General features: G+C 41.5%; 3 long non-coding RNA genes across 3 annotated transcripts; 2 read left to right on the top strand and 1 right to left on the bottom strand.

Moving 5' to 3' along the window:
- The first annotated feature begins 5677 nt into the window (after positions 1-5677).
- Positions 5678-8017, top strand: LOC306811820. The gene is made up of 2 exons (XR_013776745.1): positions 5678-6641; positions 7379-8017. It is a non-coding gene; the product is annotated as an uncharacterized lncRNA (long non-coding RNA).
- Positions 8018-20212: 12195 nt separating this feature from the next.
- On the bottom strand, positions 20213-21971 carry LOC306811822. The gene is made up of 2 exons (XR_013776748.1): positions 21853-21971; positions 20213-21326 (listed from the first exon to the last, which is right to left on the bottom strand). It is a non-coding gene; the product is annotated as an uncharacterized lncRNA (long non-coding RNA).
- Positions 21972-36531: 14560 nt separating this feature from the next.
- LOC306811816 lies at positions 36532-65457 on the top strand. The gene is made up of 5 exons (XR_013776741.1): positions 36532-36574; positions 38837-38978; positions 59380-59505; positions 62678-62779; positions 65357-65457. It is a non-coding gene; the product is annotated as an uncharacterized lncRNA (long non-coding RNA).
- Positions 65458-72089: the final 6632 nt, after the last annotated feature.

Genomic DNA, 72089 nt, shown 5'->3' with positions numbered 1-72089 from the left:
CTCTTTCCTCTTTTCCTCTGTTTTCAGTGGGCTCTGCATTTGTAGAGCTCTAACATGGCTGAGCCAGAGGATTAATGGAAAATGCTTCAGGACTCACATTTCTGTTGCAGCTGTGATCTCCAAATGTGATGCTTTCCATGAACATTTGAAGAAAGTTATGTGTGTGGAAGCTGAGTGTGTTGGACAGAGGTGGGAGTGCAGGGTGCTGCTCACCAAGTCAGGTTTAGATGGTGCCTATGCCAGGCACACAGGTCTTTGAATCATCCCCACCTGCTGAGTTCCCTGAGCTAACCTTGCCTCCCCCTCTCCTCTTTGTTTTTGTGAACAAAACAGGTTGTGAGAAAGCCATGTCCTTCACTGGCTTCCCCAAGGTACAGTTGTGCTCCCAAACAACCCTCTAGACCAAATTAGAAAAACAAAACTACTTTTGACATGAGGGGCAGATGGGAAGGGGCTCCTGGTTTCTTGTGAAACTAAAGGCTTTGGTTTGTGGCTGCCTGGAGCTGCTGTTGAAAACTGGTTTTCACTTTTGTGGGGTTTTCAGGAAAGCTCCAATTAGAAATGAATAACCCAAGCATGCTGGAGTTTGCCTATGAACCAGACTTGTATTTCCCCAGGTGTTCCCTTCTTTTCTCCTCCCCTCCTCCAGTGTGTCTGTAGATCCAATGTTTTTGTCTTAGCCAAGGAACATAGATGAAAAAGTGAAAATTTAAGGGGAAAATAAAAAGAAATAAAAAATAAAAAATTCAACCTGAAATTTGTCAGCCTCTATTGGAAATTTTCCTTTGAGGGCTGTTGCTTTCAGAAAGGCACTGGCATGTTTTGGTGGCCTGGGGTTTACTTCAGCTTTAGTTGCCTAAATACACATTCACAATATAGCAGTGAGATCCTGTTTACATTTTTTTTCTCCCTGGGTGTGAGTTGAAGGTTTGATTATTTGCCCAGAGGGGCTTTTATGCTGGTTCTTTATTTTTGGAGCATGGCAATGTGTTCCTCTGGCATTCTCCCCTTTGCTCTCAGGCACAGGTATGGGTTTAGTATTGAATGCTGCTATATCAGGGGGATAAGTAAATAACTTTCCCCTCTGTTGCTGTCTAGTCTTGCCTCCTGGTGGGCTTGCAGAGCTCTCCAGCCCCAGCAGAAGAGGATGGCACCAGCTCAGCTCAACAGCTGGGGCTCAGGGAGCCCCAGAGACCATCACAGCTCCCCAGCATCTCCAGGAGTTCCAGCACCAGAGGTGAGTGCAAATGCAATGGAGAGTTTGCTCCTCAGCCCCTTGCCTCACTCTCTGCTGTCTGAGGACAGGAGACCCTAAATCCTGTCACTCTTAGGTGTTCCCTTGAGACCTCTGCAGCAGTATCAGGCATTTCTTGCCCTCTGCTCCCTGTTTGAATTTGTCAGTAAATAACCCTTCATGGACTTCTGGAGCCTAATCTGGCAGTGCTCCCCCTTTTCCTTTGGAATCACTGTCTAGTCCTTCTGGAGTTTTCTCTCCAACATTAGTCCATTTTGAAGCTGAGAGATAAAATTTTGAGTGTACATGCTCAATGACACTCCTCTGCAGAAGGGATCTCTGGGCTGTGGCCCCTGACCGACTGATTTCTGTTCATGGCTGTTTTGGACAATGGCTCTGTATGTGAAAAAAAATCCTTCTTTCATTTAATGCTTCTTTCAGTCCTGTCAGTGTCATATTTTTTATTTCTGCTTGGTCTCAAAGATGAGCCTGTCTTTGATAATACAATCCTGCAGTGCTGAAGGCTGGAGCCCAGCTTGAGTTACCTGAGCAGGAGCAGAGCTCTGAACTGGAATCCAAGCATCAACTGCACCTTGCAAGGGCTGCATTTTAACCAGGGTTTTTTGTTTGTTTGTTTGTTTTGTTTTTTTGTTTTTTTTTTTTTTTACTTCAGAAAGATTTGAGTGAATGACAAATGTTCCTCCTCTATAACTGAATTTCTCTAGAATTGAGAACTATTATTTCTAAACTTTTTTTTTTTAACTAATGAAACTTTTTGTTCAACTCTTTCACATGCAGAGGCAGCCTGTGCCTTTGCAGGCAAAGCTTAGCTGCATCAATAGCAACTAAAAGAAAGTGATATTCAATAATGCAAGAACAAATTTTATTAAGAATATTAATGAAAAGTCAACAATGGAAGCAGTGTTTCCTGCCAGAGAATCCAGACATTGATCTCACAGAAGGTGACTGTGGTGGCTTCAGCTCTTGCTCTGCTTGGTCTCTGTTCCCTTCAGACAGAGCTGTCAATCCTTAATAGCATTTCTTTATGAATGGATTTGCATGACATTTCCAGAGCTGCTGGTCAGCAAATGTTTGCTGAGTGCATGCTGGTTTGCTGTCAGTGAGTAAAACACCCAAACAAGCTCACACTGCTCCCTCTCTCTTGTTTCAGCCCATCGTGCACGTTTATGTGCAGTTCATTGAAGGAATATTGAAGGTGGGTGCTCTTCAACACCAGATCTCCATGGGGAAGCCTGAACAAATCCATGGGGAGGAGGATCCCTCTGGCTCTGGAAGGCTGAAACTCCCTGTGTCCATCATCAAAACTCCTGAGAGCTGCTTCTCTCCCTCTCTTCCCAGGAAATGAGCAGCCCCCTGTCATCTCTCTTGCCACCTCTTCAGTCACCGGCTACAATAGAGACTTCCAAACTTCCCCTGGAGGCAAAGGTAACCCAGCCCATCTCTGCCAGGGCTTCTGCTGAATTACAGGAGATCTTTCTGCTGAGCAGAAGTTCAGTCTTGGCAGGAGGAGCCTGTCTGGAGTCCAGTCTGAACTCCCTGGCCATAAACAGTGCTGTGAGTTGGAAGTCAAACTCCAAACTGCACCTTGTCTGGGGTTCCTTACAGCCAGCTGTTTTGATTTTTTCTTTTTAACTTCAATACAAGGAGTCTATTTTTTTTTTTGTGTGAAGGACAGATATTCTTGTTTCTTGAGAACTGGCTTAAAAGAATTGGGAAAAATTATGTCTAACAAAAAAATGTTGGTTTTTTGTTTTCTTTTGTTTTGTTTTGTTTTTTAACTAATGAGGCTTTAGGCACACTCTTATATGCAGAGGCAGCAGCCTGTGCCTTTGCAGGCAAGGCTCATCTGCTTCAACAACTTAAGGAAAGTGCAGTTCCATAAAGGGAGTAGACTGCAGTAACATACCTATTGAAAAATAGTGATAATAAGGATGATAATAATAATAATAATAATAATAATAATAATAATAATAATAATAAGTAGGAGGAGTAGTACCAGTAGTTTAGAAATGGAAACAGTTTCCCCTGACTGCCAGTGTCCAAAGGGAAGACAGATACCTCAGAGGAGGAGTTGACAGTGGTGGTTTCTGCTCTCTCCACTCCTGGTCTCCATTATTAACTCCCCTTCAGACAGGCCTTTTCATCCTTATTTTATTGTTAATACACTCGCAAGACATTTACAGAGCTGTTGGCAAGCAAACCTGCCAATTCCTAAAAAAATCCAAACTCCTTCTGTTTCCCTCTTTTCTTTTTCAGGAAATAAATACTGAAATTGATGAGACATCCACTGAGGAAATTTTGAGAGTAAGTGCTCTTAAAAAGATCTCTGTGTTTGCTTATGTTTTGCATATATTAAGGAAATAGGTGGGGAAAAAAATACATTTTAAGAGCTGTTTCTCTTATCTCTTCCCAGGAAATAAGCAGCTCACTGCCACTTCTCCTGTCACCTCTTCAGTCACCAGCTAAAACAGAGACTTCCAAACTTCCATTGGCAACAAATGTAAACCAGCCCAGTTTTGCCAGCAGAGTCAGGCAAGAAGTGCAGCCCCACATCTGAGCTTTTCATTGTGTTTGACTTCATTTCCTCCTCTTCTGATGCTCCAGTCCATCAGCTGGGATTCACTGATTGGTGTGTTATTGGAAACCTTGAGAAGCTGACTGAAAATGGTGGAAATGAGCAGTGGGGAATCAAGGCTGAGATCTATCTGGGGCTCCTTGTTGCTGCCACAGTTCCCTGGTCATCCTGATTTCAGATGATCAGAAATCTGCTAGGTGCTGTGTTACTGAATGTTAAAATCCCTGCCAATTAAAAGTCTCTCTCACTTGAAGCCTCTCAGCTTTGGAAGTGTTGTGTAGTTGAGACACTGGCAAGAATTGGTTCAGGATATAGCCAAGTTTTTAAGAACATTATATGTGCATCATATTCATGAATTTCCTTCGCTTGTCCAGAGCACCAGAAGTTTCATTCCAAACTGAGAGGAAAAATGTGGTGCTGCCACCACTGCTGGCCATGACTGCTGCACAATATGCACCAAACTCAACCTGACAACTCAAAACAGACTCACAACTGAGACTGACAACCTGGACCTGCCTGCCATGGATAACCCTGCAAGAACCAGCGTCTGCCTGCCATGGATAATCCTGCAAGAATCAGGGTCTGCCTGCCATGGATAACCCTGCAGGAACCAGGATCTACTTGCCATGGATAATCCTGCAGGAACCAGGGTCTGCCTGCCAGGGATAACCCTGCAGGAACCAGGGTCTGCCTGCTATGGATAACCCTGCAGGAACCAGGGTCTGCCTGCCATGGATAACCCTGCCTGCCATGGATAACCCTGCAGGAACCAGGGTCTGCCTGCCATGGATAACCCTGCTAGGAGCCAGGATCCTTGGTTTGCCAAGCACAGGAAAGTGGAGGAAGATGACAAGGAACAATCCCAGGACATCAACATGGGTATCCAGGAGAGTTGGCTGGAGGATTCATGCAACACACACCTGCTGTGTGATTCTCTTCACAAACATCCTCTCAGATAAGTAACTATTTCTGGTTGTAGGCAACTTGCAAATACAAGACTGATGTAAAAAGGAGTGTGTTTATAAACAGAAAGGGTGGTTTGGTTAAAAATAAAAAACAGAAAACCTCTGGGTGTGGCTCCAATCTAAGCCTCAAGTTTTATAGCTTGATAACAAACCCTTGTTTGTTATCAACCCTTGCAGCTTTTCTTTTCTGGGTTATAAGATTGGATTTTACTGGCTGTTTGTTAAAATTTGGCTGTTTACTGTTGGCTTGGGGTGTGGGATTTGGGGTGTTTGGGAAGAGTGGGGCTGTGACTTCAGCCAGACTCTGCACACTGTTTTTGCTGCCTTCTAACAGCTCATTTTTCCCTGATAATTTTCCTCCTTCCAGCCCTCACTGCTCTCTCAGCCACTGAGAAAAGAACCTGCTGCTGAATTTCTCCGTGCTTGGCAGAAGTTTAATGGTTACAAAGCATTGTGAGTTGCCAAGTGAGGAGCCAAGGTTCCATTTCCATTGTTGGAGGGATTGCTGGGGAGGAAGGCGAGAAAGGGAGAGCCTGGAGCATAGACTATGCCTGGGACAAATGAACATTTTCTCTGGAAATTTAGGATGTTGGAGTTGCTTTAGGCTTCTCTCTCTGACCAGCTTTCTCTCTGTGCTTTTTCAAGGATCTGCAGGGAATGAGATGAATCCTTTCCCAGCGACTTCTCTGCCAAATAAACACAAGACAAGATAACTGTGAAGTTTGAACAATAAGTGTTTGTTTCACAGCCCTGCCTGTGGTTTCTGAAGAAACCAAACAGAGCTGGCCCTGCAGCCACCCCAGTTTCTGCTTCCTCATTCCTCATTTTGTGAGCAAAGAGAGAGGGAGAGCTGCCCCATCAGGGCAGCACCTGCAGCTTGGCTACAACTGGGCTGCCCTTGAATTTTTGACTCCTTGCTGAGCTTGTGACCAGTATTTGCCAAAAGGAATTCCTGTAGTTGCTGGCATGTTTTTGGTTATACAGTTTAGTCATTGCAAATGTTGTGTTGTCCTGTGGTGCAAGCAGTGGGGAATGCTCTGAAGCTGTAACCTGCCATCCCATGGGGCCTTTGCAGTGTCATTTTCCATAAAACATAAAGTTTTTGGGCCTCTTTGGGCAAAGGAATGCATTGCCATGATCTGCTGGCAAACTTGCAAAAGAAAATAATCAGGATGGGCCTGGCAAAAGGGCTGGGAGGCTGTAAAAATCCTCTCCATAAAGAGGCAGATGCTGAAAGTCAAAAAGCTTTGCAGGTCCTCTTTGAGTAAAGTGAGTCCAGTCACTGACTGTCTTCTGCCAGATGTGCCTGTTGGGTGGATCCAGCCAAATGTTTTCTCTATCCCTCCTTTTGTTGCAGAGATTTCTGCTGGACAAACCAAGAGATGTGACCAGGAGCCGGTCTGACCTCATGCACTGAATGAGGCAGAATTGACAGTGACTGTGACTGGAACCCAAGTGCCTTAACTGGGTCTCCAGGATGTAAATAGTTCCATGTTCTCTGTTCTGTTGAAGCCTTAGAAACAGTTCTGTTTTGTTAAGTTTCCTTCTGTTCAGTGCAAAGCACCTGCATTTTTTGTTTGTTTGTTTGTTTTAATTACAGTTTTAAGTTCTTTTAGTTAACCTTGGGAAAACTTTGTGGTTTTTGAGGGTAATGCTTTTCTGCCTTGCAAAAGAAGAGATGGGGGTGGTACCTGCCTTTAAAATGACCAAGTACAATGAATTTTCTGAATGGCCCCATGTGCTGATGGTCTATAAATGTTGAATATTATCAATAACTATTATGAATAACAGGACAATATTCACATCTATTGCTGACAGGAAATCTGCACTCAGATTGTTACTGAGGGTCTTGCTCAGTTTCTGTGGGAGCCCAGGGCATACCCTTGGCCTCCTTGGAGGTCTCAAAACCCCCCTAGCAAGGGTTTCAAAAACTCCTAAGTCAGACCCTGGTGTCACAAGCACTGAATTCTAATCCCTGGGGGAAGTTGTCAGCATGAAGAGAATAGAAACAAGTCACCAAAATTAGTGAAGTATAAATTAAACATTTAAAACGTAAATAAATAGGTTTTTTGGAATGTTTATGATAAGGGACATGTGGGCAAAATGGAAAACTTGGGGGGTGGACACCTTTTCCTCCTTCTTCTCCCTGTCATCCATGTTAGATAACACGTTAGCACTTTTAGATTAGATGAAGTCAGAGTTGGACCATTTAATAAAATTGTACTGTATTGGGAAAAATTTTGAAATTTTAAACGTAATACGCAATACAAACTATACAAAATAAGCCCTGCCTTCACCAGGCAGATTCCACCATGGATGCTAAGCTGAGCAAACCGCTGCTAGCCAGGCAAAAAGTCCCTAAAATAAGAAATATTAAACAATCCTTAGAACAAAAGAAAACCATCTCCAGCAATCTCTCTTTGGCTGCTTCAAAAAAATCAAGGTTTGAACCACCTTCATGTCCCTCTAGGGTAATCTCAAGGCAAAGAAAAAACCTCAGACTAAAACATCTGGCGTCCGTGGGTGGGCATTGACATCTAGCGTCCCTAAGTGAACATTAACATCTAGCGTCCCCCTAAGTAGGCATTAACAAGTTTCAGCCTTGTCAGATCTAAGTTTGGGTGGCAAAATGACACCCAAGGGGTGACTGGAAACAGCTCTGCCTGTCTCCTCTGCTGGAGGGATGGGACTTACAGGGAGGATTCCTACTTGGGCTGCTTTTTTTGAGATTTGGATTAGTGAGGGTGGGAAACTGCAGTGGATCTGGGATTGTTTGGGCATTGTTGTGAGTCTTAGAGCTTCCAGGGAGAGGAATCCCTTCTGATAAAGGAGAGATTAAGTGGCTGAATGTGGAACATGAGGCACATTTTGCATGTGGGTATTTGCCTGAAAGCACTGGTAGTCTCAGTGAGTGTCCAGGAGCAGAATTTGGTACCAAAGTGGGGTGTCCTTCCAGTGGGAGAGGACTTGGGCTCCCTCTCCCACAGGAAGCCACACTCTAGGATGGGCACAAAGACTTAGAAACCTGTCAAGGGAGCCCAAAAGGCAATAATGAGCTGTTTGCAAGCACTTTTGCCTTGCCACACTAACAGTGGAGGCAGCATCCACAGCATTGGTATGTTCAGTTGACACAATTCTCTTCCAAGAGATTTCCTGGAAATTAAGCTTGCAGTATGGCTCAAGGGATTATTTTTTTCAGAGGAGTCACGCTTCTGTGAAAAAGACAACCCAAATTCCTCCAAGTTCTGCAGTCACCTTTTAGTTGAATTTTATGGGCTTTGATCAATGTTATTTATACAAGATGTTTAGAGTCAAGTTCAAAAAACTGTTAAAACAAAAGGTTTATTTGTACAAGTAGTTTATTTATGCCTCAAACACAGCTGAGCAGCTCCTTTCTACAATTGTATTCCCTCCATTCCCCCACAGCCAACTGTATTCCAATATGAAAGCAAGTTTATTTGTAATGGTCATAAAATGGTCAATAAAACATGCATGTTTGATATCAGTGAGTGATTCTGGAATCTTCATTTATCACCATGCTAGTCCAGTGAGTTGACACCCTTGCCTACCCAAAGATTTCCTGTTGTGTGCCAGCAGCCTCCTGCCATCCTCATACCCAGTGGTGTGCCTGCTTAGTCTCTGCTGCTGTCACATCCCTGTCTCTGACAGACATGTGTGAGTGTGGAGAGGATGGCATCCCAAAATAACTGGGTTTACAAGAAAGAATTATCTCCCTTTCTCATTTTTTCTCATTTCATGGTGAATAAACAGGTCTAACGTTTCGCTGTTTGTAGAACACCTGTTTGTGGGTTTGAGGCTCAAGAAAATGAGCAGTAAATAAATACCAACCAGCAACACTCCCGCATTTCCAAAAGGGGTTTCTGCAGGCAGGGTTCCTGCCTGGAGTCATTCTGCCTTCTGGCCCTGCAGGACCACTGGGATCATGGCTGGATCTTCCTGCATCTTCAAGGGCCTGGCCTTTTATGTTCACTTCATTAATGTTCACTTCATTATGTTTGCTTTATTTCAGGGATAAGCTGCCCTAATGGATGGTCCATGTTTCCCCTCCCCATTTAACCTATCAAACCTTTTTTTACTCCTCGTCCCTGGAATTATGCCTGCCCATAGCAGGAGGGTTGGAACTAAACCATCTTTAATGTCTCTTTCAACCCAAGCCATTCTATAGAGTAATAGAAAATGTTTTAAAATCCACTGTATTTCAACCGCGAGCCAGGTCAGGGGCCTACAAAGGGTTAGGAAAGATTCTCATTGCTTTCACTTGGGCCTATTTTAGGACATGAATGAGATGACTTTTTTACCTGTTCATTTTGTCTGCCAGCATTGACCTTCTATCAGTGAGAACTTTAACCTGCTGCTCAAAACCAGTGACCAGTGGGTGTGAATCAACACACAGACGTTTTCGGCACTCCCAGAACAGCCAGAGCTGCACAGTTGCCTGCTTAGAGCACATTTGCATTAAAATGCCAAAAAATTGCAGCAACACTAGCCCCATAGACTGAGCCAGGGAGGAATTACGAATACAAGTTTTCATCTCCTGGCTGGCTGTGCTTTATTTGCTACCAGTTCCAGTACAGGAAATGTGCAAAACTTTAGAAAACAAATACAGATGTGGCAAAAGCAGCCAGGAAAAAAAAAAAAAAAAAAAAAAAAAAAAAAAGTATCTGGAACAGAGTACTTGAATTTGTTCTAACTAAGCTTGAATGGGCTAATTGGCTGAATTTTACATTGAACCATTTGACAGTTCCTCAGACTTTTTTAGCAATGTTTTTCCTTTTGCTGATGAGTTTGTATTCGTGGCTGTGCTGCTGGACGTGCTGGAGTCGGGGGGGCTGTTTTTGTTGTGGGTTGGCAGCCGCAGAACTTGAGGAGTGCGGGCAGCGCTGCGCTGGGGGTGCCGTGCGCACCGGTGGCACTGGGTGCGCGGGCTCCAGCGGCACGGGGGCTGCCCACAGGGCTGAGTGTGCAGGTGGCTCCAGCAGCACAGGGGCTGCCCGAGCAGCTGGGTGCGCAGGTGGCTCCAGAGGCAGGTGCTGTGGCTCCAGAGGCAGGCACAGCGGGGATGTGCGGCAGTCAGGTGGCGAGCGGGGCACGGTGCGCGGGTGGCTCACGGGGGCCGCTTTCGCCACTTCTCTTTTCGGCAGCACAGGTGAGAGGGCAGCGCGGTGGCTGCGCTGGCGATGAGGCGCTGCTGCGGGCGTGGCTTCTGGTGCAGAACTTCTGAGGCCGGACCACCTCTCCTGGCTCCGGGGCGGCGGCGGTGGCAGCAGTGGGGTGGCCGCGGGCTCTCTGTCACAGCAGCTGCTTCGTTCGGCTGCTTGGGGGAGGGGTGCGACTCAGAGAGGGGAGTGGAGGGGGATTTAGTGCATGCCGCCACACAGTCTGCGCCATTCTGTGCCATTCCACTCAGCAGAGATGAGGGGTAAACGTGAAAATTTGTTTTTGCGACAGGAGAGGGGCTGTAGGGGAAGGGGAACGCAGAGGAGAGGTTTTTGGCTGGGGTTCAGTATTTTCTGAACATTCATTAGAAGACTGAACACCTAGATTCATTTAAAATAATCAGACATAGCATTTTTATGACTGGAAATTCTTGATGTTGCAATTTTTCAGCAACTTCATTTGAAACACCATGATTAGCACCAAAAAAACTTTTTCATCCATGATGCTAAGTTCCATTCACTAAGCAAACCATCCAAATTGTACCATTCTGAGACGCATATCACTTGCAGGCTACTTGGCCTACTTTCTCCTCCTAGATGTCCCTCTGGCAACAGAGGTCATCCTTTTCATCAGGGTCTGGCATGGCGTGTGCCCCCACCGCTCAACGCCTGCTAGGTTGCAGCCAGCAGAATAGCTAAAAATCTTCTTCATGGCAAACACAGCGGCCAACCCAGTCTTGCCCTGACTATTTCAGGAGGGTCTTGGCCAGCCCTGCTCCTTTCACCTGGTTACCAAAGCAAAACTTCACCTGCTTAATTCAGGAAGAAATGGGCAACATGGCAAAGCACACACAGATTTGCATTAACAATACAACAACAAGGATAGCTGAACAAGTGAAAAAAATTTTCACGGGTTATGTCGGACAGACATATGGTATTTAAACTTAACAAATTAACTGAAGTTGCTTAAACACTGACTTTAAGTTGGCTAATTGACAAATCTGTACTACTAAAAGCAAGCAAAGCAAAATCATGAGCATAACATATAATTTTTCGTATTTTTCTTAAACTATCATCTAACAAAAAATTCTACAATACCGCTGTTCCCCCCCCTTTTTTTAAAATAAACTCGAAGTTCGCAACCTTCTGCAGGTAAATCACAATACAACAATCAACAATACTTTAAATAATAGACATATATTTATAAAACTAGATAATCATCAATTCTTAAAAAACTGTGTCATCACCTCTGAGTCTGCAAACAGCTGATAAGCCTTTATTCAATGAGGAATCAGATGTTCATCTCTAGAAAATGAGCATCAAATTCACCCCAAAATTAGCTTCAGCTGCCATACTGCTAGGGTTAAATTGCCAAGTCAAAACGACTGGAATATTATTTTGATGTAGAAAACACCTGGTTTTACACAATTTCCAGGTAGAATTAAGGCCTGGCCAGAGCCTAAATTCCAATTGCAAGAGAAGTCCCTCACATCTTTTTATTAAAAAAACAAGACTCTTAAGAACAGAACGACAATTAAACATTTCAAAGTGAGAAAGAAATCAAATTCCTTCAGCAGCTCATTCTCTCTGAAGTTTTTCCTCAGGATGAGATGCTTTGAACATGGCAGGCTGCTGCAGTGCTTCTGTAATAACAACTCAGGAAAACTGTTAAGACTAATTCAGAAAAGACTTTCAATGAAGCTCAGATAATTTTCTTGAAACCCTGAAAAATACTTAAAATCATGAGACAGCACAGGGTCAGGTAATAGGAGACCTGCTAAATTAAGAAAGAAGATTAATAAAAAGAACACAAAGGAACATTAAATTCACAACTTTACTAATTATCTTCATACATTTGATTCAAGAACATGCCTGGAGGCTTCCCAAAATTTGTTTGGAATATTGAAAGAATTCAAGTTAAACAATAAAACAGAAATCAAAATCGTTCTGTGATACATAATCCATACTCTTAGCACAATGGTTTTAAAATTAAATACAGACAGTAAGTTTGAGCCTTAAAAATCAAGCTCATAGAGAAATACTGTTTTTTCCAATATATATAAAGGAAATTTGGCTCAAATTAAATTTTACACTTCAAATGATGGTCCTAGAAAGGATCCTAATTTGTGTTCATGAAGCATTTCATTGATAATTCAAAAAATATAAACTAGAAATCTATTACAATTTTATTTGAAGGGAAAGCTAAAATACCGATAATAAATGTGCGAGGCATAAATTTGCAAACTTCTTCTTTAAACAAATTCAAAACTTATTAATTCATAATGACAGCATTACAAAGACTTAGAAGCTAGGTTTTTTTAAATAATTAACTATAGAAAAATGAAAACTCAATGTTGACATTTGGAAAGGTGTCCACTCATATCTGAGCAACAACAAATCACAAAATATAGGTGATATCTATTCAAATAGAATATAAAATGTTCTGTGCCTTCACCATTCCAAATATTTCAGCATAACCTGAATGTTTGGGACAACAGTGAAGAAAACAAACACCTTCAAACTTTACATACAAGAACTGTGAAAATAAAACTGAATCTGTTATTGTGCTCCCTTGCTCCGTTTGTCCCCAACAATGTAGATTAAAGCAGCTCTTGGCATCCTCCCACCCCCCTTTCCCCCTCCTCTCTGCAGCACTGGACTCGTGCATGACACAGAGGGAGCAGCAGGAGGACCGACAAGCCCCTGAGAGTGAAGTGGGGACGGGGAGCAGCGTGGCCGCACCCGACCTGCTCCCATTATGGAGGGACTGTGGTCTGGGCATGCCCAACCCGCTCCCATTAGGGAGGGACCACGGGCTGGGCATGCCCGACCCGCTCCCATTATGGATGGACTGCGTGCTGGGCATGCCTGACCCGCTCCCACCACAGGTGAACCGCAGGCAGCCGCTGCCCCTGGGCACTGGCCACGGAGAAGGATGCAGGCTGGGCGGGCGGCCTGAAGCAGCGCAGAGGCAGAGTGGAACAGCAGAGCTCCCCTCCCCTGGGCTGCAGCCCAGGGTGGTTACGCCCTACTGCTGCTCCTGGGTCTTCTCAGGTTCCAAGAGAAAACTAACTCAGCAGCACGCAGTCATAAGAAAAGCTCAGAAGCTAAATCAAAATCTTTTTCCTTTGACTTTACAAAGCATGAATTCCTCTCTCCATTTCAATCTGCCAGCTCTAATGTTGATATCTCAGGTTTCCCTGAAACTGAGCAATCATTTCCTCTCTTAGCATTCCCAACAGCCGGAGACAGATCTGTCTCTACCCACTCGCTCTCACCCCTGCTGCCATGTCCTCTCTCCTCCCATTTCCCCCTCCTCTTTTCAAACACTGTTTCACACATGGGTTGTGCAGGGGGTGGGGGGCAATTCCTTGAGCAGCCACTGCAGCCGCAGTGAAGCTGCCGTGCGGAGTGGGAAGGGGAGGCTCCCGTTCTAGGGACTGAACACATGGCGTGGGGCGGGCACGGGCTCAGCAGCCTCGGCCAGGCTTCTTCGGGCTTTCTTCGCACCTTACTGATCAGGGCCCCTGCGCTCCCAAAACGGCTCGAGCGGCATCGAAGATGGTGCTGCCGGCTGGTCCCCGAAGCCGTTCTCCCCGGCTAAGTGGCACAACAGTGACAGGGTCCCCTGGATTTGTGCTTGAAAAAAATCACAATTAGCAATATATTGTGACACCAATCGAGAAGTCAGTGAAGAAGTCTCTGTCTTTTCAGAATTAGTAAGTGGCTCACTTAAAGATTCTCTGATAATTCCTAAGACGGTAATAACAAAGGAGCTTTTTATCTCCTAAACAAACATAAAGAAGTTTCATACCAATTTGATCCCAGAAAGTTTCACTTAAAACAGAATCAGGATCTACATTTGGAAAATTCTTTCTAACATATATTAACAGTTCTCTTAACTTTTTATTTCGAACACTAAAACCATTTCTCATTAATAAAGATTCTAAATAATCATACATATATTTCTGCTCCTTAAATACACTTTCCCCCATCTCTGTGGACTCACCACAACACTTAGCTTTCTTTAAATACGTCATTATAAATTCCGTATCCTTTCCCATACTCCTGTTCTTTAAATATATTTTCCCCCTTTCTGTGGATTTACCTAAACACTCCACTCATCTGAAATATATCATTATAAGTTCTAGATGCTTTCCTATACTCTTTATTTCTGTTCTTTAAATATATTTTCCCCCTTCTCTATGAATATACCTCTGCACTCAGCTTATCTTACAGATATATAGATATATATATATATATAATCATAAGTTTTGTATTTTTTTCTCATATCTGCTCTTTTGGCATAATATTTTCCATGCTCCTAGATTACCCCAAAGTTGCCCACCTCAATATAAGACAGGTGATGAGAAATCCTGGACCTCTGCCTCTCCAGTCATGTTTGCTTCTCCCAGCAGTCAGCAGGGCCTTTCTCCTGACTTTCTCCTTACCACACTTATTTGAGGCCTTTGAGGAGCCCCGACAGTAATTTAAAGTTATTAGTAAAGCAAACAAAGCAACACACCACTCACAGGGCACCAGAATGTGAGGTTCCCGGACCTCTGGTGTTCTAAGCACCTACTCTGGAGCTCTTAGGCTCTTACTTCGTTGGGTAATCTCCTAAATAAGCAAAGCAGCTAATAGTTAAAAAGGTTATTTATCACAAAGCACATCAGTCTCAACAGGCAATAGCAAAAAACAATGGCAAAGCAATGGCAAATGCAGTGGCAATAAGCAAATGGCTAAAAGCCAGAATGGCTAAAAGCCTGTGGCTAAAAGAAACAACTCTCCCCAATACATACTCCTATACAGGATTTTTCCAACAAGCTAAGATGCAAACTCAGACCACCACTCTGTAACCTATTAGAATTCTAGTTTCTTAGCATGCTAGGTTATGTATATAACTACTTATATAACCTATCTTGTTCTTCTGAAAAATAAGCGGCATTCTTACTATAGCTCTGTTATGTCTAAGTCATGTCTACAACTGTGGGCCTGGAACCTCTTGCTGAAGATACCAGTATGTTTCAACCTTCACTAGAACTCGCTCTGCTACTCTGGCATTTGAAACCATCCACTTATTAAAAGCATTAGAACTCACCCTAAAATTACTAACACACTTCTACTTAAATGTCTGTTTTATGTGCGAGTGGCTTAATATACTTCAATCCATCCAAAGGCTTTAATTCAACCTCTGCACTCTGATTTCTCCCTGAAGAATTCAGAGAGAGACTCCTGACTCACTGACTCAAATACAGGGGGTCCCTGTACCCAGGAAAAGGGGTGCACGGATTAAGGAAAGTGGAGGGTGGGGCTGGGAAAGGCAGGAATGGGGGTCCAGGGGATCCCAGGCTCAAGGAAAAGGGAGTCTGGGGTCTCTGAGAGGGAGAGGGCCTGGAAAGGGGGTGCAGGGGGGCATTGGTGCTAGATAAAGGTGCGCAGGGTGGTTGGTCTTGGTGCGTGAGAATGGAGGGTTTGGAAGAGTTTAATTCCTGGATATGGGGTCACAGGACCCAAAATGAGGATTCCAGGGGTTCCCCTGCCCAAGAATGGAGGTTCAGGGGGTTTTCAGAAATGGAAATGCCTGGAAATGGAAGCTCAGGTGTGGGAAGATAGGTTCTAAGGATAGTGCAGAAGGCAATCTTTCCCAATGAATTACAACTGTACTGATTACCAAGGAGTGGAAACAAGACTTGCTTGCCCAATGAGTGTGGGTGTTATAAAAGAGTGGTCAGCTGGCCACAAGCCACTGGTGGAGCTGGAGCTTGAGACCCAGGGTCTCCTGCAGCTTGGCATGGAGCGTGCTGATTGTGCTGTGGGTAGCTAAGGGATATGCAGTTGTGCAAAGAACAGATAAGAAGTTGTGTGAGGGACAGGCTGGGGTTTAGCGAGTCATGTAGAAGGAAACTTGCAGAGAGGAGAGGACTCAGAGCTGTGTGGAGCTGCCTATGAGAAAAGGAGACAGAGTTGCCTGAAAGAAGTTCATTGAGAGAAAGCATGAGAAGTTTTAAATAAAGGGTTGGTGATGATGCCAGTTGTGTCCATCTCAACATAGTAACTACATCTCCCCATGTCCCCACCCATGTCTCAGTTCAGTGTCTTTATTTTTACCCCAAGGTTAGATGTTTTAAAGGGATGAAGGGAAATGATACGCAAATCAAGGCCAAAAGAAAAGGATTTCCGTGTCTGTGCAAGCTGAAAATCCACATACGTGGGAGTGAGTAAAGAAACTTTTTTGGAGGGATTTTCATCCCACTGTCTCCAAAATCTTGGTCTTTGCCCCAGTTTATCAGCATTTGGCTGTGGAAGACACACTTGGGCAACAGGAAACTGGATTTGCTGAGGTTGGAAAAGACCTTCAAGACCATTCAGTATTTCTGAATGGTACCAGAAGTTAGGATTGAATGCAGAAAATTTTCTGGGGTTGAAAATCAACAAATTCACTCTGCCCAGGGAATTCCCAATGTTGGTTTGCGTCCCAATGTACGTTCCTGCCCCTTGAATGAATTCCTTGAATTCTTCAAGTCCCCACAGCCACAATGATGCAGAGCCCCCCAGCCAGGTGTCTTCCCAACACAGATCACCAGGGCTCTGCCCAACGGGGGTCACTGGGGATCATCCAACACCAATCCTCCAATGGGGGATGGGGCTGGAGCACAGCATGAAGCTCTTCCCACACTCGGGGCACTCACAGGGCTTCCCTTAGTGGTGTCTCTGTTGGTGTTGGGTCAAGTGAGTGCTCCTGGAGAAGCTCTTCCCACACTCAGGACACTTGTAGGGCCTCTCCCCAATGTGATGTCTTCTCAGGCTGGAGCTGTCCCCAAAGCTTTTCCTACATTCCAAGGAGGTGTAAGGCTGTTGCCCAGTGTGGATCACCTAGTGCCACATCAGATCAGATATTTTGCAGAAACTCTACCTGCATTTCCTACACCCATACGGCTTTTCCCCAGTGTGGATCAGCTGGTGCCGGATGAGGGCGTAACTGTGACTGAAACCCTTCCCACATTCCCCACACTAATAGGGCTTCTCCCCAGTGTGGACCCTTTGGTGTCAGATCAGGTCAGAACTGTACCTGAAACCCTTCCCACATTCCAAGTACTTGTGGGGCTTCTCCCTACCATGAGGCTTCTCCACCAGCTCTGAGCTCTGCCTGGATCTCCGGCCGCCTTCTCGTCTCAGGGAGGGTCTTTCCTCCTCACACCTCCCTGGGCTGGGTTTGCAGCCTCTCCTCCAGTGAGATCTCTGGGGATTTTCCTCCACCTACATCCACCCATGCCTAGGGAATGAAACACCCTGATTTGGGGGGAAAAACAAGAAGACATCTCTATGGGCTGGGAGTTCCTCCTTGCCCAGGTTCAACTCAGGAAGTCATTGGGCATCTTGTGTCTGTAAGACCCTCTAAAACACCAGGATTCAGCCCAAAATTCCTTCAAACATCAAGACACAAGTTAGAAAACCCCCAAAAATCAACAATCAGCCAAAATTCCTTTCAAAATATAAAGATTCAGCCCCCGCAAAAAACCAAAGCACCAACATTTGGCCCAATGAAGCTCAGACACACCAAGACTCACACCTGTGAAAACTGTGAATCCCCCTCCACTGTCACTTGCTGCATTTGGGGGCACCAACACTCCTGGGGCTGGGGGAGAGGCTGCAGATACAAAGAGGAGTGGAACCTTGTGGTACTTCCTCTTTATACTCTTCCTCCACCTCCAGTGTCCCTGCTCTTCCTTACATTCCTCTTCATCCTACTATTTTTCCTTCTCTTTCCACGTGTAGAATGGTTGATCATTTTGTTCCTCAACCCTGATTCTCCTTCCTTCCTCCTGCTGCCCTCAGGCCCAGCACCCACTGCCGGCTCCCTCTTTCCCCAAACCCACAGCATCCCAGCGCAGGGGCAGGGATGGAGCTGGGGCAGGGATGGGCTCTAGGCCGCTCCCGCCCGCACTCAGTCCCCACTGCAGCTGCTCCCACCACGACAGCGCAGGGGGCCCGGCCTTGGCGCTGCCCCCTCCCACCTCCCCAAATTCCCCTCACGGGGGGCGCTGGGGCCTGGGGGGGCACAGGTGGGGTCCAGGTGGGAAACACTGGGAGCTGTGGCTCTGCCTGGATTCCATGGAAGGAAGAACAGGAAAGTGTCTTTACAAACAGATGCTGGGAATCTCCTTGCAGACAGGGCCAGGGACATGTACATACGGAAGTGACAGCAAGAGCTATCAGGTTCAGAAAATATTATTAATTGACCACACAGACTGCTGCTCAGCCAAGGTCCTGCTAAATTTACGAACTCCCAGAAGAACAACAAAGACCTGAAACAGAGCCATATTGCAACCAATAAAAAAGTGTGGTGCATATTAAGAGGGGATGCAGCAGTGTATGCATTGGGAAGTCTGCACCACTCAAGTACATCAGCCAAGTAGAAGAAGCCTCTGGGAAATGGCTGAATGTTCAGGCTAAAAAGCATCTTTGAGTATTTGAAAAAAAAAGCTCAAATAAAAGAGAAAAAGGTTAAATATTTGGGACATAAACTGACTGAAGGTCTGTGGTGTATTGACCCAGAAAAGGACCAGGGAATCTCAGAAGTAACATTACCCAGCACTAAAATGCAGCTAGAACAATTCTAGGAATTAATAGGGAAGTGCAGGACCTGGACTGAAGATTCTCTGTTCCAGCCAGAATACTGTATGACTTTTTAACCCCACATAGCCTCAATATTGTGGTATTGACACATGAAACAGCAGAACGTCAGATAATGAAATGAAACCAAAATGATTAGTGCCCCAGCCACGGCTCTTCCAGACTCAGAAAAAAAAATTTGGATTGTATGTGTGTTATAGTACATGTAATATTATTAGCTTTTGGCAAATACTAAAATGAATACTATTTGTATAATGTTGGAAAATTTTGCTGTATGAATATAGTTTTTTTTTAGTTTTGCTATTAACGAAACTAAAAAATAGTAGTCTGATAAGAATGTTTATATGTTATAATATGGTGACATAAAAAACTTTTGTTTATGTAACTAATTTGGAGAATGGTAGAAAAGATAATCGGGAAATCCTTCACATTCTTGGATTATGGGACGCCAGACATTCAGGGAAGGATAAAATGTTGATTTACAAGTTAGGGGGGAATTATTTTGAATAATGCATGAAGATCCATGAATATGCAATGGGTTGATGCATTTAAGGAATGCAGCACCCTATTATTATCACCTTTGCTTTATTGTTAGTCTCTTACTGTCTTTTATTGAAATATTTAAGTATTTACCAGGAAAGTGAAACGCACTGTTGAAAATGTGGATGTTACACAGGGCCATACCAAAGGAATACTCAAGCTAAAATGTTTAACCCAGTGGCCAGAGTGGCCTCACTGTCTGCAGAATTGTCAAGTCACAGCTTTAATGGAACCTGAGGCCCTAAAACAGATGGCAGAAGGATTTCCTGTCAAGTCTGGCACCAAGTTAAAGTTCTGATAACCAAAAGAGCCTCTACATGGATGAGCAGTGCTCAGTTATTACAGAATGAAACTTGTTCAGTGGCACAGGAGGATTTAGAATTGAGGACAGGGGAAGGGTTTAACCAGCCTCCTGTTTGAACAGCCTGCACAGGGGCTGGAAACAAACCCATGGCTGCATTCCAGTGACAGAGCTCCAGAGCCAGGACAGGAGAGATTGATGAGACACTCCCTGGCATGAGGGACAAAATGTGTTCATGGATGGGTCTGCAAAGGCAGGAGAAGGGAAAAGAGTTGCAAGACATGCTTTGATTAAGGGAAGGCAATTAGACCAAGACTTACACTCTGCCTAAGGAGTGCAGAGAAACTCCACTGGTGGACAAGTGCCATGGCCCATCCCAAGTGTCCCTGAGCACAGAAACAGCCCCAGCACAGCTCTGCACAGGGAGACCCCTCACCCTGGCCTCAGGGGCTCTCAAGCCCCGCGGATTTGCACTTCCTGGCTGCAGCACCACCATGGGAGGCCCCACTGAGCCTCCACTGAAGGCAACGCCGCAGCAGCCAGGGCTCCAGAGCAGAGGAAGCCCCTGGGGCTGCCCACACATCCTCTGCTCAAATCCTCTGCCTGGGCACCCTCCTTTGGCCTCTGCAGCCACTGGGGCCAATCCTTGCTGCCACTGCTGCAGCTTCGCTGCTTTATGTGCCTGCACTGCCACAGCTGCTGGGAAGCACACCAGCACAACTCCACTGTGGCTCTCGATTACACTCACACACTGGGCTGCCTGGGATTCAATTACTGGAAAATATACCAACTTAAATTTTTTTGAAATCTCATTTCATTTCTTTGGCTTGGTTTGCCTTTGTTTTGGGGAAAGGAATTTCAAAGGGATTTTTAAGGGATGTTTCACAACTCAACAGAGATGAGTTTAACATCTCAACAGACTGGGAATGGCCCAAAAGATACCCACAAAGATAACAACCATCAACAGAACATCAAGGAACATTAGCAAATATCAAGGAACACCCATCCCAGACACTTTTCCTGGTAACAATTGGAGACACCTGGTCTGGAAAAGGCTGAGAAGGAAATCCAGGAGTGGGGACCTAATTAACACCAGAGAAGAAATCCGGGTTCAATAGGAAATCAAATACTAAGAACTACCCAACTTAGAATCGCTGAACATCAAACCAATGGATTTCAATGGGTTCACCTGTATGAAACTTATGAAAACATCCAGGAAAACTCACATGCCATGGAATTATGTTCTCTGCACACTCGTGCTATGTGTGGATAAAATGATTTCTGTCGCATATCCTGGCAAGGATCAAGTAATGCCTTGACTCTTAAACACTAAAATATCAAGTAGAAAGCAGATTAGAAGCACATGTGAGCCATCCAATGGCTGCTCTGGAACAGTAGCATTGGTTTAAGGCAACTTGGAGAGGAGCTTTGGAAATGCAAATCAACACTGCTGGGGCAAAGTACCCATTTATCATTTGAATTACAGGATTACAAGCTGTCCTCAAAATAATAACCAGAGAGATTGAGCTCCTGACCTTCCTGCTGACCCAATCACACCAAGGAGAAGGCAACATTTGTGGAAAATTAAATGACTGAAACTGATGTTTGCAAATAGATTATAACCGTGAAGTGGTGAAAGAGATAAAAACGGAAATAAGAAAGGGACTCATATTCCAGCCCAAATGTAGAAAGGATGGGAATGGGACACGCTTTCATGATTCCCTGGCAGACCATGACCGTAAACGAATGCTGTTCCTCCTCTGATGTGCTACACCAACTCTCATCTTTTTCCCCATGCAGACACCTTGCTGAGCGCAGTTCATTCAGCAGCTGAGCAATGGGATGCAGGTGGCAGCTAGGCCTGATCCAGAAACGGCTACCAAAGGACAGGGAGTGAGGGCACTGAGAATAATCCCGAAAAACAAAGAGGACCCAGAAAAAGAGATTGAGTACATAGTAAGTAAAAGATTGTAAACACAGATCTTGAGAAAAGAAGAGGACAGAGTGAAAGCAGTAAGATTAATACATAGTGGGGGCACATATTTAAAGGGACATGCAAAAGGAAAATCGGGAAGTCTGAACCTTTCAAATGCCTCAGCCAGTGCAGAAAGGGAGAGGGAGATGCAGCCAGGAAAATGAGGATAAAAAGGAGACTGCCTTTTAGAGACCCCATGGCAAATGCTGCATGGCCACTTCCTTTGTTCATCAATAAAGCCATTTTTACAGGACTCCCCTGTCTCCTGTGGGTACACAAACCTCTGGTCACGTGAATTTTCCCGCACAGCCCCGGGGCCTCTCTCAAACATCCCTTGCCCGCCTCGGGCTCCTGCCGGGGCTCCAGCTGGGTCCCAACTCCATCCCAGACTCACCCTCAGCTCCCACCGTCTTCAGGTCCTACTCACCCCGAGCTCCTGGTGGTTCAGGGCAGCAGCGGTTCCTTGGCCTGATGCCTAGGTCGGGCCCAGCGCTGGAGCCGCTCCTCAGGCGATGTTTCCGAGAAATGGCGGAGCTCGGGAAAAGGAGGGGGGACCGTGCAGGCTGCACAGCCTGCCTCTCACTGCGATTGGCTGATTCTCCCGTTACTCTTTGTTCCTGCGCACTGACTGGCAAAGCAACCCCTGGGGCAGCAAACGCGCCATTGGTTGGAGCCTCTGTGCTGCCCGGGAGTGGCAGAAGCGGCCAGAGCCCCGTGAGGAGGGGGCGGAGCTCAGAGGCGGCCCCAGCATAGCATCACGGGGACAGAGCAGCCACCTCTGGGCTACTCACAGGAACTGGGACGAGGCAGCGCTGCTCCGGCAGCAGCTCCTACCAAGGTCCCAGCAGGAAGGAGACCGCGGGCAGCCCCTCTCACAGTGCACTCAGCCCAGGGGGAACATGGGCCCGGCACGGCACAACGAACCCGCCAGAGCCCCCTGCCGCCCACTCTGCCCGCAGAGAGCCACGAGCCCTCGCAGAACCGAACGCGGCTCCCACCCGCGCTGGGGCCGCCTCTGAGCACAGCCGTCACCTCACCGGGCTCCGGCCACTGCGGCCCGGATGCTCCAACAATGGCGCCTTTGGCCCCGGGGCCGGGCTTGTCCTCGCTCTGCCCAATCAGCGCGCAAGATTGAGGAGTGACGGCAGAATCAGCCAATGGCAGAGAGGGGCGGGCTGTGCACCCGGCACAGTCTCGGCCCGCGCTCTCAGGGCCCACGGGCTGTGTGAGGGGAAAGCCGGAGATGAGGAACAGCCTTGGAACAGGCCGGGCCAAGGCGGGATTGGCCTGGAAACACAAACAAGTTCTCTGCAGATCCCAGCACACCTTTCCCAGCCCTGTGTGTTCACTGGCTTCGGCTCAGCGGAAAGCCCTGGAGCCTCACTTCTCCTACCCCTAATTAGGAGCAACAGCACATGGTTTTGATTTCCCCCAAAATGGGAAAACTGCACCAAAACAAGTGGATATGGACTGGAGTGAATTATGGCAGAAAACGCCAAAAACTCAGAGCAGGATAATGGGAAGTGAATGAAGACCCTTAAGACCAGCTTTCCCCCACCCGTCCCTCCTTCCAGATTCACCTCCTACCCCGACAGTGCAGGGTGTGACAAACGACGCTCCCTTCTTTTAAATTTTCAGAGGTTTATTAAGCCTTAGCATAAAAATACAACAACAGTCTGCATAAGCAGAAAAATCAGTGCTGGGAGCACAGGACTAAAGCCCCACGTGCTCCCCTACAGAATGGATGTTCTGCCTTTTATGCCCCCAGCCCTCCCAAAATCTTGTCGCTGAACTCCTTCTCTGCCATCCATGGCCGGACACTACTTTCTTACAGCTTGGCTGTAGGGCAGGTGCAGGAACAAACAGGCCCTGCAGAATGCCCTGACTACCTGAGCCATGTCTGACAACAGCACAAGGCAGAGGGGAAAGAAGACTATTGGAGGATATATTGCAATAACATCATTATACATCCACAAAATTTATCTTTAACATACACAGTTTTCATCTGTTAATTGTGAGAGCTACCATCACATTACTCATCTATAACAAACCTCCCTTTTTCTTTTCATTATTCATTTGGCTCACATTATTCACATTTAAATTTCAATTCTGATGATTCTCTCTTACTTCTCAAAACACACTTTTATAATACTACCATCTGCTGAAGTGGTTGAGGACAGTGAGAACAGAAAAATATCAGGTTTTCCTTAGGCCCACTTATTTTCAAGGGACAAAAGGGAATCACAGAGGCCATCTGTGGGGGTGTGGAGCTGCTTGTGGAGGAATGGCGAGGGGATTGGCCAGACAGTCAATGTGACTGATAAAGCATAATCCAACTTTATTGAGAGCATCAGACAGTTTTATAGACCAAAATATCATAAATCATCATTATTCATATTAGTACAATCTTATTGGTTTTTACTATGTATGCCTTCTCTTATTATTGGTTATTACAAGTGTGAGATAATCACACCTACTGAATTTCTAGCCAAAAAGCATACGTCCTACCTTGCTGCGCATCTTGGCTGCTACTTCCCTTATTCTTATGCTTATTGCTATATAGTATCCGTCCCAGGGTTATACCTCGCTTGCTACGTGCTTCCCTAGAAGTTAAGGCCTTGATTGAACAATGGACATATGTATTACTTATCGACTAACTCTGCAAATTATGCTAGCTCTATTGCTTTTGCAAAAGTCTCTTAAAAGCAAACATTGCTGCTCAGCAAAATCTGCTGAAGAGCAAGGCCTAGCTACTACTTAGCAGGAGCTGCTCTCCTGCAACAAGCCCTCAGCCAAGCCAAATTCATAGTTTTGTCCATGGCTTTCTAAGCAATTCTCAACACCCGTCCACCATGCTCATGGGGTTACTCCCCATAGCAGGTGTACGTTACCACTGGAAGAATGATCGAGATCTGGTATGGCCTTTTTGCCCCCACCTTACCATGCCTATGGGGCTGCTGCCCAGAGCAGGGCTATACAATCTTCTCAGTGGTGAACACAAGGGGGTAACCTGGTCTTGCCCTCTATTTCTTGTTTTATTCCACTTGTTGCTTCTCTCTACATCTCAAAGCCTAACAGCAAGATCCTGTTTACCACAGGAGGCTGAATGTAGAATTTGCATGTAGTAGCAAAGTTAGCTGTTGTTGATCTTCATTCTTACCAGGAGTCACTGACAAACAGTGCACCGCGCAGAGCACTCTGCTGCTCTGCTTCTTCCTTGTCCGTGCTTTGTGTTTTACAGCGATTTCTTTCTAACAGAGGTGAAATGTCTATACTGCTCACTCAGTACACTCTGCTGCTAGCTTCTGCTACTGCCAAAACACACCTGGCATGTGCACTTTTCTTCTAAACCCTCTGTTCCATACCAGTCTGCTTTCCTTCTGGTAAGACTGCCATACACTCTTCCAACCCTGTAAGGAGAAGAGCATCGAACTAGTAAGAAGGAAATTGAACTTACCATAGCTTTTTCTGCTAAAATACATACTCTTCATGCAGTTTTCTGTGGCAAATAGGACGCTTGTTAATCTGGCTGCGATATGCAGAGATGGCATTGGTATGTTCAGTGCAAGGCCAGGAATGCTGTGTGCTGTGCATGCATTCTCCTAAGCATTACTTTCACTTCGGTGCTGTTCGCTATGCAGGGATCAAGGAGTGCACAGCACTCTTACAAGATGCAGGGCAGACTTGTATGTAACAGAGGATTTAGAAGAAAAATGCACATGCCAGGCGTGTTTTGGCAGTAGCAAAATCTAGAAGCAGAGTGTACTGAGTGAGCAGAAGACAATTCACCTCTTTAGAGAGAAGTCGCTGTAAAACACAAAGCGCAAACAAGCGAGAAGCAGAGCAGCAGAGTGTTCTGCGCAGTGAACTGTTTGTTAGTGACTCCTGCTGAGAAGGAAGATCAACGTGCATGGTACTCATAAAAGGAGCAGGGCAGACAGAGAGGTGCACTTTTCTCCTAAGCCACCTATACCACAGCAGTCAGTCTAGCTTCCTGAAAGAGAACCTTGCACTCTTTCAAGTCTGCATAGCGAAAGTGTACTTCAAGCTAAGGAGCAAGCAAGCGCACCACACAGCACTTCTCCCTTTCCACTGTACACGCCAGTGTGTTCTCTGAATCTCAAAGCCTAACAGCAAGATCCTGTTTACCACAGGAGGCTGCATGTAGAATTTGCATGTAGTAGCAAAGTTAGCTGTCGTTGATCTTCCTTCTTAGCAGGAGTCACTGACAAAGAGTGCACTGCGCAGAGCACTCTGCTGGTCTGCTTCTTCCTTGTTCGTGCTTTGTGTTTTGCAGCAATTTCTCTCTAACACAGGTGAATTTTCTACTGCTCACTCATTACACTATGCTGCTAGCTTCTGCTACTGCCAAAACACGCCTGGCATGTACACTTTTCTTCTAAACCCTCGATTCCATACCAGTCTCCTTTCCTTCTGCTAAGACTGCCATACACTCATCCAACCCTGTAAGGAGAAGAGCACAGAACTAGTAAGAAGGAAATTCAACTCCCCATAGCTTTGCTGCTACAATACATACACTTCATGCAGTCTTCTGTGGCAAATAAGACGCTTGTTAATCTGGCTGCGATATGCAAAGATGACATTGGTATGTTCAGTGCAAGGCCAGGAATGCTGTGTGCGGTGCACACTTTCTCCAAAGCATTAGTTGCACTTCTGTGCTGTTCGCTATGCAGGGATCAAGGAGTGCACAGCACTCTTACAAGATGCAGGGCAGACTTGTATGGAACAGAGGGTTTAGAAGAAAAGTGCACATGCCAGGCGTGTTTTGGCAGTAGCAGAATCTAGAAGCAGAGTGTACTGAGTGAGCAGTGGAAGAAAATTCACCTCTGTTAGAGAGAAATCGCTGTAAAACACAAAGCGCGAACAAGGAAGAAGCAGCGCAGCAGAGTGCTCTGCGCAGTGCAGTGTTTGTTAGTGGCTCCTGCTAAGAAGGAAGATCAATGTGCATGATACTCATAGAAGAAGCAGGGCTGACAGAGAGGTGCACTTTTCTCCTAAGCCACCTATACCACAGCAGTGTGTCTAGCTTCCTGAAAGAGTAGCTTGCACTCTTTCAAGTCTGCAAAGCGAAAGTTTACTTAAAGCTAAGGAGCAAGCAAGCTGTCCAAGTTTAGGACAAATTTTAGGAAAAAGACTTCCAAAGGGCCTCCTCTCTCCCTTACAATTTCTTTTCTTACCAAGGTTGGACAGAACTTTTTCAGGGGAAAGTGAAAAAAACTTTTTATTAACAAATTACAAAAGAAACACTCTTTAGCACAGACGCAGATGAGATGAACTTGGCAGATCTTCGCTGGGAAGGGCAGCAGAGGTTTTTTGGTAGTCTTCTAGAGGTGTGTTTTGAAGTTTAGATTTGTTTCTTTTGGCGCCGGTGCAAATTTTAGGGATGGGGCGGGGGGGTGGGAAGAGGGAGAGGGGCAGTTTAGGCAGCCAGGGGGAAAGCAGCTGAAGCAGCGGAGGGGGTGGTGGGGGCAGCGGGGGCAGCAGAAGCAGCAGTGAAAGCAGCGAGCAGCAGCGAGCAGGTAGCAGCAGCAGCGAAAAGCCTTTAAAAGCCGAAAAACACTCGGCTAGATAAAACAGCTCGGGAGAGGGGCCGGCAGCTCCATGGTGGGGCGTAGGGAGAGGAGGTAGTTAAAACATAACCTATAACACTCCACCCCTTATTCTATATCGTGATCATTGTCCCACGATTGGGGTACACACTTACTAAGCACAATATGAAAACTGGTTTTGACTTGCTTAAAACTTTTAACACTTACACGGGTTTTTTTTTTTTTTTACTTGCTTAGGCTTTTGTCATTTACACATTTTTTTTTAATTTATAAAATTTGGCATACAATGGTAGTGACACTTAACAATAATATTTGTGTACAATTTTATCTTATAATTAGATTTTTTTGAGGTACACAGCAGGTTGTTTTATTTTTTTGCATTATTGACTTAGTATATTTTGATTTTTGAGCAGAGGCAATCCCACAAATGGGTTTGCCTGTACTCGAGGCAGGATGGATTTACACTGTTTTCTTTAGCAACTTTTTTGACATGGGCCACTGGGACTTTGTTTCTGTTTACTACATTAAGGCCTTTAGACTGGGCGGGACTTTCTTGGTTGTTGGAACTTTGAGTGTTGACTAACTAAGTGGCTTTTGCCAGGTGCTGCTTTCAGTTTTTTAGAGATTTTTTACTTAATGCTTTTAAGGTGGTCTTTAACAATTCATTGTACTTTTTTACTTTACTTGCAGCTGGTGCATGGTAAGGGATATGGTACACTCACTTAATACTATGTTTTTTAGCTTAGGTGTTGACAAGCTTATTTTTGAAATGAGTCCTATTGTTTGACTTAATTTTTTTAGGGGTACTATCCCTTTAAAGGACTTGCTTTTTTAGGCTCAGGATGGTGTTGCGGGCAGTAGCATGGGACACGGTAGGTTTTTAACTATCTAGTGGTGGCTTTTACCATGGTCAGCACATAACTTTTTTTTGGCGGGTTTGAGGCAGTGTGATGTAGTTAATTTGCCAGGCTTTCCCATACTTGTATTTGGACTACTGTTTACCATACTAGAGGGGTTTTACCCGCTTGGCTTGCTTGATGGCAGCGCAAGTGTTACAGTCATGGATGACTTGGGTAATGCTGTCTATGGTAAGATTTACTCCTTGGTTTTGTGCTTACTTCTAGGTGGCATTTTTACCCTGATGGCCTGAGGCATTATGGGCTTATTGAGATAGGAACAACTTTTTTAAATGTTTTTAATTTAAGTTTATTTTTGAGACTTTTATTTGTGCAGCTTGATTTACTTGCTTGTTGTGCCTGTGTTTTTTATTAGCCCGACTTTTGGGAACATGGGCATTTACATGATGGACTTTTACAGGGAGCTTTTTTACCTGAGTGGCAATGTTTTTTTACTTATTAGCAGCCTAAATTGGTTTTCTTTTATGTTGCTAGTTAGCCTTTTTCTACTTTTTTAGCTAATCTTACAGAGCATTGGCTACTATTTACGAATTAGTGTAAAGGTAGAGCTTTGGATATTTTTCTTTTTTAGCAATGTTTAAGGCCAGCTGAACAGCTTTGAGTTTTGCAAGTTGACTTGATTCACTTTTTCTTTTGGTAGTTTGTGCAACTTGTCGTGTGGGGCTTTATACGGCAGCTTTTCACTTCCGGTTTATCCCCACAATGCGGCAGGAACTGTTGGTGAAAAGGGCGTAGCGTGTTTTATTTGCTGGCAGCTGGTTGTACGGTGGAGCTTTTTCAGCTCGGGTTACTTGCTTTTACTCTTTTTTATTAGCAAGACTAAAATTTTTACTTTTTGGCTAGTTTGTAATTATTTTTAAAATTTCAGGGCGATTCAGGTTGCTAATACGGGCGTGCTGCGTGATGAGGGCAATTTACTTGCTTTATGTGGCGTCGGTGGCATGGTGAGTAGAGGGAACTTTTTTTTTAAACATTTACTCCAGCACTGGCAGTTGGGGTGCTAGGAGAAGCTGTGTTTTTGTGCTAATTACTTTTGAGGAAGCTTGAACGTTTTTATAGGCAGCCAAGATTTTTTTTTTTGTGGGAGTGTAGTTGGCTTCAGACTTTCTGTAGCTTTTGCTTCAGAATTCCAGGGGTTGGCTTTGGGTTTCTTTTGGCACCTTTTGCCACAGGCTTTAAGACAAACTATGGCTTCTAGCTGCTGAGTAAAGTACGTTTTTTACATTTGGTTTTTTCCTAACTGGGCTAAGGGCTACTGCATGGGCAATTTCTTGTTTAATTTGAGCAAAGGCTTGCTGCTGTTTAGGGCTTCAGTGGAAATTATTTTTTTTTTTGCGGGTAATAAGGTAAAGAGGGCTTACAATTTGGCTGTACTTAGGAATGTGGATTTTTTAAAAACTGATGGCACTTAGAAAAGCTTGTGTTTCTTTTTTGTTAGTAGGTGGGGACATAGCTGTAATTTTGTTAAGAACATTAGTAGTAATTTGACGCCGTCTATTTTGCTACTTTACTTTTAGTAACCGAATTTTTTGAGCAGGTTCTTTAACTTTACTTTTTTTGATGGCGAAGCCGGCTTTTTGGAGAATTTGAATAATTTTTTTTCTTTTCTTAAATACTTTCGCTGCTGTGTTTTTTCATATGATGATATTATTAATATATTGTAGATGTTTTGGAGCTTTACCTTTTTTTAGTGCAGCCTGGATTAGTTTATGACAGATGGTAGGACTGTGCTTTTACTTTTGGGGTAGTCGGTTTTAGGTGTACTGCACGCCCCTTTAGGTGAAAGCAAACTGAGGCCTGCATTTTGCTGCCAAAGGAATGGAGAAAAATACATTTGCTATGTTAATGGTGGCATACCACCTTGCTGCCTTGGACTTCAGCTTGTACTGGAGTTCCAGCATGTTTGGTACAGCAGTGCTCAGCGGTGGAGTCACTTCATTTAATGCCTGATAGTTTACAGTTAGTCTCTATTTCCCATTAGATTTACACACAGACTAAATGGGGCTGTTAAAGGGTGAGTGGGTTTTACTAACCACCCCTTGGCTTTCTAGCTTTCGGATTATTATATGAATAGGAATTACAGCATTTTGCGTTGTTCTGTACTGCCGGCGGTGTACTATTGAAGTGGCAATTGGTACTTGTTTTTTTTCCTGCAGAAGTTTTACTGTAATTGGACTTTTAGATAGTCTAGGCAAGGTGTTCAATTGTCGGATACGCTTTGCTATTACAGTTGCAATTTCAAATGCCCATTTTAGTCCTTTTGGGTCCTTAAAATACCTACTTCGAAGGTAATTTATGCCCAAAATACATGGGGCCTTTGGACTAGTTACAATAAGATGTTTCTTTTAATTTTTTCTAGTTAAACTTACTTTCGCTTTTACCAGGGTGAAGTTTTGCGATTTACTTGTCACACCAGCAATTGAAACAGATTTTGCTCTTATGTGTTTTGATGGAAGTATTGTACACTGTGCACTTGTGTTCACTAAAGCTTTATGTTTTCGTGGTTTTGCAATGCTAGGCCATCGAATTTACACAGTTTAAAAAACACGATTTTCTCTCGCCTCACCCTGGCTAGAGGCAGGGCCCCTCTAAGCTTGTTTCTCTTTCTTTTTTGGAGCATACATTTTAGAAGTTCCCTTAAGAGGATTAGACATGTCATTATTAGTATTACGTTTAGCACTTTGGCTGCGAGAGACAGGAGCGGCTTTCTTTTTGGTGGAACTTCTTCTTTCAATTTTTCTTTCTTTTAAATTCTGCACTCGTTTTGCTAGAGCAGCCGTAGGCTTCCCATCCCATCTTCTCATGTTTTCTCTAGAATTTTGCAAGAAAAAGCACAATTCAGCTTGGGGAGTGTACCTTTTTTCCCAACTGGGGGAACGTTTGCGTTGGGTACCAGGGTTTCTAATTTGTACAGCTGAAATTTGGAGGAGGTCCTTCTTAATCTCCTCCTTGAGTTTTCGATGATTTTTTTCTATTTTATTTTTTAAGTTTCGCAAGCGTGTTTCCACCGCTGCAATTTTCGCATGAGTCGGGCTATGTACTGCATCCGCATATGCACAAAGCTTTTTTGCCATATTGAGTACTGTCTTATACACTTCATTTCTCTTTATTATTGCTAGGGCAGACGCATACTCAGGTGGCCTAAGCTGCACAAGTTTTTTCCACATTACCGGTGTGCATGGTACCAGGTTTGGATTTTTAGTAGTTACATTATCCGAAAAAATAATTTTTGCTACTGCCATTTCCTTGAGGCGTTGGACCCCCTGCTCTATAGTTTTTTATTGGGTTTGCTGCACATATAGGTCATTTGCACACAGATATCTTTGTGCCACGCTATCCAGGACCCGTGCTCAGAGGCTTTGAGGGTTAGCTCCCCTCATCACACCTTGGTCAATAACAGGATTATGAGACAGAGACTTTAAATGTTTCGCTTTAGAACTATCCAAAACTGTGGCCTCACTTGCTGCATCCCAGAGACGAACTAACCAGCTAATAATAGATTTATCAGGTTTTTGGGTGTAATTTTTTCTTAAACTACGAAGATCCTTTAGGGAAAGGGATTTATTATTAGTTTTTGCTTTTCCATTAGTTGTTTTAACTCCTGATTTTACATCAGGAGGTGTTGAGGGTTTCTTTCTAGCATTATTATCATCATTATCTTTTACTAGCCTATTAGTTTTTTTGGTGCACTTTCCACTTTGTGTACTGGTAGCCACAGCCATTGGTTGGGGCTTATTCTCTAGTTTAGTTGCTGGGTTTCACCCTAGGGGCTTGGCTGCAACTTGAGTCACTGGGATAGGGGATAATTTATTTCGCTGTTCCCTCTCCTCTGTCTCTTGCTCTACAGTGCCTAGCAGGGTGCGATATGCGTGTGCCAGGGCTTAGCTTACTGCAATAATTTTTTTCTCTTTAGAACCATTCTGGCATTTCCTTTTTAAGTACCTTGCAACTTCAATTGGATTTTGAATTTGTTCTGATGCGAATTCTTAAATTATGGGGTCAGAAAACTCCTTTAAAATTTGGTCCATTTTCTCCCATTTGCCATTTCACTCAAGATTCCTCCTGCCCAGCTTGACTCCCAAATCAGGAGTCCTCCCAGCCCCTTTAGAAATTTCGGCCTTAATTTTGTATAAACTGCAAATGGTGCAACAAAGACTTGCCAAATTAACTGCCAAAAAAATAATGTCCTTAATATTCAGGGAGATTTGAATATTTTTTAATACAGATGTAACTAATTCAGAGGAGAGGAAAGGAAATAAAGGCAATAAATCCTCTTTTCCTGCTTCTCCTCTAATAAATAACACAAGCCATGATTTATATATTCTTGAAGCCGATTTTAACATTCTTATAAATCTCCTGTATGCCATTATCACCAAGACTAGCCCGATGAGGATTTTGGTTAATATACCTTTAATACAAAAACTTGGTATTAAAGACAGCACCGGAGCTATCTCCGGATAAGTAAACAAGCCCAACGACCACAACGGTATTAACACTTCAAAGAAACTTAATGACCACCCATACAGGCAGGCTCCCATAACAAAAGACATTCTGGATTCAAAAGACATACCAATACTAAGAGTTGAAAACAAAATATTATTAGAATAAAGTTTTTTCCACTTTTTCTGGTTTCCCCGTACATGCCACCAAAATAATTTCTCCAAATTTAGGACAAATTTTAGGAAAATAACCTCCAAAGGGCCCCCTCCCCCCTTTACAATTCCTTTTTCACCAAGCTTGGAAAGAATTTTTTTCAGGGGAAAGTGGAAAAAACTTTTTATTAAGAAAATACAAAAGAAACACTTTTTAGCACAGACCAAGATGAGATGAACTTGGCAGATCTTCGCCGGGAAGGGCAGCAGAGGTTTTTTGGCAGACTTTTAGAGGTGGTTTGTGAAGTTTAGATTTGTTTCTTTTGGAGCCAGTGCAAATTTTGGGGATGGGGGGGGAGGGGGAAGAGGGAGAGGGGCAGTTTAGGCAGCCGGGGGGAAAGCAGCTGAAGCAGCAAAGGGGGGGGGGCAGGGGGGGCAGCAGAAGCAGAAGTGAAAGCAGCAAGCAGCAGCGAGCAGCTAGCAGCAGCAGCGAAAAGCCTTTAAAAGCCGAAAAACACTCGGCTAGATAAAACAGCTCGAGGAGGGGCCGGCAGCTCCATGGTGGGGGGTAGGGAGAGGAGCTAGTTAAAACATAACCTATAACACAAGTGCACCACACAGCACTTCTCCCTTTCCATTGTACAGGCCAGTGTGTTCTCTGCATCTCAAAGCCTAACAGCAAGATCCTGTTTACCACAGGAGGCTGCATGTAGAATTTGCATGTAGTAGCAAAGTTAGCTGTGGTTGATCTTCCTTCTTAGCAGGAGTCACTGACAAACAGTACACTGCGCAGAGCACTCTGCTTCTCTGCTTCTTCCTTGTTCTCTCTTTGTGTTTTACAGCGATTTCTCTCTAACACAGGTGAATTGTCTATACTGTTCACTCAGCACACTCTGCTGCTAGCTTCTGTTACTGCCAAAACACGCCTGGCATGTGCACTTTTCTTCTAAAGCCTCAGTTCCATACCAGTCTTCTTTCCTTCTGCTAACACTGCCATACACGCTTCCAACCCTGCAAGGAGAAGAGAACAGAACTAGTAAGAAGGAAATTGAACTTACCATAGCTTTTTCTGCTAAAATACAGACTCTTCATGCAGTTTTCTGTGGCAAATAGACGCTTGTTAATCCGGCTGCGATATGCAGAGATGACATTGGTATGTTCAGTGCAAGGCCAGGAATGCTGTGTGCTGTGCACGCTTTCTCCTAAGCATTACTTTCACTACTGTGCTGTTCGCTATGCAGGCTTCAAGGAGTGCATAGCACTCTTCCAAGATGCAGGGCAGACTTGTATGGAACAGAGGGTTTAGAAGAAAAATGCACATGCCAGGCATGTTTTGGCAGTAGCAGAAGCTAGCAGCAGAGTGTACTGAGTGAGCAGTAGAAGACAATTCACCTCTGTTAGAGAGAAATCGCTGTAAAATACAAAGCGCGAACAAGGAAGAAGCAGACCAGCAGAGTGCTCTGTGCAGTGTGCTATTTGTCAGTGACTCCTGCTAAGAAGGAAGATCAACGTGCATGGTACTCATAGAAGAAGCAGGGCACACAGAGAGGTGCACTTTTCTCCTAAGCCACCTATATCACAGCAGTCTGACTAGCTTCCTGAAAGTGTACCTTGCACTCTTTCAACTCTGCATAGCGAAAGTGTACTTCAAGCTAAGGAGAAAGCAAGCGCACCACACAGCACTTCTCCCTTTCCACTGTACAGGCCAGTGTGTTCTCTGCATTTCAAAGCCTAACAGCAAGATCCTGTTTAGCACAGGAGGCTGCATGTAGAATTTGCATGTAGTAGCAAAGTTAGCTGTGGTTGATCTTCCTTCTTAGCAGGAGTCACTGACAAACAGTACACTATGCAGAGCACTCTGCTGATCTGCTTCTTCCTTGTTCGCGCTTTGTGTTTTACAGCCATTTCTCTCTACCAGAGGTGAATTTTCTTCTACTGCTCACTCAGTACACTCTGCTGCTAGCTTCTGTTACTGCCAAAACACGCCTGGCATGTGCACTTTTCTTCTAAACGCTCTGTTCCATACCAGTCTTCTTTCCTTCTGCTAAGACTGCCATACACTCTTGGAAGCCTGCAAGGAGAAGAGCACAGAACTAGGAAGAAGGAAATTCAACTTCCCATAGCTTAGCTGCTACAATACATACTCTTCATGCAGTCTTAAAACTCTTAAAACTATTTGTAACCCTTAATTTTATGGCTGCTGAACCTTTTTATTTACCTCAGAAGACACTGTATCCTTGAAATTAAACTCAAGGTGCTTCTTGCTATGCAAGTAAAAAAGTGTTGGGCCTGCTTGTGGTGATCAGTGTTTTACTGTAGGCCAACACACACAGTTTTCATGTATTTCTGAAGATGCCTGAAATATCTCATTGTGAACAATTTTAGTGCTATTTTACCAACTCCTAAGTGGTCAAAATGGAAAGCTGGGCATGGAAACACGACCTTACCAGTAAGATCACCAGCACTTGAGCAAAACTAATCTAGATGCTGTTTCTCCTAATCTAGATGCTGTTTCTCGCCTCATGTTGGACTCAGTGAGTTAGGGGATTCTCTGAATTCCTCAAGGAGGAATCAAGGTGCACAGACTGAGTGAAAACCTTTGGATGGATTAAAGTATATTAAACCACTTACATATAAAATAGAAGTCAGTAAGATTTAGTAGGGCTGCAGTGTTTTTAGTAAGTAAAAGGCCTCAAATACCATGGCAGCAATGAGTGTTCAAGTGAAGGCTGTAAACACACTGATATCTTTCAGTAGAGGCTCCAAACCCACAGCTGTGGACAGTGCTCAGACATAACAGAGTTATAGCAAGAATATTGCTTACATTTCTTAGAACAAGATAGATTGTATGTGTAGTTCTATACATAACCTGGTGTGCTAAGAAAGTAGAATTCTAATAGATTAAAAAGTGGTGGTCTGAGTTTGCATCTTAGCTTATGGGAAAATCCTCTAGAACAGTATTGTACTGGAGAGTTGTTGCTTTTAGCTATTGGTTTTTGTCAGGGCTTCTAGCCACTCGTTTATTGCTTATTGCTGCTGCTTTTGCCATTGCTTGCCATTGCTCTTGCTATTGCCTTTTGAGACTGATGTGCTTTGTAATAAATAACCTTTTTAACTATTAGCTACTTTGCTTATTTAAGATTACCCGACAAGTAGGAGCCTTAGAGCTCTGGAGTTTGGTGCCTGTAGAGCACCTGGGTGTCAACAAAATTAATCCACAAACACCAGAGGTTTATGTCCAAGAAGGAGACAGAGGAGTCCTTTTACTTTATTCGAATAAAGGGAGGTGCATTCCCCTGGGATCTCTCAAATTTTTGGAGGACGCAGCCTCCTGTTATCCCATTTTCCTGGCCACTTTTCCCTCTCTCTTTTCCCCATGGGCTGAGGTACTTGAGAGGCACAGACTTCCCACAACACCTGACATCTGAGATTCCCTCTAATGTAGAACCCTCCTTTTAATTTTTAGTTCTTATAGAACTCATAGTTTTCCCCCGTTGCTTCTTTCATCTTCCGTTACGCAATTTAATTTACCAGCAAACCTACATTGTTTCTTCTATGTCTCAGTGCTAACCTTATCTCCCAGCAAATCTACAGCTTGTTTGTAAAGACAAATGCAACATTCATCTCACGGGGGTCAGAAAGAACCCCACACCCGGTCCCTGTCAGCGTTGCAGGGAGGCCGCCGCCTCTCCCGCGGCTTTGTTCCGACGCAGCTCCTCAGATACTCGGTGTCCGAGCAGAGTCCAGCCGGGGCCGGCCTGCCGCCTCAGCACCGCGCCCGCTCCCCTCACGGCCCCGCTTCCGGGTTCCCCGCGGCGCCCCCGGGCACTGACGTCACCGCGCGCGGACCCCAGAAGTGGAGCCAGCAGGGGGCGGGCGGAGCAGCGCACGCGGCACTAGACCCGGAGCGGCCGCGCGCTCCCCGTGACGGCGCCGCACGCGCGCCCCCCGCTCCATTCCCGTCCCGTTCCCGTCCCATTCCCGTCCCGTTCCCGTCCCATTCCCGTCCCGTCCCGTCCCGTCCCATTCCCGTCCCGTCCCGCCGGCGGCAGCGCCAGCGCCAGCGCCAGGTACGTGCGGCGGCCCGGCCCGGGTAGCGCCGCCAGCCGCGGGGCCTCAGACGGCAGGGCGGCCCCGTGGCGGGCGAGCCGGGGTGGCGGCGACCAGCCCTGCACCGGGATGAAGACCGCGGGCCTGGCGTGTGCTTGGTGGCGTCAGGACCGCAGCGGCGGCGGGAGCGGACCGGGCGGCGGCAGCTGCGTGTGGCAGGGCCTGCGAGCTGTCCGCGCTTTTCCACGCAGGCTGCCGGGGATAGAGGTGTCACGGGGGTCCGGGGGCATGGCCACGGTGTCACCGCCCGGGCTCTGCCCGCTCTGCGCTGTGCTTGCTGCCGCTCCACGTGTTGGCACCTTCGCAACTGCTTCCTGATGCCACGGCTGTCACATGAGCCAGAAACTGTAATAAACGGTGCAGGGCCAAAGCCTTTATTAAATAGCAGCTCTTTAATGGAAGAGTTGGGGGGGGGGGGGGGGTCGCTAGGGGCCGACACCTACTGCTGCTTGCCTAGGCGACGCTGGAAGGAGGTTCCCATGCAGTCCTGTCCGAGGGCAGGAAAGGAAGTTCCAACCTCACAAGCACTTCCAGCACTCGATTGGGGCACGTTGGTCCAGGGGTGCCACTCTTCTCAACAGCTCCTTAGTTCATGGGTAGTTAGGACTTCCATTGAAGAAGTGTTTCTTGGGAACTCTGGAAACTTTGCATATGGGGCAGTGTCTTTTGATTGACAGGGGGCAGAAGCAGGTGGCCGGAAGCGAAGTGAGGGACAGGGCAGAAGTAGGAAGTGATTGAACTAGAACTGGGATTGTTTGGGAAAATACAAACAGATGGCCAACTTGGGGATACAGAACATGCATATCAAGAACAGTAAGTTGCTTAACATTTTAACAGAGGGGACAACTTTTAAAACTATTTGTAACCCTTAATTTTATGGCTGCTGAACCTATTTACTTCAGAAACCAGTTATGATTTTCAATTTTCTACATAAAATCCGAGCGTTTTGTTTTTCGTGGTGTATCCTTGCAATCGTTGCTGCAGGTTTTGGTGCTGCCAGCTGCTCTTGCGAAACGAGACTGCTTGCCAGTTTTCTCCGCTGCGTAATACAAGCTTCCTGTAAATGACAAAAAGTAATTCGAGCGTGATTTTTCTGAATTTATAATGTATCTGGGCTTGAGTGATAGTTTTCATTCCAAGTATATTGCTCTTCTGATTAGGTGGGATTGAACACTTCTTTTTAGACTTAAGTTTCTTGTAGTTGTTCTGACAGGTTAGAAAGGGGCATGAAGCATTTGCCATTTCTGAGTTATTCAAGTGTGGGGAAATAATTTCCCAGTTTAAATTGTTACTTTTACTTGGTTTTAGTTTGGCAGGGAGAAAACTCAAAATTTGTAATTCTAAAACAGCAGAAATAGGGCATCGATGGTCCCTTTCCAAAACTACTCTCTTTTCTTTTTGGGGAACTGTTGCCTTTATTTTTCTTTCCAAGATAAATGTTGAAGCTTTTGAGAGAGAATAAACTGGTTTCCTTCCAGATGCCTAACTTTTAACTATGGTGCTACATGAGCCAAGCTGCTCAGAGCCATGTAAATTGGCTTGTTGAGTCTTCACAAACTGTGTCTTCCCCTTCACCTTTTTTTTGCATGATGTTTTTGGCTAAAGTATTAGGTTGGAGTGAGGAGGTAACAGACCTTGTTCAGGACATACCATCGTTGGTAAAAGAAGTGTTTATGAAAGCGACAGGAGTTACAAAGCTAACTGGATACCTTTGGTCTTAAGGGAGCACTGATTTTGGGACACTAAAGAGCAGAGGTGTGAATAATATTTGCCTTCAAAGGAGAAGAAATACCAGTAATACAGCAGAAAGGTGGTGTCCTTTTAGGAACTCGTAGTATTTTCTTGGAATCTTTAAGGAGGCAGGGTTGTGAAAGAGAGTGGCATCCTCTTCTGTTAGGAATGGCAAAGCTGTTTCATGATAGGGTTGTGGTTAATGAAGGCCCACAGATTGTTAAAATTAGGTATTTTGTAACCATGTAGGAAAAAGTGAAAAAGCTCTTGTGTGAAGGAAACTAAAATTTTAACAACTGAAGAAGCGGCTTGGACTGTGTCAGAGTGCAGTCAATGTGAAAATGCAGAAAGGATGTCTTTATATATTCCTCTGTGTTTGGAATTGGCAAAATCTCCTGCTACGAGTATTTCAGGTATTATTTCACTTTCTTTTAAAAGAAAAAAAAAAAAAAGATTCTTTGCTGACAAGAGTATTGGTCTTCGCAGGGTAGCTGCAGCAGAAGCCCCGGGTGATGGCTGTTGCTGAAGTCGCCAGTGTTGCCAGTGCTGCCTGCCTGCCAGCTGGAGGTCTGATGTGCCTGCCACCGCTGGTGTTAGTCTAGGCACTCCCCAGCCCACCTCTGTCAGAACATGGTGGGTTAAGATGGTTGTAATATTTATTGTGTTTAAGCTAACCTGACTCTTTTTGTCTGCAGTGGGTTAGCAGATGCGGGTAGGTGTAGGAATGAGATTAAAACTTCCAGCAGGCCAACAGGACTGAGCAGCTGGAGGCAGACAAGGGCATCATCATTTCACATGAACGCTCAGAGTGCTCTCTGCCTTACTGAAATACCTTTAATTATTGGAGTTTTCTCCCCAGTGCTTGGATTTTGTCTGTCTTCTTGAGATTGCCTTTTCAGTGATTGTAGCCAATTATGACTATATTTAAATCTGTGACTTGACTTGAGCATGGACTTTACTGAATTGCCTTTTATGTACTAGTTAGCAAATGTTTGGGAGAGCTTCTCCTTATAATTACTCAGTGGGGATTTATCTTTTCGAATCTCTTCTTTCAAGTTCACAACCTTATTTTTTTTTCCCTTGAAGACTCAACACTGACTCTGGAGGTTTTGCCCATTCCAGGCTCTATAGAAAAAGTCCTGAATACAACTGTATTGCAGGTACTTTGAATCTGACCCACTGTTCCTTTGGGGAACAATGTGCTCTCGTGACTGAGGAGTTTTTTAGATATACAATAGATTAGTGGAATTCTTTGAAGTAAAGCATACATACAAAGAATGAATAGATATCTTTAATTTTTTTTTCACAAGCTTACTGAAACAAACTGGTTAACAATGGACATGAAAACATCCTCTTATGAAATTTAATACTGCTCTGTGAATTTGTTTGGTGCTTTAGAAGGACATTTTTTTTTCTTTTTACATGTATTGTACATTTATCTACTTAGCCTGTAGATGAGTTTCACAGATTTGTACTGAGTGGAATTCCCAGAATATAATTTAATGGATTTAAATTCGTTATTTTTCATGGTTATTTTTCAGCATTTTATGTGCTGTATGGACTTTGAGAACATAATATTTTAACTACTCACAGCATTCCTTACAGTGTTCTTGTAATGTGACTGAGTTTTTTTGCCAGATGAAAAGACAATGTTTGCTTTTATATCATCCTTGCGTTTCTGCTCAGCTCATCAGCAGTTATTTATTAATATACCTGTTTTGGTAATGATTTTTGTTTTGTGGCTGACTTCTTTTATGAATTAGACTGGGACCAAAAGTTATTTATCTCCAGCCACAGACCTGTTCTATTAGAAAAGGTGCCCAGGGTGCAGTTTCACAGCCTGTTCACATTAGATCCCTTGTTGCTGGAATGGGCAGCACTCCTCTCTGCTTCCTGCCGCATCTCTCCAAGCTGTGTGGAAGATCAGCTGGCTGCATAGTGAGCTAGGTAAAGAAGCTGATCCAGCTCATACAGAGGAATGCTTCTCTGTCATTGCTTTAGCTTGCTCACTGGCATACATGTCCTCACAGGTAGTAGTGGTAGGACACAGGGCCACAGCTTTAAACTGGAAGTTTAGATTAGATTCCAGAAAGAATTTTTTTTTTACAGCAAGGATGCTGAGACATAAGAGCACGCTGTTTGGAGAGCCTGTGGGTGCCCCATCCTGTGACATGGAAGGGCCAGGCAGGTGTTTTGGACAAACTGGTGTTGTGAAAGGTAGTGCTGCCCACGCTAGGTCATTGGACTGGATAAGCTACAAGGTCTCGCAAAATCCGAATATTGCTGTGGCTCTATAAGAAATGATGTAGGGCTGGAGTGTTGAATCTGGGAGGAGGAGAGGTTCTGAAAGTGTGTCATACAGACTTCAGCAGATCATGGATCTGCATCCTAAATTGCTGTGTACTTTAGTTGACTGTGGCGAAAGCTTCTCAACCACTTCTGTGAGCAGTCTGTTCCATGTATTGATTGGTAATGATAATGCTGGTGTGGCTGGTGGCATACTTTGCTGTCTAGTCAAATCTTTACTGCTTTTATTCCTGTTATGCTCTCCTGGACCATACTGACCATATGGATGAAACCTCTCTGGTACTGCAGTTTGTATTCTGTTGACTGTGTATCCAAAGAGGAAAGATGAACAAAATAAGACTTTATCAGGTTAATTTTAGGTGTTTTTGCTACGGTGATTTCTGGTTCTTGCAGGTTCTGTTGGCCATTAGAAATTAAGGAGACCAATCTGTGCTAAGCTTGTTATGTAAACATTTGGCTATTATAGGTATGGATTTTAAATACATAGGTGAAATAAGTATTGTGTTAGCAAAAACACTATTAGCTGAGTCAATATATTTGGTATGGTGGTTGATTTAAGAAACTCTTCTGTAAGAAAACTATTTATTTTGTTATGGTTTAACCGCAGTTGACTACTAAGGACCATACTGTTGCCCGATGCCCCAAACAGAACACAAACTAACAGAGTTAGTTTATGCGGTGCTTTATTCAGGGCCCGTGGAACCTGCGGACTAGCGTCCAAAGTCAGGATCCCACAGTTCCCTTTTTCCATCAGGTTTTTATACCTTTTTACAAAGTGGTCTATGTGCAGAAATACACATTCTTCAAAACAATACAGATACATAAATCTTGCAGGTATCATTCCTAAACGTTATAAATTCTGCATGCTTGTCTGCTCAGAACTATAGGCTACCCCCCTTAATCCCTCTTGCATGTTTGCCCATCACCAGAACCCTTTATTTATTATTATACTTTAGCCTTATCTTGAAAGTTTCTAGATGTTCTATATGCTCTACTAAATCCTTTGATTATTGTTTTCACAGTTCTAAATGTTCTATATGCTCTACTAATTCTTTTCACTATTGTTTCACAAGGTAGGTTCTCAGGGCCTGTCCGAAAACTGCAGTTTTCTAAGCCTTAGCATGACTACTACTATATCTACATTAGTCCTTTTTCTCATTATTTTGGTATCAATACAGCTGATTGATCACTCCCTTCCCTTTTCCTTGTGGAATGGGGAGTGAATCAAGAAAAAAATGTAAAACTTGTGTGTTGAGATAAAAGCAGTACAATAATTGAAAGAAAATAAAATACAATACTACTAATTCTAAAAATTGCAATGGAGAGGAAGAGGAAAATAAAACTCAAGATAGTCAGGTAATGTGTAGTATGGTTGTTTACCACCTGCTGACTAATACCTAGCCCATCCCTGAAGAACCATCATCCCCCTCTAGCCCCCCTTTCTGGGCAGTTTCCCCAGTTTATATACTGGACATGATGTTCTGTAGGGTGGAATGTCACACAAGTTTGTGTCACCTGTCTTCGCCATGCTCCCTCTCGGCTTTTTGTGCAGCTACTCATTAGCAGAGCATGAGACATAGGAAAGTCCTGGACTTGGGGTAAGTACTACTTAAAAATAGCCAAACCATCCACCAACATTATTCTCATCCCAAATCCAAAACACAGCTGCTCTAACCCAGCCAAATCCAGGACACTCAGGCAGGCAGATAAAAGAATTTTCTTGCAGGTGTAGAAAGAGCGATGATGATTAAAATAAGAATTAGCTGGACGCATTGTCAGTGGTACTGCAAGTTAGTGAGTTGCAGTGTTGACTGGAAGCAGGTCCATACCTGAAGCACAGGTAAGGTTAGTGCTTATGTTTGTTAACACCTGTGATTTTGAAGTCAGGCCCATCATACTATATTTTTCCAGTTTCTGTTATTTTTTATTGTTAGTAATTTTCAATTGGCAATAAGGAATTTTACTATAGATAAGTTTAGACTAATATTTTTTTTTTAAGAGGGACATGCTGAAAATGTTTCTGATTGTATTGAAAATATTCTTGATTACTCTTAAGTACCCCTAAGCAACTCTCCAAGATGTAGGTAAAAAGTATGAAATTTAATAGGAAGATAGCTTTGGAAATTTACCATTTGTACTGTTTCCCAAGGTAGCTAGTCTGGATTTGTCTGAATTACAAGCTCCAGAAAGTTGCCATTTTCCATTTGCAGTACATCTTTTAAAGTACTTGATTTGAATTCTCTGGACATTTCAGCAACAATATAGATATTCTACTGACCCATAAAGCTTTCTTCCCTGTATCACCTTTATGCAGTGTCTATAGTGAAGGCTTCTGGTGGGACATGGCAAAAAGTGCGTTCTCTTGGATTCTTGTCATCCTTGTCTGTGGTATATTTTCTTTTAGGAGTAGGCATAGTGGACTCCTCATTGTTCTGTTTTAGGAGTATGAAGAGATGTGGTTTATTGTACTTCGGAGCTGTTTTATACTTCTGAGTCTTAGTTTTTGGAGTAGTAACTGTTTGTTTGAGAATATGGATGATGTAATTCTGATTGATTGTGTTGTCAGAGTGCCAGGTACTCTCCAGTTTGTCTGCAATTCTGTGTTGAAGACCAAACCTAACAAATAATGTAGTACTTATAGTTTCTTTTAAAGTTCTGCAAGCCAGGCTTTTATAAAGCCTTGAAATGTGCATTTGAGTGGCTGTCATATTTAGCATACAATGCATGCAAATATCTAATCCTTGTTTAACTTAAGAAGATGGGAAACTATGCTCTGCTTTGCATCCTTCTTTAAGGCACAATGTGTAGCAAATCTTGAAAACATCTTGTTTTTTTTCCTGGCAAATGGGCATCTCATTCCTCTTGTACCTGTGTGTTGCAAACCCACCTCAAGAAAGAAAATGTTAGGTGGGCTAGATTTGAATAAATACAGGCACCACAGTCAAAGGGAAACCTGAAAGTATTTCTGATAAGAAATGGGTTAACAGGAAGCCTTGGCAGTGAAAGAGGCATCATATAAGAGCATTATTAAAATTTGGTGAACTGAGAAATAAATAGATGTGTTCATACACAGAGTCTATGTCTTCAATAATGATCATTATGCTGAAAGAGTATCTCCCCACTGAAGCATATGATTCAGCATTATGAAATAAAATCTGGAAAGAGAATTCTGTATCTGTACGTTTGTATCTCCCATGCTGCAGGAGTGTGCTAGCATACCCTACCTGCAAGCTTAAGAGGAAGATCTCAGAGCAAGCACAGCCATCAAAATCAAAGCTTGTACTTGACACATGCTAATTGATAAGTCAGAAATTGGTGGAAATTTCCTTATACATAGTTTTAAATGTTGGAATAGCAGAGTTTGAATTTTGGAAGCATAAACTATTCCCTACCACAATGATGACTTCTTGAGTCCTTCTTTTGGTCTCTCAGTATTTCTTTCTTGGCCATGTTGGGAAATCAGGCTGAAAAGTTTTTAGGCAGCAGCTTGTTCCTTGTTCTGTCACTTCCGTTGCACCAGGTAATGAACTAAATATGAAGATTGATAAATTCAAAGTGTATCCTTAAAAAAAAAAAAAAAAAAGGAGAAGGGGGAGGGAGAAGAAAGAAATTAAGTTTTAACTCAGATCAAGTTCCTGTTTTGGTTTAACTTAGATATGATTCCCTGAACTGGTTCTCTCTGCATTGCTACTAAGAGTTCTGGCAGCTGAGGGGATAGGATAGCATGGGCAGGGGGTGGGACTGCTAAAGTCATTTTGCAAAGATGTGTTTGTGAACATGTCTTTTAATTCTAAGACCTGGGGGCAGGAAGGGTTTTTGTTCTGTATTTACTCTCTGTAAAACAGTGGGGTACTTGTTATCTGCTTGGATGAAGTTGAACATAGCATTCCCTTGGCTTGAATTTAACATTTCTCAGTATAAGAAATTGTCCTCAATTTTTAGAAACTTTGAGCATGTTCTGATAATAGCAGCATGAAGGCTCCAGGTTATTTCACTCTGTGTTATGTCCACTGTGATAATGAAACTTTTATTTCCATCAAGGAGCAATACGTGCTTAACCACCTTGCTGTGTGAAATTTCGTATCTGTAGCAAACCCCAGCTAGTATCCTGACTTGTACTTTCTTTATTAAGACATGATTATTTATTGTCAGTGACTCAGAAAAAGACAGTGACATTTTTGGCACACAGTACCATTTGTTCTCTGTTGTTGCTCTTTCTAAATAGGTTATATCTCTTGAATTGTAGCATTACATTCATGTGAATCATCCTATCAACTTCACTAACATCAAATAGGTTGCATGTACATTCCTGCAGGAGAGCTCCAAGTTCTTGTTCATTATCTTTTGAACATAATTCTCTGGCAATTAAAGATTTTTTTAAATTTATGTGTTTTCATTCCTTGTTCTGTTAGTTCTATTATCTTTGTCCTTCTTTCTGGTATTTAAGTAGTCATAAAAATTACAATAATTCCCCGAGGAATAATTGCAAGAGGACTACACCAAAAAACCCAGAAGCTTGAATTTTTGCCTATTTGATGTAGTTGGTTGAAAGAGGAATGAAGAAATAGGCATATACTGAGATGGAAAGTCCAAGGATGTCAACCCATACCTGCGTTTTCTTGAGATGAAAGATAAAACTTGTTTCAGACACTGAATTTTTTAAAGCTAGTAGTGGGTTCATTTTGAGAAGCTCTGATTTTGCCTTCACAGTAATGTCCAGGGGCAACATTTTTAAGAACATTGTTAAAAAAATTTCAGAGAGTCATGGTCTTCAGAGACTTCTACTAACAGGGATATAAAAAAGCTGTATTTCAGTGGGAATGTTAAACTATCTAGCTTTCTAAAAAGGGAGCATGGTGTAGATAATGTAGTATTTTTTCTTTGATTGGTTGTTCTAAATTGCATTCATCTTTCACAGTATAGGGCAGCAGGTATTATAATGTTTTGCTTTATGGGAAATGGTGGTGCTTCCTCCCAAAAAATAAAACTGAGGGTAGTCAAACATGAAAGTGGGGCCCAGAGAAGTTGTGGAATTACTGTTGTTGCACATCTTCAAAACTTGAGAAGTGCCTAAGCAGCACACCTTTCAGTTGACCTCCAAATATATATAGATCTATACAAGGTGTACCTTACCATATACACTGGGGTGTGTTGCTGTGTGCTTTGGTGTTTTAGATTAGAAAGAAGATGCTTGGTGTAGTCTACTTTTGTGTCAGGTATCAACCTCAGTATCTGTGTAAGAATCTCCAGCTATTCTACCTGTACAAGACATGCTGTGGTTGTTGTTTGGGCGTGCCTGCCAGCACCACAGAACTGACTGTGTTTGTTCTGCCACAGGGCTGAGGATATCCACTGTCAGTGGACTGTAACAGGGAGTGTGGTCTGAGGAAAGCTCTCAGTTGGCTTTGTCATTTCCATACTCATTCTGTAGTGGCAGGATGAATGAAACCAGGGGCCTGGAGCACTGTGGACAAAGGGAACTTGGGAACAAGGAGTTGAGTTGGCAGTGTCTCTGAAAGCTCTTAAAATGAAAACTTGGGAAGGAAAAGGAATGGCACTAGAAGCTCCCAGGACAGAATGTGAGGCCAAATGAAACAGTGAGCTTGTGAGAGGAATAGGAGAGGATGATTGAAAGGCACTTAAGTGTGGGAGAGGAGGAATTGGATAAAATACTGAGTAGCTCCTTAAGTGAGTATCGTCATTCAGTGCATTGACAATGGCAGAAGTGCAGTGGTAAAAAACCAGATACAATTATGCTTTCTGTATTTGGTTTGTGTGGCGAGATTTTAGTAGAAGGAGTCTTCAGGTGAGAAGCTGCAAAAGCTTTTGACGTGTCCAATAGACCCAGTATCAGCCAACTCCAAGGTGAACCTGCAGTTGGTCAAGGTTGTACCCCTGCAACCCATGGAAGTTCAGAGGGACAGGATGGTGCCCAAAGGAGCTTGCCAAGACTGTATTGGATAGAAACTTAGACACTACCATAGAGAAGTAGTTGAGAATAGAGATCACTTCTTTCCTCTTTGTTTTCCATGTTGTTTTTTGTATGAGACTGGACTTTTGTTGCACAGGTGCTGAATTTTTTTTGTGCAGGCTCTCTTAATTTTGGTATTTCCTGGTATCTGTAGACTTAGCATTGTTTTGGTAGTATCCGTTTGGGTAAGGAATGCACAAATTTTGGCTCTTCCATGCAGATTGCCTCAGAATCAGGAAGGAATTCCTGAGAACACAAAACTAAGATGGCTGAGACTATGAGCTCTTAATTCACACACTTCCATACACACTTTTTGTATATTTGTTTCTTATCTTCACAGAATGGTAGAGTTGTCGACATCAGCAGGGACCTCTGGAAATTGTGTAGTCCAATCCCAGTGCCCAGAGAAGGATTAGCTAGAGCAGATTGCTTGTGGCAGTATTAAATAAGTTTTGAGTATCTCCAAGGACAGATTCTGTAACCTGTTTTTACTATCCACTCTAATCACAGAGGAGCGAAGTGAACTCTCAGTGGGTTATGGATAGAATCCTAAAGATTTGAATATTCCCCAAAACAAAATTAGAACCAAATGAGATTAAATGATGATACTAAAAATGGATCTATTTTATTTAACAATAAAAGAGGCAAATAGAAAAAGGGGTGGAGGGTGGGAGGACAGGAAAAACGACACAGACAGTTAAGTAGAAACTTATCACCCCTCTGTGGATCCTGATGTCGTCTGATTGATCCTCTGGTCTTCTAGGTGGTGAGGGTCCTCCACCAACAAAGAATAGAATCCAGTGGATTGGTAAACATTTGGGCCAGGTGGGAATGCCTGGGTACTTCCCCTGAGGGGACAAGTTTGTCCCTTGCAGGGCTTTGGATCAGTTGTATGATCTTGCATCGCATGCAGTGCTCTGATGCAGAGTCTGGGGAACTGTTCAGAGGCCCTTTAATGGACCATGACACCCTGTCAGCAGCCCCTGACATGACTGTCCTAGAGATGTGGCCTTCCTGGCTGAACAAGTTTGAGTAACACAGAATGGGTATTTGTTGCCTCTGACCAGAGACTTTTCACCATGCATCAGAAACTTCCTCCTCCTCCCCTCTTTGGTGGAGTGGGGTCTGTGTGTACAAACCTGGTTTCAGTAGATAAGACAGCTGCTAGGCTTTATTATCCTGTGGCATTCTTCTCCCCCAGCCCAGATAAAATAATTTTTATCTTAAATTAACTTACCATCTAGGGCCTCAGCCCAGGGGTCCCATTCAGGGTGCCATGGTCTTTGGTGCACCTTTGTTGATGCAGATTCACTCTACAGTTTAAATGGACAATAATCCTTTATAAAAATGTTGAAGCCATAAACGATGATATTGGGGTCTCTGACACCTGGGTGCCTATTCCTATGTTTGAGCCCCGTTAGGTTAAGGAAGTTTTTCCTGGTGTTTAAATGTCCAGTTTGTTCCCATTGTATATTGCCTTCTCACTGGACAGCAATGGGAAGACTGGCTCGGTGGTCTTTTGTCTCCTCTGGCATTTAGCAGGTATTGATTATACTCCTCCTACTCCAGCCTGGGTGTTTTCTGTGCTAAGTAGTCGTGTGTTTCTCAGCCAGATACCAGATGCTTCAAGCCCTTAACCATTTTGCAGCCTTTGCTGGTCTCACTGCTGTATGTGTCTGTGTTGCACCTGGAGTATCTGGAACCATCACAGTATTCCAGGTGTGTTCAGAAGTGCAGAGTAAGGGAAAAGATAATGTTCTTCCACCTACAGGTAATGGTTTTCTTAAAGCAGGATGTCATTGAAAGGATCTTCATTGCTTTGTTTCTTCATGTCCTATTTTAAACTATTGGGAAACATTATGTATTAGCTAGGTATGTAGATACATAGTCTAGAGAAGCTTTTCTGCTTCTTTCTAAATTTTGGATCTTTCCCTTTCCAAGCTGTATTAGCTTGAAATAATAGTATGTTTTGTAAACTTTCAGAGATAGTAAATGAAAAGATATATTTATTGGAGGGAATAAATTTACTCCAGCTGATTCATGCAAGAGTGAGAAATATTTTGAAGCAGAGTAATTTTTACATATCGACATTAGTAGTTGTTGCTTTCCATTTAGTTTGTACCTTATCCTTGGGGTAGTTAAACCCCTGGTAGTTAAGATATATTTTAGCAGAAATATAAAGTTAATACTTCTATGCTATTCTGGGCTTGGTTTTAAAGCACTTGAGCCTTAAATTCAAATAATACCTATTCTGCTTACATTTTTGGATTTTGTTAATTTTGATTGTCTCTGAGGACAGTGTTCTGTCTCTTCCTTTCCCCATTTGAAAAAAATCTTAGTCATATTTTTTGATCCACCTTCCAAATTTCAAAAAAAGTCTGCTAAATTGAATGTACATCAAGGGAGCATGTATTTTTTCTAGCATTGCTGATCTTTTATTCACAAGATTTGGGGTTTTGTTGCTGTTTGGTGTAGGGTTGTTTTTGTCAAATGATTTTCCATCTGTTTTCCCCCTTCCTTTATACAGTAGAATTTAGTAACAAAACGTGGTGAATCTTAAAGTTTTGGTTTATCGAAGATTTTTTTTTCCCTCTTTTTTCCTTCTTCTCTAGCATAAGGAATTTAGGACAGACCATTTTTTGCTTTTTGGTCTATGTCACATTTTTAAGCTGTTGTAACTGAGATGTTTCTTCTCTTGTCATTTTGAAGTAAGTTAAAAAGGTAAAATATGAGAGGGCTACCTACATTACTGTGTGGATGTTTGCAGCATATTTTTGCTTGCTCTTCTGTAGTTGATGTAGTACTTTCCTTTGAAGATGAATTTTTTCCTGTGTGCATACTGCTAATGTGGGCATGTAGCACTCAGTTCAGTATTCATTTAATTACAGGAAAAGAGAATTCTTGTTTACACAATGGTACTTTACATGTAGTGCTATTTTAGCACATATTTTCAAAATTGTCAGTTGATTGAGAAAATGTGCATATTGCCTACAATACGCTTTTCAGGAGTTTATTAGTGGGGCTGATGCTGCTTTGTATTTTTCCCATTCAGCACACTGTTTAATGTATCTCTGCCTTTCTTGTATTAATTTTTGTCGTGGGAATCAATATGATTAGCTGTAGATGTTGACGTAAAGATTTCTAACATGCAGTCCTTGGTAAACCTGTATGTTGTTCATGACTTTTTAGGGTTGGACATTATCTGTCTGATCATAAGGTGACATGGAGGTAAAATAATTTTACAGATTGTGTGCTCTTTTTGTGTAATTACAGTTTGTTTATCTATAAACACTGTTGTAGCTGTTACATTTTTCAGCTATCACGCTATTCTAATCAGTAAGTTTTGTTTAACAGCAATCAATGGGGATTTAAAAAATTGAACAGAGCAGAGAAACTGGAAGAAAATTACTTTGGGTTAAAATCAAAATTTCATAGAAAGAGACTCTGTAAAGCTTGTTTAGTTTATCAGAAGAAAGAGATAGGACTTGGCTGTGGTGTCTAATCATGTAAGGGTAAAATAGAAAAGTTAATTTACCAAGATTTAGCAATAATTAGTGACTGAAGCCAAAGTAATTCAAACTGGAAATAAAGTACACAGGACAGTGACTAGCCTTTCAGACATCACAGCATGTGATGAATTGTTTAGCTCTTAATAACTGGAATATTGCCATAGATGCCTTTCTGTAAGAACTGCTGTAGTTAAATGTAAGTTACTGACCTTTGGGACAGGTAGCTAAAGAAAATAAAAGGCCTCTGTTTAAGAGGACATGGTTGATTTTGAGGGACTGTCTGGCCTGAAATGGTGAATCTTCCAAGAAAAAATGAGGAATTTGTAATGATTTTTTTGTCAAACTAAGTTGCATATCCCCATGTCATTCTCCTCTTGCTTTTATTTTTACTTCTGCTTTTGGCAGTACTTGGCTGATCTCTGTTCAGTCACGTTCTGCACTTTAAAAAATTAAAGACTGTTTTTCTCCTTAGTAGACATTCCTTCAAACTAGTAGAAAATGCAGTGCTTTCGGCAAAATAGACAGATAATTTTGTAATGTTGGTTTAGAATGACTGAAGTTTCTTTAGCCAGTGTCTTTTAGTGGTTACTGCTGGGACAGAGGTTTTAGGTTTAAGGTTAAACCAGTCCCATAGATACATCTGTTTAGCCTCATTGAAGTAGTTCATCAGACAAGTAGAATTTAATTTTTTCAAAGACTTTGCTTTATAGCATGGCAGGTAACAGCTATGAGTATGTATTGCAAAAGAATCAAGAATAAAAAGAGAACTCTTGTTCCACATTTTTTCCTTCTGGCTATTAAGTCAAAGGTGCAAATGAAATGGCCAGATTCGTTGTCATCATTGTCATTTGTATTTGTGGACAACAGTAATCTGTCACGTAGGAATACTAGACTGCAGTATGACTGGCTGGAGTGTTGTGTTTAGGAGGAGGTTGGGTGCTGCTGGATGGCCGGCTGGACAATGTGTCCTTGTAGCAATGAAGTCAAAGTGATTCTCTGGTATGGGTAAGGGATATGCTAGGGTGGTGTGTCTGGTTTGTCCCCTGATTTCAGGAGACATACTGATGTAAAATTGGAGAAGGTCCAGCAGATGGCCACCAGGATGATTTGTTTGTTAGAAGGATGATTAGCTTGTTAGAGAACTCAACACAGGGAGAAAAGTTCAAGGAGATTGTTTAGCTTGGAAAAGACATCTTCAAATTCAACTATTAACTCAGCTCTGCCAAGTCCTGCCAGAAATGGTGTTCCTGAGTGCCACATCCACGCATCTTGTAAATCTCTCTGGAGATGGTGATTCTAGCACTATCTCCAGCAGTCTGTTCAGTGCTTGACAGCCCCTTCAGAGAAGAAATTTTTCTAATACCTGATCCAAACCTCTCTTCATGCATCTTGAGGCCATTTTTTCTTATTATTTGTGAGAAAAGACCAACCCCCACCTTGTTGTAGAGAGCAAGAAGATCTCCCCAGGCCTTCTTTTCTCCAGGCTAAACATGCCTTGCTCCTTCTGACAATGCTTGTGCTTCCAATCCTTCACCAGCTTTACTGCCTTCCTTTGTACAAGTTTCAGCACCTTAGTGCAAAGACAGCTTGGAGAGGTTTCATCAATCATCCAGTAGAAGATGGTTGTGAAAGAGGAGCTGTTTGCTGCTCAGAAGGTTGAATAGTGAGAGCAGAAATTTCGTCTTAGCATAGGAGAAGGGAAATCTGTTGGAAATAACTAAACACTGGAATAAGTTTCTGAGAATCGTGTGGAATCTCCCTCTCTGGAGATATTTAAGGCTCATCTTGGCAGCACCATAGCTTACTTGATTTAAGGTCCTGCTAAAACGTAGTGAAATGAGGTCCAAGAGAAGGAGTCTGGATAATTTCCCAAGATCTTTTCCAGGCTGGACTACTCTATGATGCTGTGATTACAGCTTTTTGTCAGTCACGGCTCTGGGCAGAGATAGCAAGGTTGTAGATCAGGCAGTAGGAAACTGTGTAAAGAAGTGTGGTTACAACTACTGATGGACACTTGATGGAATATTCTTTTATATAAATATTGGATTTGCAGTTTTTAAAGCTGAGCTAGTAAAGAAAATAAAATTTACTTGCATTTCTTTTTTATTTTTGTTGTTTTTAATGTTTTATAAAAGAAAAGATGTACTGATATGGAAAAAAATAAAAATTGTGAGTTTGATGCAGTCAGAATAAAAAAATCAAGTTATTCAAATATTGAGCTAAAAGGAGTAACACATTTCTATTATTCACATTATATACAATACATGTATATAATGTATGTTGTAATGCAACTTTATTACAATCTTGTGGAAGCAGGTATGAGGACTGCAGGTATTTCACAGGGCTATTTGCTTTGCTTACCAGGTGGTTGAAATTAAGCTGTACTTGGTTCAGCTCATCGTGTAGCACATGCTGCCACTCAAGGGGCAGAGCAATGGCAGTTGAGATACTGTATTAGTAAAGCTTGCAGAAATCATACATGTTGAAGAAGCAAGTGTTCTACAGGAAGAAAAGCTGTGGAAAGAGCTGCAAGGCAATCTCTTGAGGCAGACATGGTCACAAATAAGAGGTATGTACACTGAGGAGATTTAGGCTTTTTAGTCTGATTCTGAAATAAGGTAGCTTGATGATGAACTGCTATCTTCAGTAGCCCTGCATGCTCTTTTCAGTTTTGTATTATTTGATTCTCTATTGTGTCCATCTGTTCCATACATTTTTGTGACATCAACAGCAATTTCATTAGATGCAGAGAAGTCAAGTGAGGTGGTGACATATATTTGCATGTATGCATTCCAGAAGATGTTTGAAGGAGCGATGTGTTATAGATTTAGTATCCTTTTGTACACCTCTCAGCACAGAGACTGAAGCAGAATCAGGAATACCTTGCTATTTATAAAAATCTGGACTACAGACCTGGATTCAGTGCATTTCCATCTGATTTGTATGTGTTCTTTTCAGGGGGTCTTCAGTTCATGGCAGACAGCCCTTCGTAAAGTCATGCTGTTACTGAAGAGCAAAGAAGGAGAGGGGAAAAAAGGGATTTTAAAGTAGTAGACACATAGGCGTGTGTCTAGGGTTTTTTAGAAGCTTTTGATGGTGGCCTAAGCAGAAATCATTTCCCTAGAGTTTTCCAGTTTCTCTCTCTTCTGTGGCACTCTGGAAAATTACTTTGGTGTCTCTCGTAAGAGAAGATGCTTTTAATAGTCTTTGCGTTTTTCTCTGTTCAGAGGGATTTTTTTCTCCCAGCTGACTCATGGAATTGCTTGAGAAAAGATGATGTTTAAAAAAAAAAAAAAATTCTGGCTTTGTCCTGTAACTGCTTAGTATGTGCAGAGACGAGGCTATTGAGAGTCAGTCTTCTCCACTCAAATTTTCAAGTTGAAATCTCATTAAAACCAACAATACAAAGTACAAGCATATTAATCTCATCCAAGGCCAGTTTTTTTATAAGCTATCACAGGGCAATTTCATCTATCTTATGACATAATGTCCTAGGAAGTCCTCATAACTCCTTGTAATATACACTGCATGGAAATACACTTACTCTGTAAATAAGGAGCATTTCATACAACTATTTTCCAAAGAGTTCTATTGCCTCAGTGCTTTTTTTTTACCCCCATCCTCATCAGCTGAGATATAGGCTCATTAAATAATGGAAAGTAAATGACCCACTAATTATAGCATTATTACATGGACTTTTCCTGATGCTTTAATTGTGGGATGTTAGTTTTTCATAAATATTAATTCCTTGGATTTTCCCTCACATCTACTGTTTGTGAAGGATTTTCTTTGTCCTTTTAGAGGAAGGTGATGGCGAAGGCATCTTGAAATTGATGTCTTACTCATCAGTGTACCTTCATCCCAGGTGCTGAGATTGGGAAAGCTAAAGAAGGTTCTTTGAAGTTCTTAAGGCAGGAATCCAGGCTGAGTTTTCTACCTGGAATATAAGAAATGCACAAAAAGTGGTTGTCTGCAAACATTTTATCTTCCAGGAAGTAGGTAAAAGTTGCCTACAGATTCCTTCTTTGAACAGGATTCTCTGGTCAGCATTCTCATGCCTTCACTGCAGGGTCACTTTTTATGTTCCCAGAGTTGATGGTTTGATTAATTAGATAACTACTTATCTGCCTCAACAGAAGTAGGGTCCTGTACACCTAATTATGGATAGTTTGTGTATTGAAGAAAGGATTGAACTGTGGTGTTGTGGATTAGCCACAACAGGTAGCCAAATCCTTCCTCTGACTATTCCTTCACTTTCCAAACAGTGGATGGGGCAAAGACCTTGAACAGTAAAAGTGAGAAAACTCATGGATTGAGATAAAGACAGTTTTATAGGGAAAGGAAAAGCTGTGCACACCTGCAAAGTGAAATAAGGGATTGCAAATATCCAGCCATCCTCGGGAAAGCAAGCACAGCTTCATCACGTGTGATGCTAACTTGGAAAGACAAACACCCTCATTCCACACATTCCCTGTTCCTTCTTTTCCAAGTTTTTATTGCTGGGTGTGTCATCATGTGGTTAGTTACTCTCAGCTGTCTTGGCTGTGTCCCCTCCCAGTTTCTTGCACAGCCTACCTGTGTGTTGGCAGGGCAGCACATGGAAGCAGGAGAGCCCTTGATGCTGCGTGAACACTGCACACTGCTCATCAGTGTTAATGATGCTGTTTTCAGCACATACCCAAACCCTTCAAGCTGCTACAAGGAAAACTGACTTTATCCCAGAGAAAACCAGCACAAGTACTCAAAGCTGTTGCTGCTGCAGGTGATCATTTTGAACCTTGTGTTTGTATATTGTCAACATCACAGAGGATATGTTGAGGTTGTGCTGCCTTTTTTCTGTTATTTTGGCATGGTTTTTGCTTGTGTTAATATTCATATGTTTATGAAGATGTTTTCTAGCATTTCAAGGAAGTTGAACCAAAACAATTAAAATCTCAATGCGTGGAGTTATGTTGATTCTGCTTAGTGTGTACAGTTGAGTTGCTGACACATATTGCTAATGCACATGACTCCTACTCATCTGTTGTTTGAACTTACAGGGTAAATTAAACTGGAAGGTGGTTGGTGTGCAAGTATATCAAACTTCAGTGCTGACTGCAGTCAGGTACTTTATAAGCAAGTTCTACCACCTTTTGATAGAGTACAAAGATCTGCTGAGGTTCAGGGACTTTAATATTGTTGCCAGTTTCTTTGTATTCTAAGTGGTTACATCCTCCCTTCTAACATTTATTAATCCCCTTCCTTTGTGTCTTTCCTATGCTTGTACAATGGTATGCAGCATGCTCTAGGACAACTAGGTAAATTTTCTTGGAATTCTGGTAAGTCTTAGTAAGTCTGTGTTAAATGTGTGAGAAAAAACCTGTCCCACTTTGCTGAAGTTAAAATGGCTTAAGGGTAGCAAACGGGAAGAAGTGTGCACTACTGAACTGATCTTCTGATCTCTAACATGGGGATGCTGTAGCTGCTCATTTATATCATCAGAGCTGAGCACAAGGTGCTGTCTCTGAACCACCTTCTTATACTAGAGGAAGACGTTTTCAAAACCATTTAGTCTAAAGCAGACTGCAAATAATAGCCTTTCAGAGCTGAATTTGAATAAACCAATAGGCACCTAAAGATATGGTGAAGGAAAGGGAAGTACAACCTTAAATGATGCAGTTGTTACTGATGCCACTTGTAGTGCCCTAAAAGTGGGAAAAGATAAAATCTAATTAGACAGAAAATACTGCTAAGATAAATCATTGTAGTTTTTTGCTTTGTTGTGCCAATACCAACAAGGGACTTGAGGCGAACTGTACCCAGCTATCTCTTTGAAGAAAAATTGGATCTTAATCACTCATCAGCCATATTATACAAATCTAACCCATACTTGTTCCTAGCTTGCTTGGGATGTCACTTTCCAAAGAGTACAATATGCATTCTATTATATCCTAATAAAGAAGTGCAGTACAAAGAAGCATTCTGATAACACCCCCTCATATGGTGTCCAGATAACCCTAAAGGACTCGTGCTGTTTGAAGATATTTGTGTGTTTCCTTCTTATTTCTGCCTTGTCATTAACACTACAATAATTTGGAGTATTTGTAATATTGACTTAGCTTCAGGTATTGCTAATTTAGAAAAAAAACGTACACAACATTTTTATCATTTACTGTATTTGTCACACTTCTGTCTGCATTTGCACAATGAAGAATATTTTAAGTGTGTCGAAATCTGTGTATGTGTGCTATATAAATGATACAATATGGTGTCTTGTTTGATTTTAAAAAATACAGCTGTTATGCCATCACGAGGTCTGTAGTCCAAACTTCCAATACCACTTTACAGGCAACAACATGAAATATTTGTATGTTCTCTTAGGTGCATTTTAAAAAAATTTTAAAGATTAACCATTTCTTTCTGAGTCCACCATTTTCTGTAATTACATAAGCAGTGGTATTATTTGGATGCAGCCTTATTGTGTCATGGTGAAACCATGAAACCAGAATATTTCTGTGTCAAATTATTTTAAATATTACTGGGGATGGAGTTAGAGGCACAGAGTATGTGTAAGATATTTTGTGTCAGAATTCTTAAGTTTTCATGGGTAAGCAAGATACATACAAGATACATACATAAACTTTTTTGCTATAACTATTTCTTCAGTTAAAAAAAGTAACTTATGCATTAGGAAGTCTGCTTGTTGTATGTAGCTAATACCAAAAAAAACCACAGAGGTGTTTTCAAAAGACTCATCTAAGAAATTGTGTGAATAACACATTTAAGGATATTAACATGATAAGAATAACACATTTAAAGTCAGTATTTATTACAAGAAACTTGATGGTATTGAGGAATTATGTGAAGTGGTCAGTGTATATATATATATATATATATGCAGCTGAAGAACACTGCAATTTGAAATTGATGCCTAGAATAAATTGCAGTTCTTGCTTTGCCTGTATAGAAACACTCAGAGAGCTTCATAATTTTCCACTGTTCGTCTGTAGTGGACTTGTCACCTCTCTGTCAAAGAACAGAAATCCAAATCACTCAAGTTATTTATTCTCTTTGCTAATTAACCAAGTATTAGTGAGGGGTTAAAAAAAAAATCCTGTATTCACAGAAACAATACATAGCATACTGTTTGCTTGTTCCACCCTCATTATGATACCAAGTCTTCCCTCCAGTGGCTGCTGTAACAGTTTTTTACTTCATCAAAAAGAATTGTAAATTCTTTCAAAGCTAAATTCGGATTTATTTATTTTGCTCCTTTTAGCTTTGCAGTTGAACTGTTGTCTACTCAGTGGCAGGGTCTTCATCTATTAAAGGAAGAAGAATGATATCCACAACAGAGACAAGAATGGCAAGGCTTCCTGGTCTCTGCATTGATTTATCTGATCAGGGGATGGGGTCTCATTTTCCAAGATAAATCTCTTCAGCTACATTTTGTTTCTTCCCTTGGCTAACAACAAATATTTGAGGACCTGTATGTATTTTGTTAACTGCATTAACTTACTTATACCAAATTATGAATTTTCAAATGTTGTGTAGGGAGAACCACTCCATTTCATATGACAGAATAGTTTTAATCTGGGCTGTTACAAAACTCTGTGTGGTTTTTTGGCTTTGAATAATTTTAACTGAAATTATTTTATTTTCTATATGTTTTACTAGAATATAGTGAAACTTACTAGAATATACTATTATGTAGAATATATTGAGTTTGTGCTGCAGCTGTACAAACAAGATGGACAAGATTTTGTATTTGGTAATGTTTTTTCAATGGACTGCTTGGAAGACCTGAGGAAAATATTTAATACCATCCATGTGTGGGAATCAACATTTGAGTCACTTAAATATTTACATTGACAACATTATTGGCTAGAAAATGCACCCAAAAAAATCTCAATGGTTTTGCTGTTATTTTTGTGATTGCTTTTTGTTACACGTGGTGACTAAAGTCAAAAGACACATTTCAACAGAATCGTGTCATAATTTACAAAGTATACGATATAAACAGAGTTTTTCTCATGGAGTTATGTCTTTAACAGACTCTTGTAGTGTATTGCTGTTTCCCATCAACTTTGTCTGAACAGCCTTTACAAAGAAAGGCGTCAAAATCTGCCATAGTTCCAACTTGTAAAATGGAACTACTGACCTTTCTAGACCCCCAGGTTTAAAAAACCAAATCACAACAATCCCTCAAACCCACTCCTTAGTTATATCTAATGCCCCCTTAAATTGCTGTATTACTCCTTTAATATGCAAGAAAGTGTTTAATGGACTTTCTCTATGTGGAATAGGAAAGTAGTCTTTATTGTGCTAAGTTTATTTTTTTTCTGGTGTCTGTACAACGAACTGGTGTTACTTCCATTCTGGGGTTCTTTCTTGTAGGTCTAAGTGTTAGAGAGCCACTAATACAGTTGGTGAATCCTGTTACTGTTTTGATAAATTACAATAGAGACAGAGTTCATGCAAGCTCATCAATGATAAAGAACATGTGGGAGAAGAATAAAGCAAGTTGGTTATGACTGACAGATAAAACAAAGAACCAAAAAACCAATTAAGGGAATAAGAATTCAATGCACTAAAGTCTTTTTATTGAGAAGGAAGAAGCAATTGTGATTTGGTAGTTCATTCCCTCGGTGTTAGACTCAAGATGAAAGAGTCTGGATTTGATTGTCTGGGTTGCCTTCTGTGTAGCAGGAGAAATTTGGAAATAGATTTTATATGTAAAATCTTGCCTTGTATACACCAAGATTTGTTCTGTAGCTGGACAAATGTGGCTTTATATTTAAACACAGTTACAATACAAACACCAGTACTGTATTGTGGAAATCACAGTGACTTAAAATAGTGTGTTTTATGTATTTTTACTAAAACAAAACTCTACAGAGTAATAATGACAACAAAGTAGAGTTAATTGGTGAAGAAAATCCATAAAGATTGTGGAAGTTCTGTTGACTGTATTTTCTTGTATCTTCTATTTTGGATTTGCAGGTGTTGCACTTCTGTAAAAGGTTTATTGTTTACTGATGCTGCATTAAAATCACAAAAGTAGTTTTGATTAGGTAGAAGTCCATTTTGGATTAGGGAGAGATATTGTTTATTCTTTTAAACTTGAATCTTTAACCAAACATTGTCAGGCTTTGGGTGTAAAATAGTCAATTTTTTTTTTTTTGTGGTGGTGTAAACAGTAGCAGACAAGGGCTGTTGAAGAACAAGTCAGTAAATTTATTGATTTCCAATTCATGTTCTTTTTCAGATCATCATTTGAATAATAATCTACATTTACCTCAGTATTTCAATGTTTGTTGAGAGTTTGGGTAAATGATGGCTCAGCTTCAGCAAGGAGGTCCGGATGAAAAAGAGAAGACCACTGCATTAAAGGGTATGAATATTTTTGCCTTTTTTTACGTATTTTGCATTTAGGAAATTACTGTTACAGAAAAGAAAATAATGTGATATAGTTAGGAGTTAGAGCTTGGGGATTATAATACTAGAAGAGACTTGGTCCACCTGTGCTAGTCCTTATTGTCTAATGGTGTGTCCATTTATCAGTCTTTTCATAAGATAGTATAAAACATAAGATGGTGCGTGGTAAAGAGTAACAGTAATCTATTAATGGCTTTTTACAATTTTCATAATCGTCCTTTTTCAGAAAGTTGACTGGAACTTTTGTGTTCTTAGTTTTTCAAAAGTTTTGATTTGTGTGATGCTTTTGTTTTATAGTTATACAGCTGTATAACAGCTTTTAAAAATCTCTTGGACTAGAATGCTAAAAGGGAGAAGGATTTGAGGACTTTGATTTCCATATTGGTTTTACGAAGTTCCCTTTGTATGTTTTAAAAAATAAATGTATATAAATTACTTAAGGTGAAAAAATGAATTACATAAATGGCATGTTTTAGATAGTGACTTTCATCTTTGGTAGTGCATGAAGTTGGTTAGACATACAAGTAAGCTAACTCCATGTTGATTTAAAGTACATACGTCAGACAGTTGTATTCTAAATTGTTTTTCAAAGCAGAAAAAATAACATAGCTTGCCAGTCCTGCATACATCCTGGATTTCTATTAAAGCATTGTTAGAAAATGGTGCTCCCTTTCATATGATGATAGATGATGTTCCTTCAGTTGGAATTGAGTTTTTGTGAAGCATATGGTGATAACCTATGTTGAGCTTTCATCAAACTTTGTGCCAATTCTCTCCAATTAGTATCCTTTGAGGAAGTTATAGTTCAGGTTTGGAAGTAAAACTCTCATTTTATACATGGCATTAATTTGATTATCCTTAAGGGGTAGCATTACTGATGTGACAAGTGATTTTCCATTTGGTTATAGAAGGTCTCTTGGAGATCACTCAGTTTTCAGCACTGTTGATCTATCTCAAATTGAGTTGGAAACTCAAAGACCTTAGGTGAGAATGGTAGATGAGATTTCAAAAGAATCACAAAGTTGTAAGACACTTGTTGAAAAGTTGCACAAGAAGAAAGTGGCCAAGTCAGTGGTTGCAGCTCAGAGTAAGTGCAGTCCTCCTTAGTGGTTGATGGAAGCTGTAAGTCATGACAAGCTGTACATACTCTGGATAAGCATAATATCCTTCATATGCTATGGTCCTTGGTACTCAGGAGATGGATATTTTGTTGTATAATAACTGGCACTTCTGTGTAAATGCATCTCCAAATAGATCACACTAAGAAGGTATGGAAACTGGAGGGAAATAAAATTCTAGGGGTGTGGTGTGACTGGAGTCTTCCCCAGGGCTAAAGACTGTTTGCTACCTTGATTTTGTCAAAGTACAGAGGAAGAAAGGACATGCTTTTTACATCCTGTTGTGGGAGATTTCTTTGACAAAATTATTTTCTTTCTCAATATAATTTGGTTGAGAACCAAAGGAACTTCCACAGAACTTTCAAAGGACAGTGCTCAAGAACAAGCACATAATTTCTTGCATGAATTGAATTTCATGGGACTTGCTATTAAACAGATGTGATGTAAGAGTGAGCTGTGGATGACAGAGCCAAATTTAGAATCATCTGTATCTGGTGTTATTTAGATACCACAGAGATACTCAGAAACCATCTACTTTTTGGGAAAGATGTTGAATTTCAGCAATCATGCTGGATGGATTTTGATCCTCCAGCTTTTTGCCCAGTGGAATCACTCAGAAGGAAGAGTTGGTGACAGTCATGGATGCTGTAATAACTATAAAGTGAACTTGAAGAGCTGTAGAAGAGCAGGTCAAGGAACTCTCAAGAATGCTGAAGATAATTTTCAGTACATTTTAAGCAGTAGAAATTTCAAAGTGTTGAATGTGTCAATCCTCAGCTTAGGTGGGTATGTGAGGAGCCTACTGGCAACAAGACTGAGCAAAAATAGTGGTACAAAATATAAAAATTGTTTTAAGTAATACAGAGATGGAAACACAATTAATGCCAAATGAAATGTAAAGAAAATGAAATTTCATTTCAGAAAATTTCAAACTATTTTCTTTTCTTTGAGCTACAGCATTGGATAATAATAAAGGTAAAAATCAATATACTTAGAACACCTAATGTATTTCCTTGGTAACATCCAGTAACTTGATTTATAAAATAACAATAGTTCAAAGTCAGTTTAGCACTCCTGAACAGAATGTTTGTGTGGTCTTCAATTTCATCTCATGAAGTAGATAAATATATTTTGACAAAATCCTGCTGAATTTTGTCTTGATTTTTTTTTTTTTAATTTATAATCAGAAAATATGTAAGAAGCATAACACTGTTGTGGGTGATATACAATGAGGAGAGATCATTGTACACATGTAACCTGTGTATGCTGTAATTGGTAGATGTAAAGATGTCCCTGTAAGTTTGCCTCTGCTTAAATGTGCGTCCTTAAATCTAGGGTAAAGAATGTAGATTATGCTAATTTTAGTGTACTTGCATTAGTGGCTGCAGACTGTACCAGGCTGTACAGTCCTGATCTGGAAAGGATGGGTATACCATGGCTTGCTGTAAAATGGTTGTGAGTTGTGTCTACCTTGAGAGCTATTGAAGAAGGTGGTGGAGGGAAGGGTTCAGTTCTGACAGTCTGGGTATCAGAGGAGGGGCTGAGGACTGGTGTGGTCACACAGCTGCTAAATGCCAGTGAGATGATGTGCATCAGATGATTTGAACTCCTCAAGAGTGCAATCAAGACGCCATCAACGATTTGAAACTGAAGCTAGAGACCTTTATCTTAAAACCATGATGCATTCCCAAGAGACTTATTTTGTCATATTGAGGTAGTGAATCATTGAAACAAATGGCTATATCTTTGGTGACTTTCCTGTCTCTGGATATTTTTAGATTAACATAGAGATAAACAGGTAGGTAAATAAATAAATGAGTATATGGGCAGTGAAGTCCAACTTTTGAACCTTGAACAGGATTTCCCATAAGAGTGTCTTATGTTCAGCAATATTGGGATATTCTTCTACCTGTAAAATATACAAATCTCAGCCAATACATTTTGTCAGTGTTACAAGAGAAATAAAAGACAGGCAATGTATTATGTAATTTTTTCTTTTTCCTCTTTTAGATTTATTGTCTAGAATAGACTTGGATGAACTAATGAAAAAAGATGAGCCACCACTTGAATTTCCTGATACTTTGGTAGGATTTGAGTACATTTTTAATGAAAGTAAGTAATATGTGCTTTGTGAAGACTATACTTCTATATAATAATGTTGAGAGGTTATCAGTAGTTGAATTATACCTTATAAGTCCCTATTAAAATTTCATACTTCCTGTAAGGAATAAAATTTTAAACTTTAGTGCGCATAGACTTGTAAATCTAAAACCTGTTTTTATTTCATACAATTATCACAAAAATACCTCATTTCATACAATATTGTGGGGTTGTACTGGGCCTACTTTATGACTTCCTATTTTCTGTTATAGAAGTGTTGATACAAAATTTCTGTAGCATTTTAAAATCAGAATTAAAGACTGGTCACTCATTTAAGGAATGTTTTATTTCCTGGTTAATTTTTATGGCCACAGAAGAAGTTGTTTTTCAGATAATAATTTGTCCCAACTATTCCATTAATACCAACAGGCAAACACCTATGTTGATAGAAGAATGGGCAATGTGATAGACTGTCTCCTCTGGTATGGAACATAATTTTGCTTTGCAGCCAAGTGTGTGATAACTGCAAGCAAGTACTTCCAGCTAGCTCAGTCTCTGTGTTAAATGACTTAGTATTTATAATTTCCAGTGCATGCATTTTAAAATCCAGGTGAGAAATGAGCCTCTGAGATAAAGTAATATCAGACTGCAGGAAGTGACTCAAGTTTGTTTAAAACCTGTAGAACAAATGGGAATGTTTACAATTTTACTTCTTTGCAGTATCTGCTCTGTGAACAGAGGAACTTTAGTTTCTAAATCTGCCTGTTTTACATCTTCCACTTTTAAAGAAAAAAAAAGAGCTTTCCTTTAAATGATAGTCATTTATGCAACACTTAGCTTTTTAATACCCTGATGGTTTTCACAGGAAGGTACTTAGAGACTAAAAGTGTCATGAAAGTGATGCTCTTTCTTTGATGGAAGGAGTTCAGCTCTGTCACTTTTCAGCTCCTTATTTTAGATCTGCACTGTGTCTACTATATCTTCCTTACTGACTTCAGAGTTAATGGTTCATATGTGGCTGACAAAAAGGGCTGAAATTGGAATTTTGGGGAATGAATTATGTTACTGAATATTCTATTACTAACCTCACAGCCTGAGTGATTTGCATTGAATGGAGGAAAACCTATTACATGTACTAAGGGTCAGCAAAGCAAAAAAGTCACCATTTTGCTTTTGTACATTTAATTCAAATGTTCAGTCGTATTTTTATGTCTTAATCACGCTTCTTTTTATAGTGGAAAAATACAGAGGTTTTTTATCAGATTATTTAAATCTGAATAAGGCAGGGGTTCCAGAAAGTCAAAGGAAAAATACAGCAGATATTTGTTACTTGTGGTGAGAGCCAGTTCATGTACTGTTGAATGGCATATTTGAAGAGTATGTGTCTGAGAAAGAGCAGCTGAAAGTAAAGTTGTGACGAAAAATGTGAGGAGGAGGATGTTTGAACCCAATACAGGGATAGGAAACTGTGAAGAAGTACATCCTTGGTACCTAGTAATGAGGTAAGGTTTGGTAAAAAGGTCTAGAAAAATGTTAAAATCAGCAGATAAGCACAACTGTTACAGACACCAGATCTTAAATATTTTATTTAAGGCATCAGGAATCAAAGTGTAGAAGTTCTGTAAATACATGAATCAAGCAATTTTCTTCGTTTCAAGAGATAACATTATGGAGAAATCTTTGTTTCATCATGCAGACATTTCAGAATTTAAAGTTTACTTGCACATATCCCTGTTTTTAATGTTTCACTGGTATACTGCAGTTTTGTAATGCTCTGAGATCATAATGTGTGTTTTGTTTGATAGGCTGAAATACTGTTGGTAAAATGCTTGTTTTTGTAGTTGGCTTCCTACTGGTTGCCATTTTATTATTATCATTGTTTTAACACAGTCCATGTCTTCACCAGTGGTTGGGAATGCTGGGAACTTTGGCTATAAACAAGGCTAACTACAGGAAGTTACAATGGAATGTAAGAGTACCATGTGATTTTGCTCTGAACAAGCATTTTGCTTTATTCTACTGTTGTAATCTCAGTTGTACCCCAAATCTAGGAGGTCTTACTTGATTTCACTATGCCTTGGAATTAAAATATTTTCCCTAATTGTGGACATGGTTCTTTTCATATTAGCTTAGAAAGTTGTTATGCTTGAAGAGAAATCTTTCCCTTAGTTCCAGCTTCCAGTCCCTTTTGTATTTGAATTTCTTTACAATGCAGTTAGTTTTGAAGTAGAGGATTTTTAGCTACAGTTTGATCACCTGCAGATCAAATATTAGCTGCTAGTGCTTACATTTCACTGTTCATTCATAGCAGTTGAGACATAAACGTGTCTTGTGAAGCAGTTTGGTATTTGTTATGTGCATGCAGTTTCACTGTCATAATTTGTTTAGCTTAATCTAGCAGTATATACCATAAAACACGATTTTTAATGCTGCAATTGTTTTGTTAAAAAGCTTATACCCAAAAATGAGAAGGGTTTCATAATAGCTTGATTTTTAGCTGTAGACTTATTTTACAATTTTTACCGATTGAATGTGTCATACTTTTAATGAAGAAGTATATTAACTGTAATTATTTTGTTTCTTTTACAGAAGGACAATTAAGACACATTAAAACTGGGGAGCCATTTGTTTTTAATTATCGTGAAGATTTGCATAGATGGAACCAAAAGCGCTATAAAGCTCTTGGAGAGGTACATAATTTGAGTGTGCATGCATGTATGTGTATCTATATGTATATGTATAGGAATGTGTGTGGATGTGTCTGTATGTACATATGAGTGTGTGTGTGTGTGTGTTCATGTGCTGTGGGTTTTGTTTGTTTCCCTGTAGAAGTGATACTTTTACATATGTTAATATAGTTTTAGTGAGGCTTCAGTCATTTGTTAGAAGGTATTTCAGGATTTACTGCATATTAATGTTCTAACAGTAATTTCTGTTGTATGTTATATAGCTTCTGGTGTGATTTAGATTATTGTTTGACTTTAATATATCTTCATAATAAAATATAGTCTACCTATGTAAGTCACAATATTATACAGTGCCGTATTTTCTCTAACCTTAGTCACCTCATGGACTGCAAAGCTGTAACATTTTATTTTTAGTTTAAAGATAAACACACTGGTTGGTTTTCTCATGTTATCAAAAAATACCAGGAACCACTAAATAAAATAGAAATCTGAAGATTAATTGATTAAATATCTGTTGGTGTATTACATACTTGGATACTACTGGTACTTTCTAGGCAGTTCAGCCCCTCATAGCTACCTGCTCACTCCTCATTGTGGGATAGGGGAGAGAATCAGAAGGGTAAAAGTGAAAAATTCACTGGCTGAGTTACAGTTTAATGAGCAAAGTAAAAGCTGTGCACACAAGCTGTGCACACAATAGGAAATCAATTCACTTCTTTACATTAGCAGGCAGATGTATAGCCATCTGCAGGAAAGCAGGGCTTCTTTGTGCATAATGGTGCCTTAGGAAGACAAATGCCTTATCCATACAATCCTCGAATGGGTTTGGGTTGGAAGGGACCTTAAATGTCATCTAGTTCCAATCCCTTGCCGTAGTTCCAACACCCTCTACTACATGAGGTTACTTGAAGCATCGACCTTGGAGGCTGGCAGGAATGGGCATCCCCAGCTTCTCTGGGCAAAATCTTCCAGGTGCCTCAGCACCCTCACAATCAAGAATTTCTTCCTAACATCTAATCTAAACCTGCTTGCTTTTGTTAAGTTTGAAGCCTTTGCCCTTTATCCTGTCACTCCATGTTGTTGTCAATAGTCCCTCTCCAGCTCTCTTTACTGGAAGATGCTGTAATGTCTCCCTGTAGCCTTCGCTTCTCTTGGGTGGAGCAACCCAATCTCACTCATCCCGTGTTCATAGAAGTGCTCCAGCTCTCTGGGATGCTCTGTGCTTGCTTCCCCAGCTGCTGTTTGATTGGTCTGGCAGCCTGGACTGTCTGCTGAATGTGCTGGAGCTGCCCGATATTTGTCCCACCAAGGATTGATGAAGCTTGCTTTTTATCTTCTACTCCTGATGGCTACAAGAACTGTGACAGGGAGTAGATAATGGGTGGGGCTACTGCAGGTGCTTCTCACATCTTTTCACTTTGTATATTTCTTTAAAAAAGTGATAGTGCTTTGTGTAGACACAGAATGTTGCTGTGTCTACGTTCTCCAAGTTACTTGATACACATTTCTTCTGAGTGGAAATGCTGTTGCATGGACTGTAGGTATGGACGTTTGTGTGTGTCTACATTGTTCAAATATTCCCATTTTCCAAAAAAGTGAGTTGGGCAAGACAGGACACTGAAGATCAGTATGAGGTTCCTGTACCATCACACTTTCCTATCCACATTTGGAAATACACAGCAAGTTTCACATTCTGAAAAGTGCATGAAAATAGCTTCAACCCACAGTAGTATGGACAACTTATTGTGATTTTTTTTGGTGCACTTGTTACAGAATGGAGATCTTACATCTGTGATCTGTGTTATGCATTTTGCTTCCATGTTCAAGTTTGACTGATCTTTGAAAATGCACTTCATTTATATTGGTAGGTAAAAGGCAAGGAAGGCTTAAGGTCATGTATCTGACAGAGAATTGTTCTAAGTTATCTGTTTCATGTTTTTAGAGAATTAAACTCATCTGTGTTTGTCTATTTCTGCTTGGTACTCAGTACCACATAATTTTTCAAGCAAGCCACAAATTAATAGATGTTCCATTGTCTGGTTTTGATGTGGTTATTTGGGAGCACAGGAGATGCTGATCCTTGGAAATTTTTTGCAAAAATAAAATCTCATTTTTTGCAATAAATTAGTGGGTCACTGATGCAAAAATTGAGTAGTCCTGTAGTGGTATATCAGCCTCTGATTAGCTGTTTTTGTAGTCTGAGGTGAAGATGTGTTTAGCAAACTGTGGTAGCTTAAGAAGCAGTTGCTCAAATGTTTTGTCATGTGATGTAGTAAAATCTCGCCTTAGGCCTTTCCTTTGAAACATCATCATTTGGTTGTAGGAATTCTTTAATGTGCATTTAGGGTTCAATTATGTAGCTGGTCATCCAGTGAGACTAAATAGTTATATTAATATCACTGTACAAAATTGTTTTATGTATTCAGTGTTTGTATTGTTAGCTCAGTCATTGCATGCTGGTTTTCTAATTTTTAAAGGATATATATGCATCCTGCACAAGATAACTTTTTTTCCGTGCATATGTATATATACACACATATATATATTGTTTTTAAAATGTTTTACTGATTTTAAGAAGTAAATGTATCCCTGACCCTACAGTATCAGCATAATTCCCTCTTGCCTGGAGCATTAATAAATTTCAGTTTGGTTATCCCTGGGGATTTTTTGCTGATAAAAGTCATGAATATGCTATCTGTGATCTGCCATTTTTCTGGTTGTGTGGAAATTGATTCTTCAAAAAGTAAAATTACTTGCCTACATCTCCTCTCCTTACATCTCTTTATTCTTCATTCACTGATCAGTTATTTCAGGCACACATTTTTTTCTGCAGCCTATTGATATGTGTTGTTAATAGACAATTTAGTGAACTGTTCATAGTTTTGTGATTCTGGTTCAGTCATTGCTATTGTGGCATTGAATCTTGTAGAGAGCCTCTCCATTTGCTTTTTAAAAATTAAAATGGCAAGAGAAGTGCATAGAACATAGTGTTGCAGCTGCTTCAAACTGATGATTAATCCATGTGGCAAGTTTGAAGTATGATCGAGAAAAATTTTGTGACAACAGTTTAGCTGTTGCAGAGATACCATTCCAGTTCATGGTCTCATTTTAAAATTTTTTCCTAGCTTTGAGTTACAGAGATTTGGATTCAAGATTAAATTCCAGATTAGACTCATGTGGTATGTGTCTCCTTGCATTTTAAGTAGATGTGTATGCTTATTATTTGTACTGCACTTGCAGTTGATATTATGGCTACTGAAATTGCCAATAGTCAGCTTCAGCCCCTCCCTTATCATTACATTGAAATTAGCTGGAATTACAAAGAGAGTACTACTAATAACTTTTGCTGGGACTTTACCTTTGATTTTACCAGTCATATAGTTTGTGTTGATAATAAGATTTTGTATTAAAAAGTGTATGTTGACTTTCTCCTTCCATATTTATGTAGCATCCAGAGTACCCCTACCATGAGAAGGCAGACTGTCACTTTGCACATATCTTGCAGCCTAAAAGCAATTGTATTTTGTTGATTACTTGGAGGTCATTGAACACTGGCATGAATGTTTTTGAGAATGCCATCACTGATGAAGAAACTTTTACCTGTACTGACAGTTTGCTTCTCTACCAATGCCTTGCAGAATTCAAAGAGGATTTGTAAATATGTAGGTTATAATGTGGATCATGACATAAAAGTCACTGCTGTGATCCTACTCAGGTTTATGCTGTGTCTTGTAATTGCAGCCTATCTGACCTGCAGAAGTCTGTAAGCAATTAGTGAAATAGAGATTTATTTTTTTGCAGTCACCATATTATAATAGTTTGTATTTATGTAGAACAGATGTGTAAAGCAAAGAAACAGAATACTTAAATCAGAAACTCCTGGTTTCATATATGATAAAATACAGTTAATTTTATGTCATCAGAGAAGTCTTATTCCACTGCTTTAAACTGCTTTAAAGTGTTAGGTGCTTCACAGTGTTAGGTCCAGCTCATCATAAAGTGGATTGCCATCAAGGTTAATATTTGAGTAGTGCGAGTGGGACAAGTATATAAAATTATGACCTTGACAACCCATAATTAAGATGGCTAAGTAGTAAAACTGGATTTTTTTTTTTTTTCCAGATCTCCTTTAAGTTAAAGAACAGCTTGGTCTCAACATGTTTTAAAAAATAAGCGTTCACCTGCTACTAATTTCCTCCTTGGTTGCAAAGATCATTATTTGTTTTGATGACTGAGAGGCTATTTACATAACACAAATGAAAGCATAGAGCAGCAGAAGAGGACATGTAAGTTAATGAAGAAGGAAGTAGTCTGCATTTGAAAGGGTAGCTTCTTGCATGAATAACCCAAAATCTGATGATAGGCTGCACGTGCACCTGATAGTACTTAAGGTCCAATCTTGCAGCCAAAGCTCATGTGAATAAACTCAATAGGTCTGATCTTGTGAATAAGGGCTGCAGGATCAAGTTTCAAATAAAATGTGCAGATGATTAATAGAAATCCTTACACTCCTAGTTTCAGTTTCTTTGCAGTTTATCATTGAACATTCCAGATTTTCTCTGGCTAGCAATGCTTTGATATAATATAAAGTACATGCTGCATACCATGAACCAAGCAAAATTGTTTGCGTGCCTTGACTTCTTATAATGTATTTGCTGTTGGTTAGTTAGTCATTGGAAAAATTCTTCTGAGTCAACAAAATAAATTTACAGTGATGGAACGTACCACTGAATTAATGAACATTTGCCTTTATGGAATGCCTACTTGGCTTGGGTTGTTAAAGAGGTTTTTCTGTTCAGAGTTGAGATGCCAAATACTTAACAGGTGTCTGTGGAGCATGTGTGAATTGCATTTTTTCATTTTCTTGTATTAGTCAAATTAAGGTGAACTTCCATGGAGGTAGCAAGAGGACTCAATAAAACTCCTGTTTCAGAGGGAGAGTGAAAGCATGTAATTCAAATATCTCCCCCATCCTTATTTTTGGAAGTGGTTAATTTCTGTTGTGTGTATTCTCCTTTGATAGTGCTATTTCTCTGCAAGTTCTGCCCCATTTTGGTGGTTTAGGAGTGGTATTCTCCAGTTCAGTGCTACCACTGAGGCACTCCAAACTGTGTGGTGCTTCCTTCCTTCCCCTGTGATAGGATGGAGAGGAGAACTGAGGGCAAAAAAAAGTAAAGATCATGGGTTGAGGTAAGAACAATTTGCTGGAAACAGCAATGAGATAAGAAAATGAACAGAAACAGCAAAAATACTAATAGCAAGCCTGTCCAAAAGCAAAAGAGTGATTTCTGTGCAAAAGGCTCGCCATGGAGGTCTGACCCATGCAGCCAGGCTCCTTTGCTCCAGAAGTGAGCCCATCCCTGTTTGTGGAAAACAGCAGAATAACCTCCAGGTTCTAACAATGCCCCTACTCTTACTGCTCTGGAAATGAACCCTTTCCCAGCTGGAATCAGGACACCCCATCTACCAGTGAACATTGCAGAAGGCTTTTTGCTTTAGCAAAATTTTACAGTGGAATCAATTTCACAAAAAATATTTGTAGTTGCACCCCTCCTTCAGGGACATATCACATTACCCATGAAATGCACTCAGGTCCTTAAACAAAAACAATTCCACTGATGGGTTTGCCTTTGTTGGAGGCAGGACTAATCCAAACTTTTGCCCCAACAGGTTCTTCATACGGACAGTGGTAACTCTGTCCCTTCTGTGGTACATGGGAATTTTGATTGGGGAGGGCCAGCTTCACTGAAGCCTGTAGTGTTAAGTAACCATGTAGTCTTCAAAACTATGTAGATCCCAGTGTTTTAAGTTCCCACCACCCATTACTTTCAATGTGGTTTTGACAGTCCATGGTATCATTCAATTTTCTGAGGCTGCTGCATGATGGGGGATATGATACGCACTCAACACCGTGCTCTTCTGGTGATATAAGGCTGTTTTTGAAATCAGTCTCATTGTACTGATGCCTTTTCTTGGTCTTGAAAAGTTGAGACCCAGACACTGTTAAGGGATAAGGGGGTTTTTTTTGGTGTTGCAGTAAGGATCCTTATGGTGCACCACTTTGCCAAAGTAGGATTTGCTGCAATGCACACATACGACAGATCATGTATACAATGTATGGTGTTATGGGCTGATGTTTGGACTGGCTCCTCTCCTTGCTTCCCCCGTGCAGCTGCCGGTCCCTCCCTCGGATGGTTTTATCTAGGCTGGTGTTTTCCGGCTCTCTCTCTTGCTGCGCTTCGGTTGTGGGCTGTGTCTTGCTCTCTGCCGTCTGCTCAGCTGTGACCCCCTCCCCTGGCTTCTTTGGCCGTTTTTTCCCTTTTCCCCCAGCTGTTTTGTCTGTGCCCCCGTGTTGGCTTGTCTTGGGTTTGCTTTTGCTTGTCTTGGGCTCGCTTTAGCTTGTCTTGGGCTTGCTTTGGGCCTGCTCCCGGCTGCCCCTCCTGACTGGGCCAAGGGCTACTGCATGGGCAATCTCCTGTTTAATCTGAGCAAAGGCTTGCTGCTGTTCAGGGCCCCAGTGGAAATCATTCTTCTTGCGAGATTCTGGAGAGAACATGAGAAGATGGGATGGGAAGCCTACTGCTGTTCTGGCACAACGAGTGCGGGATTTGAAGGAAGAAAAAATTTCCAAAAAG

This window comes from Erithacus rubecula (genome assembly GCF_903797595.1).
Source record: "Erithacus rubecula genome assembly, chromosome: 23".
Lineage (NCBI taxonomy): Eukaryota > Metazoa > Chordata > Aves > Passeriformes > Muscicapidae > Erithacus > Erithacus rubecula.
This window is presented reverse-complemented; position numbering and strand designations above follow the sequence as displayed.